General features: G+C 41.8%; 1 protein-coding gene across 1 annotated transcript; it reads right to left on the reverse strand.

Annotated features, from left to right (window-relative positions):
* Nucleotides 1-842: 842 nt before the first annotated feature.
* Nucleotides 843-52,182, reverse strand: LAMC2 (laminin subunit gamma 2). Its single transcript, XM_056531877.1, has 23 exons — nt 52,067-52,182; nt 44,653-44,850; nt 44,387-44,504; nt 42,422-42,523; nt 39,833-39,969; nt 37,755-37,883; nt 36,809-36,998; nt 36,421-36,533; nt 33,708-33,926; nt 33,433-33,615; nt 31,750-31,995; nt 29,432-29,568; nt 29,164-29,311; nt 28,860-29,065; nt 27,011-27,087; nt 25,310-25,435; nt 23,975-24,119; nt 19,567-19,716; nt 18,352-18,466; nt 13,258-13,457; nt 10,959-11,117; nt 6,684-6,783; nt 843-1,234 (listed from the first exon to the last, which is right to left on the reverse strand). Exons 1-23 carry the CDS (start codon nt 52,176-52,178, stop codon nt 981-983), a joined length of 3,564 nt encoding a protein of 1,187 aa, XP_056387852.1. The 5' UTR covers nt 52,179-52,182; the 3' UTR covers nt 843-980.
* Between the last annotated feature and the right edge of the window lie 19,907 nt (nt 52,183-72,089).

Here is a 72,089-nt window from a genome sequence, read left to right on the forward strand (position 1 = left end):
TAACTTCTATTAAAAAAATCTGTACTTCCAGTACTTTTAAGCAGTGGTATACTACAGAGGAAATTCTTTTCTTTTTTAAATTCTTTTTTGTCTTGTTCACAGTGCTCTCTGCTGACACCTGATGCCCATGTCAGGAACTGTCCAGAGCAGCATAGGGTTGCTATGGGGATTTTCTCCTGCTCTGCACAGTTCCTGATACAGGCATCAGGTGTCAGCAGAGAGCACTGTGGACAAGACAAAAAAGAAATTCAAAAAGAAAAGAATTTCCTCTGTAGCATACAGCTGCTAAAAAGTACTGGAAGGCTAAAGATTTTTTAATAGAAGTAATTTACAAATCTGTTTAACTTTCTGGCACCAGTTGATTTAAAAAAAAAAATAATAATAATTCCACTGGAGTACCCCTTTAAAGAGTAACTCTCATTAAAACTAATTTTTGCTATTGGACTCCTTATAGTAAATAAAAAATATTTCTAATATACTTTGTTTAAAAAAATGTTTTATATGTTTCTGTGTTTTATTTGTGCATAAAAAAGCTCAAGAGCACATTTTCCCGCATCTTATACACAGAAGTCTAAACACAGAAAGTGCAGCCTGGAGTGCTGAGGGGGGGGGGTCCAGCCTCATCCAATCATAGCTCCTCTCACACTTAACTGCCATATGCTGTTGGTTGGACACACCCTCCTCAGCACTCCAGGCTGCACTTCCTGTGTTTGGGCTTCGGTCCAAAGTGTATAAGATGGGGGGAAATGTGCTCTTGAGCTTTTTTATGCACCAATAAAACATAGAAAACTTCATTTTTTTTTTAAACAAAGTATATTAGAAATCTTTTTTATTTACCATAAGGAGTGCGATAGCAAAAATTTGTTTTAATGAGAGTTCCCATTTAAATACTGCAGCATATTGCACCCACTATGGGTGAGGTGGATTGACCATGTGGCTCTTGGTGACTTTTGAAGGAACCATCGATGTGCACTTTGCTCTCAAGGTCTTTCAATGGCAGAGGTACTGTAGCACCCTGGGGGCAGAGTCTTACGGATGTCACGCAGGTTTTGGATGTCAAGGAGAGTTTGTTGAATCTCTTTCTCTAAAATGAGAATTTCTTCTTTTTGCTGTTTAGCTGCCAGTTCCAAGACATCTAACGCTGGTCTGAGCTCCCCAGTCACCTTGGTACGAGCTGTCCGCATGCTACTTTCTAGAGCCCTTAATCCTTCTTCACTGCCTTCTATGGGCTGGTCTGCAAAAGAATATCACACAAATGAGATACAAATATATAGAGAGAGAGAACTGATAAAAGATAAAGCTTATTGTTCACATTGTCATACTCTGTCTATAATTAGGGTTGCCATCTGGCCGGTATTTTACCGGCCCAGCTGGTATTTTGGCCACCTGCCGGTATTTTTATATCAAAAATACTGTCCATGCAATGGCCGGTATTTATCCAACCAATCCTCCAACTCCCAGAACATTGCACTATACCAGTATTTCCCAATCAGAGAGCCTCCAGTTGTTGCAAAACTACAACTCCCAGCATGCCCGGACAGCCAACGGCTGTCCGGGCATGCTGGGAGTTGTAGTTTTGCAACAGCTGGAGGCATCCCTGGTTGGGAAACACTGACCTACACTTTATACTACTGTATAGTCCAACATGCTGGGAGTTGTAGTTTTCGTTTGGGGCAGCTGCTGAGCCACAGGCTGTATCAGGGCATGCTGGGAGTTATAGTTAGTAACTAACTGCAACTCACGAATTTAATAAAAAATAAAAGCGATCAAAAAGTCACATCAAAACAAAAATGGCACTGTTAAAAACTGCAAATTGTGGCGCAAAATAAAATTAGCCCTCATAAGGAGAAATAAAAAAGTTATAGGGATCAGAATAGGACAACATTTCCTCCGCAAATGTGTGTCCTGTGATGTCACGCATATGTAATTATTATGCTAATTACCATGGTATTAATTTTTTTTTTTTTTTTTTTTAATTAAGGTGGCAAACCTATCTACAATGCATTTGGAATGTCTTCAGTCCTAGTCACTTTTTCACATTTTGTTATGGTGCAGCCTTGTGCCCCATCATTCTACACGCAATATCCCATAATGACAAAGTAGAAACAGAATGTTTGCATTGACATAAGTATTCAGACCTTTAGGCTAGGATTCCACACCAGGATTCCACCTTTAGGCTAGGATTTAAAAATGCCAGAAAAATCGCCAGAAAAACTGTCACTGTTTTTCCCTGCATTTTGGCGTTTTTTCTGGCATTTTTACCTTTGTGTAGAATTTGCCTTTTTTGGCCCCGTTTTTTCTACAAAAATAGTTGGGTACCAAAAAAAAAAAAAAAAAAAAAAAAAAAAAGGATGCAGTAGGGATGGAAAACATTTTTTTTTACATAATGTATTTTTTTTTCTAACAAAATTTTAATAAATAATAAAAAGTGTGTGTGTGTGTGTGTTTAACTTTTTTTTCTCTTTTTTATTTTTTTTTATTTTTTAGGTAGTACTACTACTCCCAGCATGGAACACACTGTTCCATGATGGGAGTAGTAGTACCTGTACTAATAGACAGTCACTACTGACACCTGATGCGATCGTTCATAATATAGCAGAGATGCGGCTCTATACAGCACTCACATCTCTGCTCTGTACTCCGGGCCAGTGATGTGAATAGAACATCACTCATTAATATTTCCCACCCAGAGTGGGGATTGGCCGGATGGTTGCAGCCAATCACAGCTCTGAGGGAAATATGAATGAGTGAGTGGCCGGCCGGAGTATAGTGCAGAGATGGGGAGCGCAGGAGAAAGCCGCTCCATCTCTGCTATAGACAGGACAATCCCAGCAGGTGTCAGTAGTGACATCCACTGTGATGTGTCCTTAACTACAAGTACTACTACTCCCAACATGGAGCACACTCTGGCATTTTGCAGTTTAGTAATGACTTGCAGCTAACATCTCGATGCAGCGTTTTTTCACTGAAAAAACCAGTGTGGGAAAATTGTCGTTTTTTCGGTGTTTTTGCGAAAAAATAAAAAACTCTGTGGAATTCCAGCCTTACTCTGTACTTAGTTGAAGCACATTTGGCAGTGATTGCAGCCTCCAGTCTTCTTGGGGATGAGGCAACTAGGTTTGCACCTGGATTTGGAGATTTTCTGCTATTCTTCTCTGCAGATCCTCTCCAGCTCCCGTCAGGGTAGATGGTGCCCATCGGTGGAAACCATTTTAAAGGGCTAATCCGGTGATTTTTAAATCAACTGGTATCAGAAAGTTAAACAGATTTGTAAATTACTTCTATTAAAAAATCTTAAATCTTAATCATTCCTGTACTTATTAGCTGCTGAATACTACAGAGGAAATTATTTTCTTTTTGGAACACAGAGCTCTCTGCTGACATCACGAGCACAGTGCTCTCTACTGACATCTCTGTCCATTTTAAGAACCGTCCAGAGTAGGAGAAAAATCCCCATAGAAAACATATGCTGCTCTGGACAGTTCCTAAAATGGACAGAGATGTCAGCAGAGAGCACTGTGCTCGTGATGTCAGCAGAGAGCACTGTGTTCCACAAAAAAAAAAGAAAATAATTTCCTCTGTAGTATTCAACAGCTAATAAGTACTGGAAGGATTAAGATTTTTTAATAGAAGTAATTTACAAATCTGTTTAACTTTCTGGCACCAGTTGATTTAAAAAAAAAAAAAGTTTTACACCGGAGTACCTTTATAATCAAGGCCTATTGTAAAGTTTTCCTGTGAGTATTTTAGATGCACCGGAGTAATGAAGAAATTGGTTGTAAAGGTTGTTGGAAGGTGAAGCTTTGGCTTAGTCAGAGATCTAGAGACCTCTGAATCAGATTAAACCCTTAAGGATGCAGGGTTTTTCCATTTTTGCATTTTCATTTTTTCCTCATCACCTTCTAAAAATCGTAACCCTTTCAATTTTGCACCTACCGTAAAATTCCATATTATGGCTTATTTTTTGCACCACCAATTCTACTTTACAGTAACAGTCATTTAACCAAAAAATTCATAACTACATGCAAGAAAATGTATACGTTTAAAATTGTCATATTCTGACCCCTATAACTTTTTCTTTTTCCGCGTACGGGCCGGTATGAGGACTAATTTTTTGCGCCGTAATCTGAAGTTTTTATCGGTGCCATTTTTATATTTTACTTTTTGATCACTTTTAATTCATTTTTTTCATGATATAAAAAGTGAGCAAAAATGCACTATCTTGGACCTTGGAATTTTTTTGCACGTACGCCACTGACCGTGCGGTTTCATTAATGATATATTTTTATAGTTCGACATTTCCGCACACGGTGATACCACATATGTTTACTTTTATTTACACAGTTTGGGGTTTTTTTTTAAATGGGAAAAGGGGGTGATTCGAGCTTTTATTAGGGAAGGTGTTAAATGATCTTTATTAACTTTTTTTTTCACACTTTTTTTGTTGTTGCAGTGTTATAGCCCCCCCCAGAGGCTATTACACTGCACACACTGATCTGCTACACACATCATAGCTGTGTATTGACATGGCAAAGATCAGTGTTATCGGCGGTCAATTGCTCAAGCCTGGATCTCAGGCTTGGAGCAATCAATCGCCGATCGGACGCGACGGAGGCAGGTAAGGGGACCTCCGCTCACGTTCTAGCTGACTGGGACATCGCGATTTCACCACGATGGTCCCATTGAGCCCGACTGAGCTGCCAGGAAGCTTTTACTTTAATTTTATACGCGGCGATCAACTTTGATCACCCCGTTTAAAGGGTTAATAGTGCGCAGCACAACGATCGGTGCCGCACGCTATTAGCCCAGGGTCCCGGCTTTCATTAGCCGCCGAGACAGACCCAGTATGACACTGGGTAACGGCATGATCCCGCGTTAGATACCGGGACCGGGCGCAGGGCATACAGGTACGCCCTGCGTCCTTAAGAGGTTAATAATAATAATAATAATAGTTAATAATAATATATCTGTACTTTGCGTAACTCAGATTTCCCTCAACTTTTACCAGTCTTTTTGTCCTAGCCACTGAAAAAGACCCCACAGCATGATGCTTCCACCACCATGTTTCACTGTAGAGATGGTATTGGGCAGGCGATGAGCAGTGCCTGGATTAAATGCAGACATGAAGCTGAGATTTGAGGCCAAAAGATTAATTTTGGTTTCATCAGACCAGTGAATCGTGTTTCTCATTGCCTGAAAGGCCTTTAGGTTTTGTTTGTTTTTTAAAATCTCATCCAGCTTTCATGTGCCTTTTACGAGTAGCGGCTTCTTTCTGTTCACTCTACCATAAATCAGTGGAGTCCTGCAGTGATGGTTGACCTTCTTGAAATTTTTTCTATCTGCACACAGGAAGTTTGGAGCTCAGCCTGAGTGACCATTGGGTCCTTACCTTCCTTACCAAGGCATTTCTTCCCTCATTACTTAGTTTAGTGGGGTGGCCAGCTCTAGGAAGAGTCCTGGTTGTTCCAAAATTCTTCCATTTATGAATTATAAAGATCACTGTGCTCTTGGAATATTTCAGTGCAGCAGAAATTGTTTTATACCCTTCTCCTGTTCTCTGCCTCCACACAATCCTGTCTCTGAGCTCTACAAGCAGTTCTTCCCTCTTCCTATTTTTTTTAAATATGTATTGTAGGCTGTTAGACCTAATATAGACAGAACTGTGTCTTTCTAAATCATGTCCAGTCATCGGAATTTATCACACGGGTCTCCAATGAAGGTGTAGCAACATCCCATAAATGATCAAGAGAAATGGGAGCCCACCCCCCCCCCCCCCACAGAGCGCTACATTTAAGTGTCATAGCAAAGAGTCCGAACACTTCTGCCCATGCATTTTAGCTTTTCCTTTTTAATAAATTTACAAAAAAAATTTGTTTTTACATTTTCGTTATGGGGTGCAAAACTGTGATTTTTTTTTTTCTTTTAGAACAAGGCTGCAACATAACAAAATGTGAAAAAAGTGAAAGGATCTGAACTTTCCAAATGCATTATATATTGCAGTCAATTACCACATCCAAGCTATGTCAATAATATAGATCAATATGTACATTTGTGGTTGTATGATGACTGGCACTGTATTTTCACCTAGACACAGTGATTCTGGGTAAGACGACCTCTGTGTAACAGCATGTGATGGAAAATGCTTCTTTATAAGATTAGAGGCATATGGAGGTATAGTATGGGTCCTTAGCTCTTTATGGGAGTGTACTCTGATAAAATATTAGTGCCACGTGCTTGATCTCTAAGACTTACTGAACGTCATCTGTGGCACCTTTCTTTTGATGATTTAACCTTTACACTTTAGTATAATAACTCAGACCATACGTATACCATTGTTGAACAGATGTGAGTGCCGGTAAAATAAGATATCGCCAGGCTGGCAAATACAGAACAGCTTTACGTGTGGAAAACATTAACGCTAAATGCGCACTTTTCAGAAACGCTGTATCATTTTTGCAATGTGTGTTTCTACCCTATGTAGATTTATGAACATTTTCAATTAAGTAACTGGCTCCAAAGGATAACCTGGTAGATTCCATGCAGGATTTACCTACTTTCCTTCCTTACATCTTATTTGTGGTGCCAAAAGCCTCAACAAGCTGTAACTCAGAGCTCAATAGTGGTCAGTGCATGATGCAAGACTCACTCAAACCTTCCAAATATAAATGATCACGGTCTCTTACCTAATAGCCTTAGTACATGATCAAGGGCATTCAATGTTTCCGCCACAGCATTAAGGGTACCACCAGCGCTGGCATCAGCTTCCAGAGCACTTACAGAAACCTAGAGAATGACAAAGAAAATAAGCAAAATATGGCGAGCTATCACCAGAACCAGTAGAACCTTTCTACAGGACGTGTGGGCACACTTATATGGCATTTAAAGGGGTTTCGGTAAACCTGGCTGCTTTCTTCTAAAATCAGCGCCACATGTGCTCATGGGTTATGTCTAAAGTTGCAGTTCCATTGAGCTGAGATGCAATATCACACGCGACCTATGGATGTGTGTGTGTCTTTGGTAACAGAAGAAATTATACAACATCACCAAGGTGGTTCCAAAGGTTGTTTTTTTATGTTTTTGGAAAAACACCACAGCAGTTTTTGCAGAAGTTTGTATTCCCTTCCTTTTATACCTCCCATTCCCTTTGACTCCATTTCTCGCTTTGCCTCTACAAACTGCAAAAAAAAAAAAACGGCAGTGGTGCTCACCCAAAAAACCTAAGAGCATTTAGCACAGGCTACCACAAATGGAAGATCTACGTGACAATAGGATAATTGCATAGTCTAAAAAATAACCAACAGAGCAGTCCTCAGTGTCTTACCCAGTCAGAAGGCTGAGTATGTGGTGTATATATGGCTGAATAATGGGATGGAGCCAACTGGAGCATAAAACTTATATTTAATACTAATGATACACAATATAGAAATATGAAACACAATAAAAAGCGGAATAAATTAAGGTAAAATTAAAAAAATGCCATCGTAGGGCACTTAGACAGAAAAGAACAACCTTAACTTCAGAAGCTCATAAGTACTGAAAGGATTAAGATTTTTTAATAGAAGTAATTTACAAATCTGTTTTAAGTTTCTGGAGCCAGTTGAGATATATAAAAAAGGTTTTTCCTGGATAACCCCTTTAGAGAGCAAGACAGTGTTATACACAGCTAGGGTTGTAACCTGGCCAGTATTTTACCGGTATTTTGGCCACCCTGCCGGTATTTATCCAACCATTCCTCCAACTTCCAGAATGTTGCACCATATACTATACCAGTGTTTCCCAACCAGAGTGCTTCCAGCTGTTGCAAAACTACAACTCCCAGCATGCCCGGACAGCCAACGGCTGTCCGGGCATGCTGAGAGTTGTAGTTTTGAAACAGCTGGAGGCACCTCTGGTTGGGAAACAATGACCTATACTATATATAGTTGCTGAGCCTCAGGCTGTATCAGGGCATGCTGGATGTTGTAGTTAGTAACTAACTGCAACTCCAGAAGTTCATTTAAAAAAAGCGATCAAAAAGTCACATCAAAACAAAAATGGACCTGATAAAAACTACAAAAAAATTAGCCCTCATACAGGCCCGTATAGGGTGAAATAAAACAGTAATAGGGGTCAGAATAGGACAAAATTTCCCCCACTTATACAACATCACCAAGGTGGTTCCAAAGGTTGTTTTTTATGTTTTTGGAAAAACACCACAGCAGTTTTTTCAGTAATTTGTATTCCCTTCCTTTTATACCTCCCATTCCCTTTGACTTCATTTCTCGCTTTGCCTCTACAAACTGTAAAAAAAAAAAAAAACGGCAGTGGTGCTCACCCAAAAAACCATTTAGCACAGGCTACCACAAATGGAAGATCTACGTGACAATAGGATAATTGCATAGTCTAAAAAATAACCAACAGAGCAGTCCTCAGTGTCTTACCCAGTCAGAAGGACAAACCAGGATAGAGGCAGCGCACAGGACTTCAAAGGTAAAATGGTTTATTTACCCGGCATGCAACGCGTTTCGCTGGATAACCAGCTTCATCAGGCATGTTGAGGGTGGAGATACACAAGGTATTTATACACAACAGTTAACCCGCACATTGCTGGAATAAAAGCAATAGGCGGAAGCCCATAAAACACACATATAAAAAAAATTAGTAAAATACAAAAAAATAAATAGTAAAATACAAAAAATAAATAAATAACAAAATTATATATATCCACATACCCAACTAGAAAAATTGGATATGTAAATACATAAAATATAAAATATAAAATATGTCGATAAATTTGTAATATATTTATAATATGTTATGATAATAGATTATTATAGATTATTACAAATTTATTATAAATATACTACAAATTTATCGACATATTTTATATTTTATATTTTATGTATTTACATATCCAATTTTTCTAGTTGGGTATGTGGATATATATAATTTTGTTATTTATTTATTTTTTGTATTTTACTATTTATTTTTTTGTATTTTACTAATTTTTTTTATATGTGTGTTTTATGGGCTCCCGCCTATTGCTTTTATTCCAGCAATGTGCGGGTTAACTGTTGTGTATAAATACCTTGTGTATCTCCACCCTCAACATGCCTGATGAAGCTGGTTATCCAGCGAAACGCGTTGCATGCCGGGTAAATAAACCATTTTACCTTTGAAGTCCTGTGCGCTGCCTCTATCCTGGTTTGTTCCCTGGAGGGATCCGTTTAATTTCTTCACCTGTGTGTCCAGGAGCAGCTGCCGCTCTTCGCCCGTTGCAGGGTCACTTCACGCCTTCACCATAGTTGTACTTGGTCGTAGTACAACTACACTTGGTGAGCAAGTTTTTCTTGTTTATTATCTTGGCTTTTACATTACGCTATCACACTAGGAGCGCTCTCCTTGTCTGTCTATTACCCAGTCAGAAGGCTGAGTATGTGGTGTATATATGGCTGAATAATGGGATGGAGCCAACTGGAGCATAAAACTTATATTTAATACTAATGATACACAATATAGAAATATGAAAAACAATAAAAAGCGGAATAAATGAAGGTAAAATTTTAAAAAAATGCCACCTCAGGGCTCACAAAAAAGGCATATATAAAAACGGCTTAGTATAAAAATGTAGCACAATATAACTATAGGTTCATGCCACCTGTACTATGAAATAAAGCGCTTGCATTTATGAATGATTCACAACAGATATGATGGCAAATGGCAACACTAGATTCCACCTATAGAAAATGCATACAACCTATAAGAAATGTCCCAATTTTGTCCTTTTGGCATATAATGTACACAGTCAGTGCTGTCATCCACCTGTGAGAAAAATGTTCTTAAATCGTTTGTTTATAGGACCAACCAAGTGCCAGGTCAGTCCCCACCACAGGAGCTCCAAATGTTAATGCCGGTACTCCGTGGGCCTACCTGCGGGAGAAAGATAAATGTTCCTGGCACTGCATGCCACTTACCGCTCCACATTCTCCGGTTACATAGTTACATAGTTAGTACGGTCGAAAAAGACATATGTCCATAAAGTTCAACCAGGGAATTAAGAGGTAGGGGTGTGGCGCGATATTGGGGAAGGGATGGGATTTTATATTTCTTCATAAGCATTAATGTTGTTTTGTTCCATGAATGTATCTAATCCTGTTTTAAAGCTGTTAATTGTTCCTGCTGTGACCAGTTCCTGAGGTAGACCGTTCCATAAATTCACAGTCCTCACGGTAAAGAAGGCGTGTCGCCCCTTGAGACTAAACTTTTTCTTCTCCAGACGGAGGGAGTGCCCCCTCGTCCTTTGGGGGGTTTAACCTGGAACAGTTTTTCTCCATATTTTTTGTATGGGCCATTAATATACTTATATACGTTTATCATATCCCCCCTTAAACGTCTCTTCTCAAGACTAAACAATTGTAACTCCTTTAATCGCTCCTCATAGCTAAGATGTTCCATGCCCCATATTAGTTTAGTCGCGCGTCTCTGCACCCTTTCCAACTCCGCAGTGTCCCTTTTATGGACAGGTGCCCAAAACTGAACAGCATATTCCAGGTGAGGCCAGGTTCAGCTCCTGTCTGTAGCTATATTTTTATATATGCCTATTTTGTGATAACCGCAAGGGCCCTGCGGCGGCATTTTTGAATTGGACTTTCATTTATTCCACTTTTTATTGTTTTTCATATTTCTATATTGTGAATCATTAGTATTAAATATAAGTTTTATGGTCCAGTTGGCTCCATCCCATTATTCAGCCATATATACACCACATACTCAGCCTTCTGACTGGGTAAGACACTGAGGACTGCTCTGTTGGTTATTTTTTATTATTTTCTTTTATGTCTCTTTGAGTGAGAGATTTGCGCTTAACCTCGTGTCTTCTGTTGTGAGCTCCACAGCCCAATCAGTTGTATTACTAATTGCATAGTCTGTCAAGTTGGCATGGATGAAGCCTGAATGATGCTTAATATGATAATTCTTACCCCTTGAGCTGCCGCACTGTCTTGGTCTGCAAGCCGTGTCCTGTCATCCAGGTCTGCAGCTGTTCCGGTAGCCATCTTGCGCAGTTGTGCAAACTCTCGCTCTAAAGTTAAAGCCAGTTCAGCTGTACTGTTTGCATCGCGGCTCATCTGCATCATGTCCTGAAAAGCAGAGTACAGTAATATAAGACAACCCAAAGATTATGAGCATCTCCTCATCAGTGTAGGGACACTATACCAATCTTAAAGGGGTTATCCAGGAAAAAAACTTTTCTTTATATATCAACTGGCTCCAGAAAGTTAAACAGATTTGTAAATTACTTCTATTAAAAAAATCTTAATCCTTTCAATAATTATCAGCTGCTTAAGTTGAGTTGTTGTTTTCTGTCTGGCAACAGTGCTCTCTGCTGACATCTCTGCTTGTCTCGGTAACTGCACAGAGTAGAAGAGGTTTGCTATGGGGATTTACTTCTAAACTGTGCGGCTCCCGAGACACGTGTCATCAGAGAGCACATAGACAGAAAAGAACAACTCAACTTCAGCAGCTGATAATTATTGAAAGGTTTAAGATTTTTTAATAGAAGTAATTTACAAATCTGTATAACTTTCTGGAGCCAGTTGATTATATATATATATATATATATATATATAAAGTTTTTTCACTGGAATACCCCTTTAACTTGGAGTAGTGGATGGGTTAATCCATACAGTGCAACACAGTGTGGTCCCAAATAAGTTTTTGTTTCTCTGGTGGCTCCATTGACATGTTTGTGTTTCCATATAGAAACCAGCACCAACCATGTTGGATTTTGGGCATTTTTGATAGGGTCACATGCAACTTAATTTTCTCTAAAGAAATATAGAAGTGGCTGCTTTGATTTTCTCAGGAATTGCAGACAACTGCGTTTTAATGTGGAGTTATAGCTGTAAAAAGGTTGCAGCGCTGTTTCGGTTAAAAAAAAAAGCAGACCTTTTCTATATATTTTTTTTTATCCTTAGACAACCACTGTGTTATACATTTCAAGTGCCCCAAGGACAATGCACTGATAGCTGCACACAGAATAAGGATACAATCCCCAAGATACCTGTCAGACAATATGCTTGGCTATAATAAATTAACTAAAAAAAAAAAAACTACACTGGGATTTTACCAAAGCCCATTGTGCGTTAAAGGGGTATTCCAGGAAAAAACTTTTATATATATATATATATATATATATATATATATATGTATATATATATATATATATATATATATATATATATATCTCAACTGGCTCCAGAAAGCTAAACAGATTTGTAAATTACTTCTATTAAAAAATCTTAATCCTTTCAGTACTTATGAGCTTCTGAAGTTAAGGTTGTTCTTTTCTGTCTAAGTGCTCTCTGATGACACGTGTCTCAGGAAACGCCCAGTTTAGAAGAGGTTTGCTATGGGGATTTGCTTCTAAACTGGGCATTTCCCGAGACAGGTGTCATCAGAGAGCACTTAGACAGAAAAGAACAACCTTAACTTCAGAAGCTCATAAGTACTGAAAGGATTAAGATTTTTTAATAGAAGTAATTTACAAATCTGTTTAACTTTCTGGAGCCAGTTGATATATATAAAAAAGTTTTTTTTCCTGGATAACCCCTTTAGAGAGCAAGACAGTGTTATACACAGCTAGGGTTGTAACCTGGCCAGTATTTTACCGGTATTTTGGCCACCCTGCCGGTATTTATCCAACCATTCCTCCAACTCCCAGAATGTTGCACCATATACTATACCAGTGTTTCCCAACCAGAGTGCTTCCAGCTGTTGCAAAACTACAACTCCCAGCATGCCCGGACAGCCAACGGCTGTCCGGGCATGCTGAGAGTTGTAGTTTTGAAACAGCTGGAGGCACCTCTGGTTGGGAAACAATGACCTATACTATATATAGTTGCTGAGCCTCAGGCTGTATCAGGGCATGCTGGATGTTGTAGTTAGTAACTAACTGCAACTCCAGAAGTTAATTAAAAAAAAAGCGATCAAAAAGTCACATCAAAACAAAAGTGGACCTGATAAAAACTACAGATCGGGAAGCAAAAAAATTAGCCCTCATACAGGCCCGTATAGGGAGACATAAAAAAGTTATAGGGGTTAGAATAGGACAAAATTTCCCCCACTTATGCGTATCCTGTGATGTCACGCATATATAATTAATTATGCAAATTAGCCCAGCCGGTATTTTTTTGCAAGAAAGATGGCAACCCTATACACAGCAGACACCTAGCTGCCATGTATACAGTCATAACACTGTCCAATGTATATTGTCATTACCTCTTGTATTGCGGTTGTAATACTTTGTGCCTCTCTGGCATTGCCTACTGCTGTGCCAGCATCGTTCTCTGCCCCCTTCAGAGCAGCACCCGCTTCATATGTAGTGTCCACAGCTGCTTGGGTTTGGCGCATGATCTCTGGGAGACGTCTCAGTGCATCCTCAGCTTCTGTGCGCCGGTCCCCGACCGTGTCTCCAAATCCTAAAAAAGTTTAAAAAAAACAATATGGATGAGCTAACACATTTGATTTTAGTCAAAAAAAGACAAATGTCCAGCAAAGTCTGTTGTGGTGGCCCAGTACGGGATGGTGTGTCCCCGTACATTTCTCCTGCCCTGTCAGGCAGAGTCCTTCCATGTTCCCAGGGCCCCCAACAGTGTAACCCCTATTGTACATATGTTTGTATTACTAGTGTACTGTTGCTTTAAAGGGGTACTCCGGTGGAAATTCAAAAAGAAATTCAAAAAGAAAATAACTTCCTGGAGCATATTTACAGCTCATAAATACTGGAAGGATTAAGATTAATTAAATAGAAGTAATTTACAAATCTGTTTAACTTTTTGGCACCAGTTTATTTTCTAATGTGTAACTTTTCATTGCTAAAATGGTTGAACACTTGCTGTTGAATTCGCCACTCTTTTACAGCTAAATGTAGGGGTCTCGACAGACACAGTGTGATGAGTTTATTGTTAGAGGATCTTTCTATCAAAACGATATTGTCCAAAATAATGGCTAAAAAATCTCTATGTACCCCGAAATGATGCCTTAACCCCTTAAGGACTCAGCGTTTTTCCGTTTTTTGCATTTTCATTTTTTCCTCATCACCTTCAAAAAATCATAACGCTTTCAATTTTGCACATAAAATTCCATATTATGGCTTATTTTTTGTGCCACCAATTCTACTTTGCAGTGACATTAGTCATTTTACCGAAAAATCCACAGCGAAACAGGGAAAAAATTCATTGTGTGACAAAATTGAAGAAAAAATTTCATTTTGTAACTTTTGGGGGCTTCCATTTCTACGCAGTGCATTTTTTGGTTGAAATGACACCTTATCTTTATTCTGTAGGTCCATACGGTTAAAATGATATCCTAATTATATAGGTTTGATTTTGTCGCGCTTCTGAAAAAAATCATAACTACATGCAGGAAAATGTATACGTTTAAAATTGTCGTCTTCTGACCCCTGTAACTTTTTTTTTTTTCCGTGTATGGGCCGGTATGAGAGCTCTTTTTTTGCGGCGTGTTCTGAAGTTTTTATTGGTACCAATTTTGTGTTGATCGGACTTTTTGATCGCTTTTTATTCATTATTTTATTATATAAAAAGTGACCAAAATACGCTATTTTGGACTTTGGAATTTGTTTGCGCGTACGCCATTGACTGTGTGGTTTGATTAATGATATCATTTTATAGTTCGGACATTTACACACGCGGTGATACCACATATTTTTATTTTTATTTACACAGTTTTTTTTATGGGAAAAGGGGGGTGATTCAAACTTTTATTAGGGAAGGGGTTAAATGACCTTTGTTAACTTTTTTTTTCTTTTTTTTTTTTGCAGTGTTATAGCTCTCATATGGGGCTATAACACTGCACACACTGATCTTTTACCCTGATGCCTGCAAAGTCATAGCTTTGCACGGATCAGTCAGATAGGGGCTTGATTGCTCAAGCCTGTAGCTCAGGCTTGGAGCAATCAATCGACGATCGGACGCCGTGGAGTCAGGTAGGGAGACCTCCGCCTGCGTCCCAGCTGATCGGAACATCGCGATTTTATCACGATGTCCCGATCAGCCCGACTGAGCTGCCGGGAAGCGTTTACTTTCGTTTTCAGACGCGGCGGTCAACTCTGATCGCCGCATCTGAAGGGTTAACAGCACGCAGCACAACGATCGGTGCCGCACACTGTTAGCCCAGGGTCCCGGCTGCTAACGACCGACCTGGTGTGATGCTTTTTCACACCGGGACCGGGCTCAGGGTGTACAGGTACGCCCTAAGTCCTTAAGAGGTTAAAGAGGTACTACCGTGGAATTTTTTTTTTTTTTTATCAACTGGTGCTAGAAAGTTAAACAGATTTTTAAATGACTTCTATTTAAAAATCTTAATCCTTCCAGTACTTTTTAGCGGCTTTGTACTACAGAGGAAATGTTTATCTTTTTTGCATTTCTCTTATGTCACGACCACAGTGCTCTCTGCTGACCTCTGCTGTCCAGTTTAGGAACTGTCCAGAGCAGCATATGTTTGCTATGGGGATTTTCTCCTGCTCTGGACAGTTCCTAAAATGAACAGCAGAGGTTAGCAGAGAGCATTGTGGTCATGACATCAGAGAAATCCAAAAAGATAAACATTTCCTCTTTAGTATACAGCCCCTTAAAAGTACTGGAAGGATTTAGATTTTTTAATAGAAGTCATTTACAAATCTGTTTAACTTTCTGGCACCAGTTGATTAAAAAAAAAAAGTTTTCCATGGTAGTACCCCTTTAAAAACTGCAACTTAAAGAGCTTGTCCCACCAATACTTCTCCCTATCCACAGGATGGGGAATACTTGGGGTTTGACTGTAGGGGCTGTCCGGGCATGCTGGGAACATCCCGTATATAAGCTACTAGAAAATACATACAATCCCTGTATATCGCTTGTGCTTTTGCAGTTACATTTCTAAATTCCTATATAAACCCTACATCAAGTTCCATCAGCAGCTAAAAAATGCAACAACTTCCTACAAGGTCTATAACACGTAACTATATAAGGTAAAGGTAAAATCTCTGACGTGCCTATGAAGCTTGATGACTTGACCGTGCCAAATGGTCTCACAATACACCCTTTATTTTCACCAAATCTAACCGGATTGGTGCAACTACAACTATGCACCAGGACTAATGTAGTAGATATAGAATGAAGCAAACAAGAAATCCTTGTACAGCAGATTGTCCCAACTTCTGGCTCCCCAGATGCTGCAGACCCACAACAACTTCTAGAATCTTTGTGGCTGTCAGAATGCTGGGAGTTGTAGTTTTGCAACACCTGGAAAGCCACAGGCTATCAGGACAAGCTCCATTACAGGCTTACATCAGTGTTTTCCAACCAGGGTGTCTCCAGCTGTTGCAAAACTACAACTCCCAGCATGCCCGGACAGCCAACGGCTGTCCGGGCATGCTGGGAGTTGTAGTTTTGCAACAGCTGGAGGCACCCTCGTTGGGAAACTCCAGGAGGAATAACCCTGGTTGGGAAATTCCAGGAGGAATAACAGGGATGAAACAATTCAGAGGTCAAAGAAAAGATACTTCAAAATTGTTATTTCATTGGGGAATACAAGTTTTTATCACAAAAATGTCAGAAAAAACAATAAGCCGTACCCTGTAAAAAAAATGCAAGATACATGTAGAGAGTGAGATCCCCAGTGTCTTTCATAGAAAGACATTAAACATATAGACAGTGAGAGACATTGAAAATGCTGGTATTGTCGCCAATAGTAAATGCTTATAAGTGAAAGTTATTTTTTAACATAATGTGACAAAAATAAACTAATTAACATTTCATGCCCCCTAAATCCTTACATAGGCTGCATTCACATCTCGTTTAAAAAAAAAAAAAAAAAGTATGTCTCAAAACCGGACTGAACCGTATACAACCGTATATATACCTCTGTACAGTTTTAAACTGTATACGGTTTGAAAACGGATGTCTGGTTGCATACGGTTTAATAAGTTTTTTGAAAGAAAAAAAAACGGATACGGTTTTATGTTTGTCCTTAATTAAATAAAGTTCTTCTTCTATTTGTGAGAAGAACTTTCGGCGTGCACTGCGCATGTGCAAACTGCAAAACCGTATTGTGCAAACTGGATGGAACCGTACGCACATACGCTTCTGTACGGTTCCCATTGACCACCATTTAAAAAAAAAAAAAAAAAAATGTATATACAGTGGTCCCTCAACATACGATGGTAATTCGTTCCAAACGAGCCATCGTTTGTCGAATCCATCGTATGTTGAGGGATTCGTGCAATGTAAAGTATAGGAAGCTGTACTCACCTGTCCCCGCCACTCCCGATGGTGATCCCGGGCCTCCGCTGGGCTCTCCGCTGTCTTCTCCGGTCCTCTTCTGTCTTCTCCGGTCCTCTTCTGTCTTCCGCAAGGCCTTACTGGGCCTGCGTAGCGACTTCATTACGCCGCTGCGTACGCCATTCCTATTGGATGGCGTGCGCAGCAGCATATTGACGTCATGGGAGAGGGCCGAGAAGACACTGGAAGACCAGCGCTGGACCCGGAGGGCACCCCGGAGCATCGTGGAGGGGTAAGTAATACTTACCGCACCACACGGGGAACATTAAGCTGCTATCCGGCAGCAGCTTAAGCATTTGGCGCTGCCGGATAGCACTTAATGCGATGGCCCCGACATAAAAAAGCATCGTATGTGGATGCTGACATCGACATGCAATGGCCTCTGAGAGGCCATCGTATGTCGATTTCATCATATGTTGGGGCCATCGTAGGTCGGGGGGTCACTGTATATATTTTTCACCCGGACATAAAAACCATAGTAGACTACGGTTTTGTGTACGGGAAAAAAAAACGGAAAAAAACGTAAATGATGCAAAACGTACACAACCGGATGCTACGTTTTGGCATACAGTTTTCAATGACATGTCTATACATACGGTTTGCAATACGGTTCCATATGTTTTTTTTACACTGAAACCAGATTTGGGAGCCGTATTGCAAAAACGAGATGTGAATGCAGCCTTAGTCACATGTGGCTGAAATCAGAAAGAAAGAAGAGAAGAGAAAGTGTGTGCTTACAGCGCTATCCATAGTCTTCAGCTGTCCCTATAAGCACGCTCTTCCCCTGCGCCATGCTTCCAGACATTTCTGACTATGTGAACAAGGTCTGGGGGGACAATATGAAATGGTATTTCATACTCCTGGATTATATTCAATGACCTTTCACCTATAAGTATTCCAGGATAGCTGACAAGTTCTCTTTGGTATAACTTGCAAGATGTCAAGATTAAATGGTACAAAGTAAATACGCCTAGACAACCTCTTCGCCTGCAGAACATCCTTTCCAAGCAACGTTACATTTGCACATACTCACCCCTCAGGCTGCTTAGCATCCCTTCAATCGCATGGTAAGTGGTGTTCCCGTTTTGCATTGCCCTCTCTGCTTTATTCTTAGCACCATTTGCGCGTGACAGCAGCTGATCTGCCAACTGCAAAAAATACAGAAATAGGATTTTGTTTTTTAAACAAGTAAATGGTTTTTCTTTTGATGTATTACCAATAGTATAAGCAGTCTGTTAAAGTTAAATATATTGTACATTATGTAAAAAAAAAAAAAGGAGATATCCAGTGGTAAACAACTTATCCCCTATCCTAAGGATGGGGGATAAGTTTCAGATCGCGGGGGGGTCTGACTGCTGGGGCCCCCCCGCGATCTCCTGTAAGGGACCCCAGCAGCCCCCTGTTGACCACCCGCACGAAGCAGCGGCTGACACGCCCCCTCAATACAACTCTATGGCAGAGCCGGAGCGCTGCCTTTGGCAATCTCCGGCTCTGCCATAGCAATGTATTGAGGGGGCGTGTCAGCCACCGCTTCGTTTGGTGGTTGACACCCGCTATCTGGCTAGTGAGCCGGGGCCCCGTACAGGAGATCGCGGGGGGCCCCAGCGGTCGGTCGGTCGGACAACCAGCCCATACACCCACCCGCGATCTGAAATTTATCCCCTATCCTTAGAAAAGGGGATACGTTTTCAGCACTGGACTACACCTTTAAATTATGGAAATGGTCACTAACCTTTAATGATAAGTAGTTAAGCTTGTGTGTACATGACCGATAACACTCTTTCTGCCCATTATTTAACTTGTACATGACATTTATTTTAACTCAGTGGGTGTTGACTAGCTGCTATGATGTCCTCTATATACTGCACACACAGAAGAGGGGATCCTGCTTCCCTATACAGTATCTCCATAGTGCACCCTTACCATAGTGCACCCTTAGAAACAACAGCAGAATAGAGGACATTATAGAGCAGTACTGATCAGTTTAAGCTGTTAATCCAGCACTGGGGTAAAATGAAAAACTTACTAAAGCATTTCTGTGTCTCTCAATCTCACTCTCTTCTCTATTCCCAGTTCTACTTTTTGACAAAACTCAAGCCTCTGTTTTAAAAATCAGAAGCTTAATCCTATTATCCTAATTTTTAAGACATTCAAGTTTTATGTGCACAACTGTAAAGATATGTGTCCTACAAGTCTGTAGTATAAAATAAGATTGGTGGTCAGTGGTGATTAATACCCATTTCCTTACCAGTCGGTTCTCTTGTCCCTCCCGAAGCTGCTGCTCTACATCCAGTTCCCAGACACTATATTTGCTTTGTAAATTCTTGATCTGAGATATCTCTGCTTCCGCTGAAGTTCTCAAGGACAAGGATTCTCCTCTCAGACGCTCCATCTCCCCCTGATAATTAAGAAGATGTATCACCGTGAATGTTAGCTTTATAGGAAGCAGATGGCGCCCAATCATTACCAGGTACTGAGAAACATCTCCGCATCTGACAAGTTAGAATGTCTGGCATTTCAGCCATGATTTGTCACTGGGATACCTGCAGTTATAAATGGCAGTCAAGAAATATTTCTGTAGATATAAAGACTGATGATTCTTTGTATAATGAAAGAGACAAAAACACCATTCTCTGAGATGTCTTTCTCTTTTAAAAATGTGATATTGTATTTTTTCCTGTTACCACCTTGACTCTTAGTATGAGTAAGGGCGGCTGACACCTGAAACGGGCAACTGCATTGTACCTCATGGTGTTTACAATATAAAAGACACAAGCATTGCACTGTATCTGCGCTGGACAATCGTTTTGTACTTTTAAGTCAGTAATATATTCTTCAGCCCTATATACAGACAGTCATGACTCACATTAGTCCCTGTCCCTAAAGGGGCTTACATTTTAATTTTGATATGTCATAAATACATCGGGGCTATTTATATAGGAACCCAAGTCACCTGTCAATTTCTTTTTGTAAGAGGAAATTCCTACAAGCAGTGCCAGTGTTGGGCCGTTTTCATCGACTTGTCAGAAAAGGCGCCTGAAAAAGCCACAAGCCCACGCCTCTAGTGACAGACCTCAGAGGCAGGAGTTATGTGCGCATTAAAGGGAGGGTGTCATTCTGTTCTCTGTGTGTGCACGGTAAGAGTGACATTACAGGGAGGGTGTCATTGTATTATGTGTGAGCTCAGGAAGGGTAACATCACGGTAAATGTGTCATTCTGTTGTGATACGGGGGTCACAACCTACTATGCGCGCCCAGGGAGGGGGACATTCTGTTATGTGTGTGGACAAGTAAAATAAAATGCCACAAGTGTGGACAAGTAAAATAAAGCGCACAACCCCACAGCACTTACTTGCGATTGCATACTTGTGCCTGTGAGGTCTATAATTGGGGGGGGGGGGGGGGGGGTGCGTCTGAGGTCCCTCGCGCATACCCGGTAACATTCCCAAACCACAGGAAGTAACACAGGTCGACCATTCTGACAAGTTGTGAAAATGGTTCAACACCGGCCAGTGCTAATCCCTGCTTCTAGAGATGAGCGAAGTTACAGTGATTCGATTTTCGATTTGCCACGAACCTTGCGGCTCGGCGGTTGCTGACTTTAGCATGCATAAATTAGTTCAGCTTTTAGGTGCTCTGGTGGGCTGGAAAAGATGGAACATTAGGTTCTGGAGGTGTATTACAATTGCCATAGATACAGTACACCAAGTCTCTTATTAAAACTATAAGGCCCTTGTTTCCACAGCGTTCTTTTCCAACATATAATTATCACACATTTTACGCTCTATTGACATGGATTTTGTGGTTGTTTTGGGTCTAATCTGTTTCCTGGCTTTACAATGCTTTTTCCATGTGAAAAATGCACAGAATACTGTATGTCAATAATTCAACTCCATGTGAAATGAAAAAACGGCCCTGCAGTTCAGAGTGTGAACTATGGTATGTATTTCCATGTTAAATAATGCACTGCATTAGCGCTACATGGGACCTAATACATACAGGATGAATTTTTGATTGGTTTCATTTTTTATTTTCGTGTATATTTTTCGCATGGGCTTTTTTGTGCATATTTTTTGCAAATTTTCGCGACACCAACCTCTACTGTGATTTCTTCAAAACAGACTAGCTAGACGTTTTTCTCTGGATGTGCAGTGGTCATGAATTTATCATCAAATTTTTTTTTACAAATTTGCAGATGTACAAAGCAAATAATCAAAAAACTGGCAAATATACACCACCCCTAGCAGAGCTCTAGAAAAAAAGCTTTCTTAAACTTTTTTTTTAATCTCCCAGCCTTCTTTAGTGTACTTGCACGAAATTTACCCCACATCATGCAAACTTTCAATAAATTCAACACAAAAAAAATTATAATAATGAGGAGAAAAGTAACTGTACAGAAGGACCAATGATAAATTCCTTCCACTGTATTTACATGTATTTTGATGCAGAATACCCATGAAAAATATGCTGTGTGAACATGGCCTTAATGGTGGAAGTGTTATTTGGATCTTTGACATTAAATTTATGTAATTGCAAATTATGGTGGAAAAAAAGTATTTGGTCAATAACAAAAGTTCATGTTGCAAATTATGGTGGAAAAAAGTATTTGGTCAATAACAAAAGTTCATGTCAATGCTTTGTTATATACCCTTTGTTGGCAATGACAGAGGTCAAACGGTTTCTGTAAGTCTTCACAAGGTTTCCACACACTATTGCTGGAATTTTGGCCCATTCCTCCATGCAGATCTCCTCTAGAGCAGTGATGTTTTGGGGCTGTCGCAGGGCAACATGGACTTTTAACTCCCTCCAAAGGCTTTCTATGGGGTTGAGATCTGGAGACTGGCTAGGCCACTCCAGGACCTTGAAATGCTTCTTACAAAGACACTCCTTCCTTGTCCGGGTGGTGTGTTTGGGATCACTGTCATGCTGAAAGACCCAGCCACATTTCATCCTTAGTGCTGTTGCTGATGTCGTCCTGGTCCCTTAGCAGAAAAACATCCCCAAAGCATAATGTTTCCACCCCATGCTTCACAGTAGGTGTTCTTTGGATGCTACTCAGTATTCTTTGTCCTCCAAACACGATGAGTTGAGTTTTTACCAAAAAGTTCTACTTTGGTTTCATCTGACCATATGACATTCTCCCAATACTCTTCTGGATCATCCAAATGCTCTCTAACAAACTTCAGACGGGCCCGGACATGTACTGGCTTAAGCAGGGGGACACGTCTGGCACTGCATGATTTGAGTCCCTGATGGCGCAGTGTGTTACTGATGGTAGCCTTTGTTACTTTGGTCCCAGCTCTCTGAAGGTCATTCATTAGGTCCCCCCCTCCCGTGTGGTTCTGGTATTTTTGCTCACCCTTCTTTCATTTTGACACCACGGGGTGAGATCTTGCGTGGAGCCCCAGATCGAGAGAGATTATCAGTGGTCTTGTATGTCTTCCATTTTCTAACAATTGCTCCCACAGTTGATTTCTTCACACCAAGCTGTTCGCCTATTGCAGATTCAGTCTTCCCGGCCTGGTGCAGGTCTGCAATTTTGTTTCTGGTGTCCTTTGACATCTCTTTGGTCTTGGCCATAGTGGAGTTTGGAGTGTGACTGTTTGAGGTTGTGGACAGGTGACTTTTATACTGATAACAAGTTCAAACAGGTGCCATTAATACAGGTAATGAGTGGAGACAGAGGAGACTCTTAAAGGGGTACTCTGCCCATAGACATCTTATCCCCTATCCAAAGGATAGGGGATAATATGTCAGATCGCCGCGGTCCCGCTGCTGGGGACCCCCTTGATTGCCGCTGCGGCACCCCGCTGTCATTACTGCACAGAGCGAGTTCGCTCTGCACGTAATGACGGGCAGTACAGGGGCCGGAGCATCGTTACGTCACGGCTCCGCCCCTTGTGACGTCACGGGCTGCCCCCCTCAATACGAGTCTATGGGAGGGGGCGTGGTGGTCATCACGCCCCTGCCATAGACGTGTATTAAGGGGACGGGCCGTGATGTCACAAGGGGAGGAGCCATGACGTCACGCTGCTCCGTCCCATGTATCGCCCGTCATTAAGCACAGAGCGAACTCGCTCTGTGCAGTAATGACAGCGGGCAGCCGCAGCGGCAATCCCGGGGGTCCCCAGCAACGGGACCGCGGCGATCTGACATCTTATCCCCTATCCTTTGGATAGGGGATAAGATGTCTAGGGGCAGAGTACCCCTTTAAAGAAGAAGTTACAGGTCTGTTAGAGCCAGAAATCTTGCTTGTTTGTAGGTGACCAAATACTTATTTTCCACCATAGTTTGCAAATAAATTCTTAAAAAATCAGACAATGTGATTTTATGGATTTTTTTCCTCATTATGTCTCTCATAGTTGAGGTATACCTATGATGAAAATTACAGGCCTCTCATCTTTTTAAGTGGAAGAACTTGCACAATTTGTGGCTGACTAAATACTGTTTGCCCCACTGTAATGTATAACTTGCATCATTTAACTCTATTTGTTTTCTGTCCATCATTTTTTGGGGCATTAATGCCAGGAAGGTTTCATCATGGATACATTGTTTCATATATATATATAATATGGATAATGCCAAAATGGTTGGTTTCAGACTTCTAGAACATCAGACCCAGTAGTTATGTGTAGGGGTCTCGTTGGCACCATTACCTGGAATCCCAGAGGATCCGTAAGAGAAGCCTGCGCCATTGCCCGAGCTGTTTGCATGCTCTCATGGTAGGACCTCTCTGCTGCTGCTGCAGCTTGTATGGCCTCGCTCTCTATTTCTCCAGTCTGAGTGCGGACATCACCCAACCTATAAACACAAATCATACTTAAATACTTTCATGTGAAATTAAACAGCTGAAGAAATATTAAAGAACTATTTCCAGGAAAGAAATATCCTTAATGAAGACATGGACAACCATTCATTAGGGTGAATGTGTGGCTATAGATGGCTTCCCTGACAAATTCAGCTGTTGGTTGGGAGTGCACGGAGCCAGAACCAGCTTATCACCATAATGGCCGCAATACTGAAAAGTTTCTCTGGTTTAAAAATACCTTCAAATGGAATTCAACGCACTATTAGAGCAGAGAAAAGGTATAAAGAGCATCTTGTGGACCAAACATGTCAATAAGCTACACGTGAAGCACATTTGATAGACAATCTGCAATGTTCTATTCCCCCTGTGCGTTGCAGGGGAACTGAACACTTGCTTTAAGGTTTCTCCGCTCACTACAGCTGATCAGACCACCCTGTGATCCACTTATCATCAGAGGACAATGTTGTTAAAATGCTATTTAAAGGGGTTACCTCATGAATCAATCTCACATATACCATTTCTTCTACTCTGCACCACAGCTATCAGTCCTCTTTCCCCCTCTGGCAGCTACAAATGTAGTTACCAGTAATTTTCCTAGTCAGTATCCTTCCCCTACTGGCAGCTGTAAATACAGATCCCAGTAAGTGACAACCTCTTGACGGTCATAAAGGTGAGCAGTGAGAGACAGAGGTGGGGGGTCAGGCATGTGGGCTTACAACTAACTTAGCCTGTCCCATAAAACATCATTTTAAACTGCAGGACAACCCCTTTAACACTTGACTACAGAGGATGACTGAAAGGGGTATTCTGGGCAAAAACAACATCTTAACTCCTATCCAAAGGATAGGGGATAAGTTGTCTGATCACGGGGGGGGGGGGGGGGGGGGGGGGGGGGGGCTGTCGCTGGGACCCCCTGTGATCTCCCTGCAGCACCTACATTCTATATGGGCCTGCGCCTTTAGTTTCGGAAACCTCCGGGTTTCTGGGACTGGAGGTGTGACGTAATGCCACGCCCCCTTGTGATGTCACGCCTCACCCCCTCCATTCATGTCTATGGGAGGGGGCGTAATGGCCATCAAAGAATAGGGGAGAAGATGTCTGATCAATAGGTAACATCTGATAGCAATATCAAATTTTTTGCATGTACTAGCATTACGGTCTCTCTATTGCCACAGGCCAATACCTTGCTCTTAGTCTCTCTGCAGCACCGAGGTCCATATCTCCAGAACGTAGAATCTGCATTGTTCTCTGGGTATCTGCCAGGGCGTCAGCTGCATCTTGTGTTATCATCTGAGCATCTTGGGAAAGTCTGTAGGGTAAGGTATTGGATTGAAGATATATTGAAGAATTAGATTTTTATTTTTGCCAATAACAGGACTGCATGTGTATTATGTCTATACAGTAAGATGGATACACGTCAAACCATTTCATATTGATATGGGAAAATATCCAGCATTAGGAAGGCAGGTAAAATACGTCTTTATTCAGGCATCAGTAAAATAGGATACACCGGAACGTAGTAGCCTACGCGTTTCGGTCTGTATCGCCCTTAGTCATGGCAGGAAGTTTCATATTCATATTGACTCTAACATTGATGGTAATTTATAGAATATCATGTAAGATCCTACAATTTTCCTCATTGAGGATTAACATCACTAGCACATGGATCTCGTCAGCTCTAGTGTTATTGCTGATGGCATAGTTTGTTGTCTGTGCACGACAATTGACGTATAGTTGTCATGGTTACATTGATTACATATTTGCAATCTTTTAGACGTCCATGGCAACAAGAAAACAGTCTTGATTTATTGCTGCTCCCTAGTGACATCACCGGACCCCACAGAATTGGAATTAGAAGCTTCCATCTACATCCGATGAACTGTACAATATAAGATTATGGCATATGTGTTGACAGCCACCCCAAGAAAAAGGGGACATGACACTATAACCCTAGGTATGACAGCCTGTATTCTTGTATTCTTTAATTCTTTAGCAGGGCCGTTTGAAGGAATTTGGGGGCCCCAAGCAAAATAGACATGGATGCCCCCCCCCCCCTCCACACCTTGTGCATGCAAAGCCTACAGGAACCACAGCATAGCCATACAGTTTAAGTTCACCCATACTTTATATAAATAAAAAAGGAGGTTTACAAATTACAGGGGCCTCAGATTAACCCCCTCCCCCCCAGTAGGCAGGTAGTACCCCAAGATTAACCCCCTCCCCCCAGTAGGCAGGTAGAACCCCTAGATAAGACCGCCCCGGCTGGTACCTCTGCTGCTGCAGTTGCTGGGAATTCAGGGCAGAACTTTCCCCAGTCCCCAGGTAAGAGTTTACAGCTACGTGTAACGCGCGGTAATGAAGTTCACTCACGTCACGTAACGCCGGCCCTTGAATTCTAGGAGCGTGACGTGAGCGAACTTCAATACGAGGCCAACGCGCGTAGCTGTACAGTACTTAACTGGGGGCGGGGGACATCCTGAGTTCCCAGCAACTACAGGTGAGCCGGGCACACAAAATAGGAGCCGGAGGCTGAGCGGCTTTAGTCTCTGCCTCCCGCTCCATGCCCTCGCACTGCTGGCCCGGCCGGCCAACAGGGCGAGCTGCCAAACCATATAGGGGCAGGAGGACAGCCCGGCACAACAAGCACCGGCTCTGCTCGGGGCCCAAGCAATTGCTTGGTTTGCCTGTCCTTTGGCGAAGGGCCTGTGCATTAGTCTTCCTGAAGTTTTGCAGCCAGACTTGGCATAATGCTTATTTTACACACATTTATGTATGGGCACCATGCAGTGCTTTTTATTACATTACATGATGTAATATTGAGATATCTTGGCATTCTTTTACATACCACTGCCATGGCCTAGAGAATCCGCAGATTAGGTATTACCTGTTTGCTATAGTCTGGGCCTCTTGACCAATTTGTGAGAAAGAGTTGGAATTCCAGGATGAACCTCCAGAAAATGTCTGTAAAAAGAAAAATGAAAGAATTTTAAAAAGGAACAAAATAATGTGAACAATGCCCATTTACATCAACATTTTGATTATACCTAAAAATAGTGGGAGAAACATGACTGAGAAATATGTTGCGATTGTGAAATATCAGAACAGATGTAGATGTGCTCAGACCCCCTATATCTGAAGAGCATGAGAAACATGATTGAGAAACATGATTGAGAAACATGATTGAGAAACATGTTGCGGTCATGAATAATGATGAGTGGCAGGGGCCATGTTCGAATTTGCAATATTTCGCAAATATATGGACAAATATTCGTCCTCTGTTCGGGAAATTTGCATATTCGCTATGTTTTTTCCCTTTTTTTTCCCATGTGAAAATTCGTAATGAAATTCGAATAGTGCGCATGCGCGATTATACCTTTCACCTAAAAGAAGGGAGGGATCAGTGTCCTCTGGAAGTGCCGATATTTGCGAATATTTGCATATTCGCATATACGAAATATTTGCGCTCCACACCCACTCACACAGTAAATAATATTGGAGCCTTCTTTGGACCACAAGCTGGAAGCAGGGAGGGATGATCACTTTTTTTTTTTTGCACAGTACACATCCATTTTTGTGATGTGTACTGTGAAGAAAAACAAAATGAATATTTGTCATTACGAATATATTTCGCTATATTCTAAATATTTGTGAAATCGCGAAGTGCCAATATTCGCAGTAATAATTTGCATTTCGGATACTCATGCTCAGCACTAGTTATGAATTATCAGTACAAATGTATATGTATCCAGATCCCTTACACCTGAAGAATATGAGAAATATGTTGTGACTATGAAATGTCAGTACAAATGTAGAAGTGCCCGGACCCCATATACCACTGGAGCATGAAAAACATGTGTGTGAAAAATATCACTACATGTAGTTGTGCTCAAACCCCCTGAAGAGTATTAGAAACAAGATTCAGGAGATGTCTAAGGTTTAAAGGGGTAATCCAGTGGAAAACTTTTTTTTATTTATTTATTTTTTTTAAATCAACTGGTGCCAGAAAGTTAAACCGATTTGTAAATTACTTCTATTAAAAAATCTTAATCCTTCCAGTACTTATTAGCTGCTGAATACTACAGAGGAAATTCTTTTCATTTTGGAACACAGAGCTCTCTGCTGACATCTCTGTCCATTTTAAGAACTGTCCAGAGTAGGAGAAAATCCCCATAGCAAACATATGCTGCTCTTTACAGTTCCTAAAATGGACAGAGATGTCAGCAGAGAGCACTGTGCTCGTGATGTCAGCAGAGAGAGCTCTGTGTTCCAAAAAGAAAATAATTTCCTCAGTAGTAATCAGCAGCTAAAAATTACTGAAAGGATTAAGATTTTTTAATAGAAGTAATTTACAAATCTGTTTAACTTTCTGGCACTAGTTGATTATAAAATAAATAAATAATTTCCACCGGAGTACCCCTTTAAGTGGCAAAGTATCACTAGATAATATGGAAAGGATAGGTTGAAAGAAATAGAGGTTTATGGTGTCCATGTTCCCACATATTAAAAGCAGTGTTGCCATCTATCCGGCAAAGTAGACTGGACAAAGAGGAGCAATATAATGAAGGAGGTCCCAGCACTCACCGAGTGCTGGGACCTCCTTCATTATATTGCATTACTTTTTTCCTCGTGCACCACCACCTTTCAGATAGTGCTGACCATTGCTCTGCCATGGACAAAGAGGAGAACTGCAACAGTACCAGGTATTTATTTATTTATTTTTTTAATGTAATTACCAGTTGGTTTAATTCAGCCTGACCCCCGTTGAGTTGCTGCGCTGCAAGTGTGATCTTTCCCTTTATGTCCTGTAACTGGCTTTGGTACTGGCTGGACTGAGACAGGGCACCTTGTAACTTCATCTGCACTCGCTCCAGGTCATTCTGGGCCTCTGCCTGTGACCCTTGTAGCCCGGACACTTGTTTTTGCAGGGATAACTCAGCACCTGAGGGAGGATATACTGAATATATATTTTTCACAGACACTTGGATTATACAATGTGGTCACTGGGGTCACATGCTCTGGTGTCGGAGCAGATCTTACCGTGAGCGGATTCTGAATCTCTTAGCATGGCTTTGGATGCCTCCTCAGCTCTTCTCATTTGCTCCTCTAAGTAACGGGTATCTGTCACCTGACTTTGGCCATTGCCACCACCAGCCAGACCCTGTAGCATCCTCCTGTACAGGGTTATCTAGGAAAGGTAATAAAATATATATTTTTGATGTTATATTCATTTTAAAAGATAACAGAATGGTTTGTACACAATATAACAGGTCTACATACTGATGGGAGCTTTTACCTAGAGACCTACCTTGTCGCTAACTTGGGAATAACAACTGGGGCATTGTGGCTGATCACAATTGTCCCCATAAAAATCCGGTTTGCACACACAAGAGCTATCCTTCTGGCAGCTTGGCGGCTGGGAACCAATTGGGTGACAGTAACAAGCTACGAGAGAAGACAGAAACTTATGAACACATTCTACTGAAAAGAACAAGGGTTAACTTTTTTTTATTATTCCCGCAGCCACCTCTAGGGGCAGTTTAGGAATCGGGAGGAATGTTCATTCTGATAACAGCTTTTGAAGGTCTATGACCAACCTTAAGCATTTTTATACTGTATGATCTAATATGTATGACAAATGCTACAATAGAATAACTTACTGTCATGTTATCATAAGTCATTTGCAGTGTCAATTATACTACTTGTCTAAAACATATAGGTAGATGCATCTTTTAGGTTCCCTTACAGAGTTCCCTTACAGAGGGAAAGTGGGCGTTCCCCAGCAGGCTTGACATCAATGAAGCCTGCAGAAGCTGTGCCTTGCCATGCCCCGCATGCACTTCCTGAGTTTGGTCTCCTGCCAGGCTGGGAAGAGACCAAACTAACTGTTTGACTTGTGGCAGGGAACAGAACAGAGCCACCTAGTGGACGTTTTTTCAATCACATTAAAGTGGTTCTCTGGTGCCTAGACATCTTATCCCCTATCCAAAGGATAGGGGATAAGATGCCTGATTGTGAGAGTCCTGCTGCTGGGGACCCCCGTGATCTTGCACGCGGCACCCTGTTTGTAATCAGTCCCCAGAGCGTGTTCGCTCCGGGTCTGATTACTGTCTATCACGGGGCCGGCGGCGTGTGACGGCACGCCTCCGCCCCCGTGTGACCTCATGCTCTGCCCCTCAATGCAAGTCTATGGGAGGGGGCGTGACAGCTATCACGCCCCCTCCCATAGGCTTGCATTGAGGAGCGTGACGTCACACGGGGGCGGAGGCGTGACGTCACACGTCGCCGGGGACTGATTACAAACAGGGTGCCGCGTCGATCAGTTATCTTATCCCCCATCTATTGAATAGGGGATAAGATGTCTAAGCACCGATGTACCCCTTTAAAAACATATAAAGGTTGAGAATTTTTACAGCAATTAAATAGCAAAGTGTCTTATAATTACATAAGGAACAACCTATTAAAAGTTTAGTTTGGTGACAGGTACTGTACTCTTTAAGCTCCAGGACCCAGGTCAACTGCAACCTTTGTACCCACCAAGAGACAGTCCCCCTTAGATGCTATAGTATTACATGTAATAATGAAAACCCCCAGATCTTCCTATAGTTATTAGGTTTGGCCAAAATGTGGATTCCCAACTGCTATAAGAAATGGTCATAGTCTATCATTAAGTCTAAAGTACCGTATACTGTATTGTATTCTTACATGCTATGTATATAAACAACCAGACAGCAGTGTCGGTCAATAGGATTAGTGACAGGTGGTTTCAATACTGTGAGAATTTTCCCATAACAAATACATACAAATGTGCAATTGACATCAGCAGCTGCTTTTCTATGATTTACTTCCATAGCTTGTTAACCTTAGGCTTAAAGGGGTACTCCGGTGGAAAACATTTTTTTTTTTTTTTAAATCAACTGGTGCCAGAAAGTTAAACAGATTTGTCAATGACTTCTATTAAAAAATCTTTACCCTTGCAGTACTTTTTAGCAGCTGTATGCTACAGAGGAAATTCTTTTCATTTTTGTCTTGTCCACAGTGCTCTCTGCTGACACCTCTGTCCGTGTCAGGAACTGTCCGGAGCAGCATAGGTCTGCAATGGGGATTTTCTTCTGTTCTGGACAGTTCCTGATATGGGCATCAGGTGTCAGCAGAGAGCACTGTGGGCAAGACAAAAAAAAAAGAAATTAAAAATGAAAAGAATTTCCTCTGTAGCATACAGCTGCTAAAAAGTACTGGAAGGGTAAAGATTTTACCATAGAAGTAATTTACATATCTGTTTAACTTTCTGGCACCACTTGATAAAAATAATAATAATAATAATAATAATAATAATAATAATTTCCACCGGAGTACCCCTTTAATAGCCCTGTGAATGGCAACTTCTGTGTAGCTGCTTGAAAGCAAAATGATTTCCACAATCAAAAAATCTCAATTTGCTGTATATTAAATATTTCAGCCAAATTATTACAGTCAACAATCATGCAATCTATCTAAATTTTGATATTATATAAGGTAATACAGCATTGCAGAATACGTCAATTGCAACAGAACACAAACACTGGGCATCGCTGCCCATTCATAGGTATGCAGCATCTTGCCTAAATAAAATCTTAAGAACATTACCTATACATTTGCGTTCAGGGTTTGGATCCAATGGGTCCCCAAAGTATCCTTCTCTGCAGCGGTCACAGTAGAACCCACCGGTGTTATAGATACACTTCAAGCACTCTCCGGTCACTCTGTCACAGTTTCCCGGTATATTCGGGTCAATATTATTGTTGCATGCACAAGGCCTGCACTGACGCTGAGGTCCATGTTCTCCCTCAGGATCCCCAAAATATCCATCTGCACATTTTTCGCATTGATGACCTAGAGAGGAAGTTGTGTTAAAGACCATTATGAGATGTTTGCAGTTGAGTGCACAATGTGCATAGGGTTGCCACCTGGCCGGTATTTTACCAGCACGGCCGGTATTTTGGCCACCCTGCTGGTATTTTTATATTACAAATAACGGCAATGCAATGGCCGGTATTTATCCAACCAATCCTCCAATTCCTGGAATATGTTGCACCATATGCTATACCAGTGTTTCCCAACCAGAGCGCCTCCAGCTGTGGCAAAACTACAACTCCCAGCATGCCCAGACAGCCAATGGCTGTCTGGGCATGCTGGGAGTTGTAGTGTTGCCACAGCTGGAGGCACCCCCTGGTTGGGAAACACTGACCTATACTATATACTACTATACTATATGCTATACCAGTGTTTCCCAACCAGAGCACATCCAGCTGTTGCAAAACTAAAACTCCCAGCATGCCCGGACAGCTGTTGGCTGTCCGGGCATGCTGGGAGTTGTAGTTTTGCCACAGCTGGAGGCACCCCCTGGTTGGGAAACACTGACCTATACTATATACTACTATATAGTCCAACATGCTGGGAGTTGTAGTTTTACAACAGCTGGAGGCACCCCCTGGTTGGGAAACACTGACCTATACTATATACTACTATATAGTGCAACATGCTGGGAGTTGTAGTTTTACAACAGCTGGAGGCACCCCCTGGTTGGGAAACACTGACCTATACTATATACTCCTATATAGTTCAACATGCTGGGAGTTGTAGTTTTGCAACAGCTGGAGGCACCCCCTTGGTTGGGAAACACTGACCTATACTATATACTACTATATAGTCCAACATGCTGGGAGTTGTAGTTTTACAACAGCTGGAGGCACCCCTGGATGGGAAACCCTGACCTATAATATATACTACTGTATCGTCCAACATGCTGGGAGTTTCAATTTCATTTGGGGCAGCTGCTGAGCCACAGGCTGTATCAGGGCATGCTGGGAGTTGTAGTTAGTAACTAACTGCAACTTCCGAATGTGATAAAAAAAATAAAAAATAAACGATCAAAAAGTCACATCAAAACAAAAATATTACTGTTAAAAACTACAGATCGGGGCCCAAAAAATGATCCCTCATACAGGCCCGTATAAGGAGAAATAAAAAAGTTATAGGGGTCAGAAGAGGACAAGATTTCCCTCACATATGTGTATCCTGTGATGTCACGCCTATATAATTAGTTATGTAAATTAGCATGGCCGGTATTTTTCTGCAGGAAAGGTGGCAACCCTAAATGTGCATCACTAAATGTGCATCAACCTGCAGCTTTTACTATATCTGTCACCTGCAACTTTTGCAGAAATTACCATTTACCTAACTGTAGGGGGTGCTATAACATAGACTGTATCTTTTAATATGTAACTAAAACCTCCATTCTCCTATGCAAACAGAACTCTTACTACTCACCACTTAGCCCTGCAGGACAGTGATCACACACAGGTTCCTGAGTCTCTGGAGACAATGAGCATCCGATTCCAGAACCACAAGGACACGGCAAGCACCTCTGGGGGTCCCGGGGGTCATTATACTGTCCATGTGGACAGTCAGCGCAGTCAATAATCTGATTCTCATCCCCGGAATAACAGTCACCTGAAGAATTACAAAAATGCAACCCAAAAAAAATTGGCAAAACCGAATGCGAATAAACTTAGGACCAAACAAAAACACAATGCTGTATTTACCTGTTTCTGGGTCACACCGGCCTCCCCCTTGGCATCTACAAGGAACACATGAGCTGAAAGCCCCAAGTCCTGGGGATTCTCTGTAGTATCCTTGGGCGCACTGCTCACAGGAATCACCTCTATAGCCAACGGGGCAATCACATTTCTCCACCCAAGGAGCTGAATCCCCAGGACCAGGGCGAGCGGAGACAAGAGTAACATGTTGCAGGTATCCTGTGCCTGATGGAGATAACAAATAAAGAATAATCTATACCGTGGCTATTCCGCTATTCCATGTCAGGTCAAGATCTTTGATTAAAAAAAAACTAAAGGAAACTTGTCGTCATTAAAGGGGTACTTTGGTGGAAAACTTTTTTTTTTTTTTTTTTTAAATGAACTGGTGCCAGAAAGGTAAACAGATTTGTAATTGACTTCTATTTAAAAATCTAAATCCTTTCTGTACTTATTAGCAGCTGTTTGCTACAGAGGAAATTCTATTTTTTTTATTTCCTTTTTTTTGTCTTGTCCACGGTGCTCTCTGCTGACACCTCTGTTCGTGTCAGGAACTGTCCGGAGCAGCATAGGTTTGCTATAGGGATTTTCTCCTGTTCTGGACAGTTCCTGATACAGGCATCAGGTGTCAGCAGAGAGCACTGAAGACAAGACAAAAAAAGAAATTCAAAAAGAAAAGAATTTCCTCTGTAGCATACAGCTGCTTATAAGTACTGAAAGGGTAAAGATTTTTTAATAGAAGTAATTTACAAATCTGTTTAACTTTCTGGCACCAGTTGATTTAAAAAAAACAAAAAAAAAAAAAAAGTTTTTCACCTGAATACCCCTTTAAAATGCGATCTAATATATCGGAATGATAAAAAGTTAAAATAAAAAAAATAATAAAATGTTGTGTCTCAAGATTGTGCCAATAAAACAAGGATTCAAGGTACCAGAATCAAAAAATTATAATTAAATGCAAATCCTTTGGTATAAAAATATTCAAGGACTGTATCTATGGAAGAATATTTTATGTATCAGAAAACCAATACCAATTTTAGACCAATGAATTTCACATTTACTTGTTTTTTAAAGGGGTAGTCCAGTGGTGAAAAACGTATCCCCTATCCTAAGGATAGGGGATAAGTTTGAGATTGCGGGGGTCTCACCGCTGGGGCCCCCTGCGATCTCTCTGTACGAGGGCCAGGCTCTCCGGCCAGATAGCGGGTGTCGACCACCGTACGAAGCGGCGGCCGACATGCCCCCTCAATACATCGCCATGGCAGAGCCGGAGATTGCCGAAGGCAGCGCTCCGGCTCTGCCATAGAGTTGTATTGAGGGGGCGTGTCGTTCGCCATTTCGTGCGGTGGTCGACACGCCCCCTTCCCACGTGCTGTCGCGGCCCCGTACAGGAGATCGCGGGGGGCCCCAGCGGTCGGACTCCCCACGATCTGCAACTCATCCCCTATCCTTAGGATAGGGGATAAGTTGTTCACCACTGGACTACTCCTTTAAATCTGGTACCTTGGGTCCTTGTTTTATCTCCACAATCTTGAGACACAAAGTTTTTCTTTTTTTTTTACTTTTTACTATTTGAATACATTTAACTGGGAGGTGTACATTTAACTCTGTGTTACATTTAATGGGACACTGCTCTCCCCGCAGTAGAATTGATTTGTTTCTATTGGCGTTGTGGCTACCACACAACTTCTTCAGGTGAACACCTGGTTGTTTTTTTTGTTATTGTGCGACTGTTTGACAATATTACCCTATGTGCCGCTTATTTTTTCTATGTACAGTATATTCTATATCGGAATCATGTTATAGAGCAGGAAATACTGAGTGAAATGATATATATATATATATATTTGTGGGAAAAGATTTTGTATAACTTGTAACTTATTGGTTGGAATATCCGATCTTTCCATGCTTCGGAGTCCAGTGGGTGGTCCTATCATTAAGTGACACTGCCCACTGGACTCCGACGAACAGAAAGAGCAGGGAATTCAGTAAATAAGTTACACAAAATCTTTTTACACAAAGATATACTGTACATCAATTACTTCTCTATAACGTGATGCCAACAGAAAAAGCATAGTCATAAAATGACTGCATTATATGACCACTGTGTACGAGTGTTTTCCAAACAGTGGGGGAAGATTTATTAAAACCTGTCCAGAGGAAAAGTTGCCAAGTTGCCCATAGCAACCAATCAGATCACTTCTTTCATTTTTGAAAAAGTCTCTGAAAAGTGAAAGAAGCGATCTGATTGGTTGCTATGGGCAACCAATCAGCAACTTTTCCTCTGGACAGGTTTTGATGAATCTCCCCCAATGTCTCTAACTGTTGCAAAACTACAACTCTCAGCATGCCTGGACAGCCGTAGGCTGTCCAGGCATGCTGGGAATTGTAGTTTTGCAACAGCTGAAGACACAGTTTGGAAAAACACAGATTTATACCACTAGGAAGCATAATACACAATGGGGGAGATTTATCAAAACCTGTGCAGAGGAAAAGTTGACCAGTTGCCCATAGCAACCAATCAGATGGCTTCTTTCATTTTTCAGAGGCCTTTTACAAAAATGAAAGAAGCGATCTGATTGGTTGCTATGGACAACTGATCAACTTTTCCTCTAGACAGGTTTTAATAAATCTCCCCCCATTTTTTAGTATTGTCTTGAGATAATGGACACAGGATGTATCTTAAATAGAAGGCAGAAGATCTGCTTTTACTGGAACTTACTGTATTCTCCGTAAGTACCACGAATTCTTAAGGACGTCACATTACTTAAAAGACGACGATAGTCAAAATGACTTATTTTGGGAGTCCAAGAGCTGAAAGAGAGCTCATCCAGTCTGTAGGGAGGAGACGGCTGAGTAAGTTGTTTATTTATTTATTTTGGAAATCACAAGCAAAATGTTATTACCATGTTTCTCCGAAAATAAGACCGGGTCTTATATTAATTTTAGTCACAAAAAAAACACACTAGGGCTTATTTTCGGGGTAGGGCTTATTTTTTTTTACATTGAACAAAATACATTGGCTTATTTTAGGGGTAGGGTGTATTTTCGGGGAAACAGGGCACACGTATAAACGAATAGTTGCACTTTTTTGGGTGATGTCACCTCACCTGAAGGTGTACGTTTGAGGTAATCTGCAGGGCAATGAAGTCTTGGATGAAGTAAGTGGCGCGGTGACTCTCAAGCCTCCTCCTTCTAGTATTATATCTTCAGAACCAGCCCGGTGACGCCCTCGATCTATGCGGAAACTTATGGAGAACACCTGGCCATAACTCCGAGACTGATCTCCTAAGAAAGCACCTGCAAAATTATACGGATCAGACATTAAAGGGGTTATGCAGGAAAAAACTTTTTTTATATATATATATATATATATATATATATATATAAACTGACTTCTATTAAAAAAATCTTAATCCTTTCAGTACTTATGAGCTGATGAAGTTGAGTTGTTCTTTTCTGTCTAAGTGCTCTCTGATGACACCTGTCGCGGGAGCTGTCCAGAGTAAAAGCAAATCCCCATAGCAAACCTCTTCTACTCTGTGCAGTTCCCGAGACAAGCAGAGATGTCAGCAGAGAGCACTGTTGCCAGACAGAAAACAACAACTCAACTTCAGCAGCTGATTATTATTGAAAGGATTAAGATTTTTTAATAGAAGTAATTTAGAAATCTGTTTAACTTTCTGGAGCCAGTTGATATAAAGAGAAAAAAAATTCCCTGGAATACCCCTTTAAACGCCTGCTGTGAAGTAGAGAACAAATAGTTGGTCTAGCCAGACAGAATGAAGAGGCTTGCAAACCCAACAGCTGTAATTCTAATATACGTGAGCTATAGAAAAGGCCGGAACAAGGGGTAGGCAAGATAAGCACCAGCCTAGGGCGTCACTGTGAGCCCAGCCCAGGAGTGGGTGCAACTGCTAGCATTGGGAATCCAGGACACTTGTGGGAGGTGCCATCTGTCTTAGGGCACCAAAATATGTCTCCCCAGTCCTGGCTATACAAATAGTACACTCTCTTAGAAAACACAGTCATATACTGAATTTTGATTCGCTTTACCTGGAGCATTGAAATAGAGAGGTTCCAGTTGTCGTGATGCTAGATACACCTCTTTATGATGGCGAGACATGCGGACAGGGACTGGAGCAGGGGATCCATCTTTTAGAACTGCAGTCCAGCCTTCTACATCTGTAGGAAAGTGGATGGATATGATATCAGACAGAAAGCATGAGATCTGTACACAATAATGCTGGTGTAATTGTGCGGCTTGTTAACAGGTACTCCTGGTGTATACACTGAATGGGTCACTAGACTCCATAGACCCAATGTATCCAGAAATATTGTCCTTGTGGCCAACCCTGGGCAAGTGTGCATTGTATACCATCTTTTTTTAATTAAGCGTAACCTGTAATACTTATGTCCTGTGATCCTATATGATGACAGTATAAGCTTCCATCGCTGTCGCCGCGTCCCCGACTCTACGGCAAGGCCTCTGCTTCCCCGGCATCCTCGCTCTCCGTCGCCGCCATCACGTCGCTACGCACGCCGCTTCTATTGGATGACGGGACGGCGTGCGCAGCGACATGATGACGACGATGGAGAGCGCCGACGATGCAGGGGATCCCGAAGAGGACGCGCTGGAGCCCCGAGGACAGGTAAGTGATCGTCAGCGGACCACACAGGGCACCGTAAATGGCTATCCGGTGGCAGCTGAAGCAGTCTGCGCTGCCGGATAGCCGTTTATGCGATGCCCCGACATACAAAAGCATCGTATGTTGATGCTGCCTTCAACATGCGATGGCCTCTGAGAGGCCATCATATGTTGAAATGATCGTATGTCGGGGCCATCGTAGGTCGGGGGGGTCACTGTATATGCCTTTGTAATAACGTATCTGGTACATAAGTGCACAGCTATGTACCAGGTCCAACCTCCGACATGTATTCTCCTAGTTTTACTAAATGAAACATGTTCATTGTATAGTAAAACGTAATGCAATGTTTTACATTTAGTTTGTGACAAATGGAATTCATGTCCTTCTGCTCAAATAACATGTTACCAGAAAGAGTCCAGATGCACTTAGTAAGCCCTGCACCTATGGCTGGGTCCACCCTAGCATATTACGGGCACATTTTTGTATCTGTATCATGACTAGTGTTGCTCGCGAATATTCGCAATTCGAATATTATTCGCGAATATCGCATATTCGCGAATTCGCGAATTTCGCGAATATAGCGCTATATATTCGTAATTACGAATATTCGTTTTTTTTTTTGTTTTTTTCTTCACAATACACATCACAGTGATCATCCCTCTCTGCTTCCAACTTGTGTGGTGTAAAGAAGGTTCTAATACTACTGTGTGAGACTGGCGCGCGAAAATTCGCATATGCTAATTTTCGCATATACGAATTTTCGCGTATGCTAATTTCGCATATGCTAATTTTCACATATGTTAATTTTCGCATACGCGAATTTTCGCGTATGCGAAAATAAAACGAGAATATAACGAATATGCGAATATACGCGAATATATGACGAATATTCGTCCATATATTCGCGAATATTCGCGAATTCGAATATGGCCTATGCCGCTCAACACTAATCATGACCACAAGTTGTCACTTTGGGTCATCAGACTGGCAGGTTGGGCCAGGACTTGCACCCGTAATATGCACACAAAAAAATGCTCCCGTATTATGCTGGTGTGAATTCAGCCTATTGGGATAAGTTTTCAGTCTTTCAATGTAAATAAATTTCATTTGCTGACAGCAAGCAAGAATATAAGGACTGCGAGAAATGTATAAATGAACTATTTTAAAAAGTGTCATTATTTCATTAGACCAATAAACTTTATTTACATAAAGCCTCTTTCATGTATTGGGGCGAATGTTAGAAGGAAGTCGTATGTCACTGGGGGGGATTGCATTATTAGTTAACCCTTTGTCCATTGCTTATCTATCTCTGTGGGACTTTTCCTTACTATTCTATAGACAAAAAAACAACAGGAAATTGCACTCAGGCTTATAGGAACCTAATATAAGGAAGCTTTAGGAAAGCTCACACAGAGAGAAGTGAAGTGTAGGAGGAAGCTCCCTTCGAAAAGAAATATGGAAAGACTCCACATTTGTGTAACACACCTTTCTCAAATGAAGATGTGATCTCGCTCCTGCTGAAGTCAGTGGAGCTGCTGCAAGATGCAGAATGTCCATGGCAAAAACACTGCAAGCAACCCTCCGACCGCCCGGCCTGCAGGTCATAGTATCCAGGCTTACACCTGCAATAAACACCATAATGTTGACTTTATGCAACTGAGGAGTTCACTATCTGCTGTTACCTACTGTGTGGATCCAGAAGAAGAACAGCTAAATGTGTTTGAATCAAGTTATGTAAAAAATGCCATTATTGCATGTAAAAGTAATAGCGAAGGTTCACTCTGATTGGGATCCCCCATGTCTAACACAATTTTGCTTTATAAGATTACCAGTATCCATAAAAGCCAGTGAATGCCTCACTTCATTGGTCAGCATGTGATGTCTCATTTTCTGTAAAGTGAATGTCCAGAGTTTTGGTTAATGAGCTAAAAAAAAAATCTCCTTACCAGAGGTAAATGATTAATTCTGTCAACCTGCAGTCACCACTAGGGGGAACTAACTGTATGCAACTAATACATTTAATTCAAAGCAGCCAGACATTCATCATGTAACTGGGTAATTGTACTGAATATTTAGCTTAAAATTAAGTGGTATAAAAAATAGGACATGTGTTTTAAAGGGAGCCAATCAGCATATTTTAGCATATATAACGCTTGGCAATGTGTTATATATATGCTAAAATCATTATCCTCACCATCCCCGGGGGAGGTTGTGCCGTCGGGGCAGGGCCACAGCCGCAGCGAACAGTGCTGGTAAGTGTAAGTCCCCGCCCAGAAGACTACTTCCTGGGCGGCTGGGGGGGGGGGGGGGGTACTTTATAACTTAATATCTTCACCATGCCAAAATTTCAAAGCCCTTTTGTATTGCTGGTGCACTGGTAGATGTCACAATCCAAACCGTAATGCCATAATAGTGTGGTGTGATGTCACAATTCAAAATTATGATGTCACAAAGTGACATTGTGATCACACAATCTGACCTTTTGGTGCCACAACAAAGCAATTATGTGCTAAATAATGAAACATTAGGTAAAACTTTTACTAAAAAGGACTTGGGGGTACTGATGGACTGTAAGCAAAACTTTAGTAACCAGTGCCAGGCAGCTGTATCCAAGGCTAATAATGTCATGGGATGTATCAAGAGAGGCACAGACACTCGATACAGTTTTGCCTCTGCATGATTTTGTCAGACCGCACATGGAGTATTGTGCCCATCTTTGGGCACCTGTATAAAAGAAGGACATGATTGAACTGGAGAAAGCGCAGAGGAGGGCGACAAAGATAATTGATGCTATGGGAGGATTACAGGACCAAGACAGGTTATCAAGCTTGGGGTTATTTAGTTTGGAGATAAGACGTCTTTGATCACAATGTACAAATATATGAATGGACAGTACAGAGATCTTTCTAGTGATCTTTTTATACCTAGGCTGGTAACCATGACAAGGGCATCCTCTATGTCTAGAGGAAAGAAGGTTTCTCATCATCACAGACTGGGATTCTTTACTGTAAGAGCAGTGACACTATGGAACTCTCTGCCACATGATGTTGTGATGTCTGACTCAATAAACAAATGGGCCTGGATGTTTTTCTAAAAAATATAGAAATGTTGATCCAGGAATTAATTCTGGTTGCCATACTGGAGCCAGGAAGGAATTTTTCCTGTTATGGGGCGATTCCTGGCGGGGAAAGGGGGTTTGCCATCCTCTGGATGAACACAGGTTGAACTTAAAGGGATACTCCAGTGAAATTTTTTTATTTTTTTATCAACTGGTGCCAGAAAGTTAAACAGATTTGTAAATGGCTTTTATTAAAAAATCTTTACCCTCCCAGTAGTGATTAGCAGCTGTATGCTACAGAGGAAATTATTTTCTTTTTTGATTTATTTTTTGTGTTGTCCACAGTGCTCTCTGCTGACACCTGATGCCTGTATCAGGAACTGTCCAGAGCAGGAGAAAATCCCCATTGCAAACCTATTCTGCTCCGGACAGTTCCTGGCACGGACAGAGGTGTCAGCAGAGAGCACTGTGGACAAGACAAAAAAGAAATTCAAAAAGAAAAGAATATCCTCTGTAGCATACAGCTGCTAATAAGCACTGGAAGGGTAAATATTTATTTAATAGAAGTAAATTACAAATCAGTTTAACTTTCTGGCACCAGTTGATTTTAAAAGAATAATGATTTCTACCGTGCTTTCCACCCTTTTAGTTCAACCTACTGTGTTCATCCAGAGGATGGCAACCCCCCTTTCCCCCATGAGGCTGATGCCAATCGTCCCATACATATACAAATCTGTTCAACTTTCTGGCACCAGTTCATAAAAAAAAAAAGTTTTCCACCGGAGTACCCCTTTAATGGATTCAATGCCCGATTGCAACTTTGACTGCTGCAACAACTATAGTAACTGATAATGATCCCTGTTCACTGTGAAACAGCCAAAAGAAATAGATAGTTACTGGTTTACATAGACAAGTGTCACTTATATATAATATTATATTCATTGTCATTTATCCAGAATATTTCTTATCTCATCAGACCCCAGAACAATGAACAGAACTACATAAAGTCACATTACCTGTCACAGCCCAGTCCAGTGACTTGAGGTTTGCAAACACAATTTCCTTCCCTGTCGCATCCTTGGCTGCTGCCTGCTGGGTCACATAGACAGCCCTGCCGTCTGATATTTAGGGGGGAAAAAAGGGACCATGTATTATTAGTTATAGGTATCTAGAAAAGAATACACTCATTTATTTACTGCTAATCTGATGCAGCTAAATCCAATACTGTGTCAGTTCCATCCAGTTATATATATAGTACAGACCAAAAGTTTGGACGCACCTTCTCATTCAGAGTTTTCTTTAGTTTCATGACTATGAAAATTGTAGATTCACACTGAAGGCATCAAAACTATGAATTAACACATGTTCAATTATATACATAACAAAAAAGTGTGAAACAACTGAAAATATGTCATATTCTAGGTTCTAGCCACCTTTTGCTTTGATTACTGCTTTGCACACTCATTCTCTTGATGAGCTTCAAGAGGTAGTCACCTGAAATGGTCTTCCAACAGTCTTGAAGGAGTTCCCAGAGATGCTTAGCACTTGTTGGTCCTTTTTGCCTTCACTCTGCGGTCCAGCTCACCCCAAACCATCTCTATTGGGTTCAGGTCCGGTGAATGAGGAGGCCAGGTCATCTGGCACAGCACCCCGTCACTCTCCTTCTTGGTCAAATAGCCCTTACACAGCCTGGAGGTGTGTTTGGGGTCATTGTCCTGTTGAAAAATAAATGATGGTCCAACTAAACGTAAACCGGATGGAATAGCAGCCGCTGCAAGATGTTGTGGTAGCCATGCTGGTTCAGTATGCCTTCAATTTTGAATAAATCCCCAACAGTGTCACCAGCAAAGCACCCCCACACCATCACACCTCCTCCTCCACACCAGCACACCTGTGAAGTGAAAACCATTTCAGGTGACTACCTCTTGAATCTCCACAAGAGAATGCCAAGAGTGTGCAAAGCCGTAATCAAAGCAAAAGGTGGCTACTTTGAAGAACCTAGAATATGACATATTTTTAGTTGTTTCACACTTTTTTATTATGTCTATAATTCCACGTGTGTTAATTCATAGTTTTGATGCCTTCAGTGTGAATCTACAATTGTCATAGTCATGAAAATAAAGAAAACTCTGAATGAGAAGGTGTGTCCAAACTTTTGGTCTGTACTGTACTTAGGGCATGTCCATGTGACTTAAAACCACGCTATAGACAGTAAAAGTTGCAACTTTTTTGTGCAAACCTCGATTTTGTACAAAATTATACGAATTTTGAACTTAATGCCTTGCTGGCCAAGCGAATGGAGCTTGTCATAAAGGTGTGGCCAAATTTATTTTAATTTACACTAACAAAAAAAAGAAATTAAAATCTGTGCTAGTTAGTGTAGATTTCAGAAGCACGTTGCAGGGGCATCCGTTTTACTGCCTCTTAAAAATCAGGCAAAGCGGAAGCCAGCGGAGTACCACCACTGATTCTTCAGATCCATCATTGTCAGTCCCATAAAAGGTGTTCTACCACCAAGCAGCTGAAAAGCATGGTCTGTCTTAAAGGGGTACTCCGCCCCTAGACATCTTATCCCCTATCCAAAGGATAGGGTATAACATGTCTAATTGCGGGGTCCTGCTGCTGGGGACCCCTGCAATCTCCCTGATGCACCCGGCGATCCTTTAGAGCGTCGGAGGCTCGTGATGTCACAGCCATGCCCCCTCAATGCAAGTCTATGGGAGGGGGCGTGACTGCCGTCACGCCCCCTCCCATAGACTTGCATTGAGGGGGCATGGCCGTGACGTCACAAGCCTCTTCCCCGCATCGCCAGTCATCCGGCAGGGAGCAAAGTTTGCTCCGTGCACCGGATGTCTGGGGTGCCGCAGCCGTGATCGCAGGGGTCCCTATCCTTTGGATAGGGGATAAGATGTCTAGGGCAGAGTACCCCTTTAACTACCATAGCAGCTCAGTTGATGAACCCTCATATAAAGGATATTTACCTGCACCCAACCTCAGTGAGGGAATGGAAGCCAGGCTGGCATTGGTCACACTTCTCACCCATCACACCAGGCTTACAGCTACATCGTCCATAGTTATCACACTGAGAATTAAGAGAACCTGCAAAGGGGGGTACAGCACAAGGCAAATCAGCAAGGTGAGATCTGGTACCATTACCCATATAGTGATCCCTACTTTTCTATAAGTATTCATTTTAGTAAGTAGTCAAGCTAATCATCAAGCAGCCTTGTGCTTCTTGACACCATACCTTTAGCATGGCAGCGACAAGCCGCACAGGCACCATCTTGCTGCGGGTAGTACCCTTCTTTGCATCTCTCACAGTTTGGACCATCTGTGCCTCCATTACAGTCTATGCAGCGGAACCCAGAACCCGTCTGTGCTTGCAATTCTGGGTCGAACACACAGCGCTGAGAGTGGCCATTACAGTTGCAAACGGATATATGGACTGGAGGATTGGAAAAAGAAGTAAAATGTAAGAAGGATACTTAAAGTGATTAGAAACTCCATTTCAGGGATATGCTATTACAATATATTTTAATAGAAAAGATGACCTTGTTTAGCATTATACAGACAGCCTGTAGATGTTAATAGTCAGCATGTAATACTTTTTTCCTTCAGTGGATTTGAACTGCCTGACCCTACTGTATTCAGGAAGACAAGCTGCCACCAAAGCTGTCTGGCAGTGGTTTACCCCTCCTCTCTATTCACAACACAGGAACGCTCAGCTGAGTCGATATTTGTATCGGAATTTTCGGAGATATAGCTGTGGGCTAAATTAATTTTTTTATTTTTTATGAACTGGTGCCAGAAAGTTAAACAGATTTATAATTTACTACTATTTAAAAATCTTAATCCTTTCAGTACTTATTAGCAACTGTATGCTACAGAGAAAATACTTTTCTTTTTTGTCTTGTCCACAGTGCTCTCTGCTAACACCTGATGCCCGTATCAGGAACTGTCCAGAGCAGCATATGTTTGCTATGGGGATTTTCTCCTGCTCTGGACAGTTACTGAAATGGGCATCAGGTGTCAGCAGAGAGCACTGTGGACAAGACAAAAAAAAGAAATTCAAAAAGAAAATAATTTCCTCTGTAGCATACAGCCCCTAATAAGTACTGGAAGGGTAAAGATGTTTTAATAGAAGTAATTTACAAATCTGTTTAACTTTCTGGCACCAGTTGATTAAAAAAAAAAAGTGTTTTCCACCAGAGTACCCCTTTAATGTTTTTTTTAACAAGTGTATGTTCACCTTACACTTGGAGTAAAGGTTGTGCAACCTATGTGGCCAAGAGGGGGCCATGAACGACTAGGCACATGAGGCTTGTAACCACTATCAATGTTAATATTGATTATATAAGCTGAAACATTTAATTTAAACATTATGTAGCACTGTTAGATTAGATAATGTATAGTGAAGTTATTTGGTCACTGTAGGTTGGTATTATTTGAGCACTATATGGTGGTATTATGTTTGGCATTGTGTGGCACCGTTACTTAAACAGTTTACAGTATTGCATTATTGTTGCTACCATTCACTGCACTATAAAAAACATTGTTAATAAAACAACCATATGGAAGTTGGATTTGGCCAATGTGCGGCACTGTAGGGCACCATAGACACTGTTTGCTATACTCATTTCTGCAATATACCATATAGAGGTACTTCCCGAAACCATTGCACTTGTTACCATCTATCATAGGGTGAGCCCTGCAACTGACTGAGTGGGGTGTTAGACGTCCTCATGCTGCTCTCCTCTATTGGTCAATCACTAAGCTCCCTAATATACCAGCCAGGGTTCATTGAAGGTGAGCCTCCTCTTTTAATAGCCCATTCTCATCTGCCCATACAAGTCATAACATATTTATTTTCCAACACCAGACAGTGAAAATGTCCTTAACAGGATAATCAGGGCTGAGAACTAGTAATTTGGGCTGTTTAGGTGACGTATGTTCTCACCAACTATTCTGAGGTCTGTCTCACTATTATAATTCCCTGATATAAATTAATAGTTTACGGCTGCTTAGAACTCGCTTTCAAGGGTCTATAATTCTGATCCAGCAAAACTCAGGTTGTAACACGATTACATTCCACACCAGTTAGGTGCCAGCCAAGGAGCAGATCTCTACAATACAATACCGCTAGTCCCGTGTGATGAGCGTCTACTCGCTCTTCTTAGAAAGTTCTGGAGTCACATGGCTTAAATACCTTGCCTCTTGACACTCCTGTCATTGTGTGGCTAATACTGTTATTATACTATAAGAAATACCATTGGCATTCTGCACCCCAGGTAGTGTTTTCTCTTTTATGGCTGTATCCCTGTCACACCTCCTTGATTCACCATAATCATTATATAACCCATAGGCTGGATTCCCACTTGTGGTAATGGCTCAGAATCTTGTTGGCCATTCTCTTTAAAGGAAAACTGTCAGCTTTCTCCCCCCGCACTAACCAGCAGTACTGACTGGTAGTGCGGGGGACTCTGATCAGTTTCATGCTTACCGTGCTCGGATCCGCCATGCCGTTCTGCCATAATCTTCTATTTTTGGTATATGCTAATGAGTTGCTAACTGGCACTCTGACATCAGTGCCGGGCCGCAGCACCGCCCAGCTCATCAATATTCCTCCCCTCTCTCTTCATTACAGAGCGGGGAGAAGAGGGAGAGGCGGATGGAGGGGAGGAATATTGATGAGCTGGGCGGCGCTGTTGCAGGTGGCACTGACGTCAGAGTGCCAGTTAGCAACTCATTAGCATATACCGAAAAAAGAAGATTACGGCAGAACGGCGTGCCGGATCGGTAAGCATGAAACTGATCAGCATCCCCCGCACTACCAGCCAGTACAGTTGGTTAGTGCGGGGGCAGAAAGCTGACAGCTTTCCTTTAAATTATTACCAAAACAAGCACATTTAAAGTTTTTTTTCCTGATATTGATCTAGCCTTATCAATCTATTGTGGCATACAATGCAGCCTACATCCTATTATCCATATAATTCATGAAAGGTGACTAAATGCTTATTACAATATTATAAGAGCGGATGCACAAATACTGACCAAGCTCAGATAAATGTCTGCTGGGGTAAATGGACCAATTGGTCATTTAGGAATTACTTAATAGAATTATTAAAGAATTATTAAAAATAGTCAGGGTCTACTCCCTACAAGAACACCAAAGAATCTATTGGTGAGCCCAAGTGACACAATAATGGGCTACTGCAGGACAATGCACAAAAAGCTATTATAACTTTATTGATATGTCCTATGTGTGGAATGAGAACAGCAAAGATTGTAAGGCTGTAAAACATGTACAGATGAAGGGTAGAACCTCAGTATAGGTGTACCCAAGAAACCACGGTCTAAAACAGGTTGGTAGGGACCAATAGTAGTTGGTAAGGAGCCCATGGCGATACATCTCCAAAAACTCTCTCTTAAAATCTCCCCATACATATGAACAGTTGGCAGGGCCGAACATCAGTTTTGTTATGTGCTGTCAGACAGCTATGGCATCCACACACAACAGCGGGATCAAAAGCAGGCGCTGGTAAAACTCAATGGAAAGATACGTTTATTCAACCATAATGCAATGCGTTTCACAGTAGGACCGCTTCATCATGCCTGATGAAGCGGTCATACTGTGAAACGTGTTGCATTATGGGTGAATAAACGTATCTTTCCATTGAGTGTTACCAGCACCTGCTTTTGATCCCGCTGTTGTTTGGGGATTGCATGGATTTTAACGTGGGGGGGTCTGCAGGGATACTACATTTCTACACTGTTTTCAATGTTACGCTTGGTTGGTGTAACCATCCATGGTAAGCGTTCATCATAGCATGCGGTTGCCTAGTCTTAGCAATCACACACCACGGAGCGCTGTTTCTTTTGTTTTGCAGACAGCTATGGTGTCGGGGAAGGTGAAATCCAACATTCCTGATCCTTCTCTTCCCAATGTCATATGTAAAGGTTGAGTTGAAAGACCCCCATGCACTGTAGACTGTTGGCAGGTTCCCTCAAAGTGGGCTGGTTTGGCCAGTGTATCTGAGCAGCCTCGCCTGGTACAATGATCCAGCGCTGGTCAGATAATACAGAGGATGCTTTATTGAAGACAATGTAAAACAGCACAGATGATGCAGGTGCCCTGCGGTGTCTGCGTTGTTTTAGATTGTCTTTAACAAAGCATCTATGATATTATCTGACCAGCATTGCCCTTCCAAGCAAAAAAGCTGATAATGGCAAGTGGAAATCTAAGTATGTATTCAGATGATGCAGAGCTGAACTGGTTATTACAGGGGCTACCCAGTCTGTAAAAAATTATGAGTTATCTGCTGGATAGGCCATCAACATTAAATCGGTGGGATCTGACTAAATGGAAATCTTCCAGATCACCCTTTTTGTTTGCATGAGCTCATCCTTCCATTGCTGTAGTGGCGATGATGTATCATTTCCCCATTCAAGTCAAAAGAGCAATGCAGCAGTTCCTTCCACAACATAAATAATGCAAGCACAAGCTCAAGTAAACATTAAATGGGAATAATCAAAAACTTTTCTTATTATGACATCTTTCCAAAACATCAACCTTTCTAATATACTTTTATAGAAATCATGACTTATAAAAAAAAGACCACTAGGGGTCCCCATACCATCCAGAACATAATTCTGTCTGGCTGCAGCATCATCAGGCAGACACAGGCTGGGACATAGTCCAGGAAGTGAGGGTGGGACTAGCACTAGTACAGTATGTGCTCACTCCTGTCCTATAAAACTGGAGCATGAAAACAGAGAAGATGGGGTTACAGAGAAACCTGCAGTGATTGAAAAAAGAGGCACTGCACAGCAGACTCAGGGAGGATGTGAATGAATGGTAAGTGAGGGCGGGCTCAGTGCTTGCCTCAAACACGCCCCTTCCTGAGCAGTAGATGTCAGAATGAGTGAGCAGCAGAGAGTTTTATGAACCAAATGCAGAATCTAGACACATAAAAAAGACATGTAAAGCATCTGTATGACCTAGTGGGTAACATAGAAGCATTATTGTATTGTGATATAACAGGTACACTTTAAAGAGGCTGCAGTGCTTACACTGGCTTCGCAGCCCCTTTACAATGCTGATCAGAAGGGGTGTCAGGAGTCGGACCTCCGTAATTCTAATATTGATGTCGTATCCTGAGGACAGATCATCAATAGTTACAGACTGGATATCCCCTTCTCTTCTGCCTCTCTTACCCATGGCTAATACCTAAACATTATATTAAAAGTGTCCTGAATTCCTTGAACATCCTGTATATAAGCTACTAGAAAATACATACAATCCCTGTATACCGCTTGTGCTTTTGCAGTTACATTTCAAAATTCCTATATAAACCCTACATCAAGTTCCATCACCAGCTAAAAAATGCAACAACTTCCTACAAGGTCTATAACACGTAACTATATAAGGGAAAGGTAAAATCTCTGACGTGCCTATGAAGCTTGATGACTTGACCGTGCCAAATGGTCTCACAATACACCCTTTATTTTCACCAAATCTAACCGGATTGGTGCCAATACAACTATGCACCAGGACTAATGTAGTAGATATAGAATGAAGCAAACAAGAAATCCTTGTACAGCAGATTGTCCCAACTTCTGGCTCCCCAGATGCTGCAGACCCACAACAACTTCTAGAATCTTTGTGGCTGTCAGGATGCTGGGAGTTGTAGTTTTGCAACACCTGGAAAGCTGCAGGCTATCAGGACAAGCTCCATTACCGGCTTACATCAGTGTTTTCCAATCAGGGTGTCTCCAGCTGTTGCAAAACTACAACTCCCAGCATGCCCGGACAGCCAACGGCTGTCCGGGCATGCTGGGGATTGTAGTTTTGCAACAGCTGGAGGCACCCTATTTTGGAAACACAAGCTCTTCTTGACTCCTGAAAGGGGTATTCCAGGCAAAAACTTTTTTTTTATATATCAACTGGCTCCGGAAAGTTAAACAGATTTGTAAATTACTTCTATTAAAAAATCTTCATCCTTCCAATAGTTATTAGCTTCTGAAGTTGAGTTGCTGTTTTCTGTCTAACTGCTTTCTAATGACTCACGTCCCGGGAGCTGTCCAGCTCCTATGGGGATATTCTCCCATCATGCAAGGGATATTCTCCCATCATGCACAGCTCCTGTGACGTGACATCATCATTGAGCAGTTAGACAGAAAACTTCAGAAGCTAATAACTATTGGAAGGATTAAGATTTTTTAATAGAAGAAATTTACAAATCCGTTTAACTTTCCGGAGCCAGTTAATATATAAAAAAAAGTTTTTGCCTGGAATACCCCTTTAATACACCTTTTCTGTACTGCTGCAAAATTAGACATATTTGCCTGCAAAGTTGGGTGGGAAGCCCTTAAAGGAGCAATAATGGGGTATGTTAGTTGTTTTTATGTTTTGCGGAACAGAAGGGAAAGAAAAAAAAATGACAATTTAGAAACGGAATTGTCCATGATTACAAAAGAAGGGTCTTTATTTTGTTCTACAAACAACACCACTCTTGCCCATGGGTGGTGTCTAGTATTTCAGCCTAATCTCTTTTACACGAAAAAAAGTGTAGTACATAGTAATTATAACATTATTAATAATAATAATACTATATAGTGTAGTACATAATAATAATAATACTATATAGTGTAGCGTGGTACATAATAATAAAAATATATAGTGTAGTACATAATAATAATACTATATAGTGTAGCGTGGTACATATGGTACATAATAATACTATATAGTGTAGCGTGGTACATAATAATAATACTATATAGTGTAGTACATAATAATTATACTATATAGTGTAGTACATAATAATTATACTATATAGTGTAGCGTGGCACATAATAATACTACTATATAGTGTAGTGTGGTCCTTGATAATAATAATAATAATAATACTATATAGTATAGCGTGGTACATAATAATAATACTATATAGTGTAGTACATAATAATAATAATACTATATAGTGTAGTGTGGTACATAATAATAATACTATATAGTGTAGTACATAATAATAATAATGATACTATATAGTGTAGCGTGGTACATATGTTACATAATAATAATACTATATAGTGTAGTGTGGTACATAATAATAATACTATATAGTGTAGTGTGGTACATATGGTACATAATAATACTATATAGTGTAGCGTGGTACATATGGTACATAATAATACTATATAGTGTAGTGTGGTACATAATAATAATACTATATAGTGTAGCGTGGTACATATGGTACATAATAATACTATATAGTGTAGTGTGGTACATAATAATAATACTATATAGTGTAGCGTGGTACATATGGTACATAATAATACTATATAGTGTAGTGTGGTACATAATAATAATACTATATAGTGTAGCGTGGTACATATGGTACATAATAATACTATATAGTGTAGTGTGGTACATAATAATAAAAATATTTTTCATAATGTCACTGCCAAAAGTGTGTGTTGTACTCCTCTAAAACGTATATAAATGAAATCGGGGAATGGACGTATGTCTTTTTTCGACCGTACTAACTATGTAACTATGTAGCATCGCAAGCAGCTAATGGACAGCCGGCGCATAACATGATTTAACTCTTTGGGTTCCATGAAGAATTACTAACCACCACCGAAAGTAAAATCGTGATTCTCACCGTCTATGGGTGATGCAGCAAAAACCACTGACAGCGAACTCAGGAATAGAAGCAGCAGCAGCAGTGGTGGAAGCAGCAGCAGTGGTGGGTCCAGGCTCCTCCATAAAACCATCCTATTGTAGTTGGTGTTGTTGGATAGTTGTGTGTATTGTGCACGCTGCACCCTCAGTCTGGCTGCCTCAGTCTCCTTCAGGTGTGTTTTATAAGTTCACTGTAACCTGACTCATTACAGACACAAAGATCTTCTGTTGTGACTCACCCTCTGAATAACAGCCCAACCCTTCTCTATTTCACAGACACACACTAGATCCTGCTCCGCACAACATACAACCTACTCAGTGTGCACCGGGGGTGACCGATGCAGCAAAATATGGGAATGCATATGGCCCTGCTAAAAAAATGTCTTAGAGGTGTAAGTGTAACATTAGGAGCCTGTGTCTGTTTCACCATAAACAAAATGCAAGATGTCGTAGATAGCAGCCAGGATTTTGATGTCATATATAGAGATGAAAGAGGACAGCCAGGATTCTGATGTCATATATATAGAAGAAAGATGGCAACCAAGATTCTGATGTCATATAAATAGATGAAAGATGGCAGCCAAGATTCTGATGTCATATATATAGATGAAAGATGGCAGTCAAGGACAGCCAGGATTCTGATGTCATATATTTATATATATATATATATATATATATATATATATATATATATATAGAAGAAAGATGGCAGCCAGGATTCTGATGTCATATAAATAGATGAAAGATGGCAGCCAAGATTCTGATGTCATATATATAGATGAAAGAGGACGGCCAAGATTCTGATGTCATATATATAGATGAAAGAGGACGGCCAAGATTCTGATGTCATATATATAGATTAAAGATGGCAGCCAAGATTCTGATGTCATATATATAGATGAAAGAGGACGGCCAAGATTCTGATGTTATACATATAGATGAAAGATGGCAGCCAAGATTCTGATGTCATATATATAGATGAAAGAGGACGGCCAATATTCTGATGTCATATATATATATATATATATATATATATATATATAGATAGATGAAAGATGGCAGCCAAGATTCTGATGTCATATATATGAAAGATGGCAGTCAAGATTCTGAAGACAGAGGACAGCCAGGATTCCGATGTCATATATATATATAGATGAAAGAGGACAGCCAGGATTCTGATGTCATATATATAGATGAAAGATGGCAGCCAAGATTCTGAAGACAGATGACAGCCATGATTCTGATGTTATATATATATATATATATATATATATATATATATATATATATATATATATAGATGAAAGATGACAGCCAAGAGTCTGATGTCATATATATATAGGTGAAAGATGGCAGCCAAGATTCTGGAGACAGAGGACAGCTAGGATTCAGATGTCATATATATAGATGAAAGATGATAGCCAAGATTCTGATGTCATATAAATATAGGTGAAAGATGGCAGCCAAGATTCTGAGGACAGATGGCAGCCAGGATTCTGATGTCATATATATATATATATATATATATATATATATATATATGTATATATATATATATATATATATATATATATATAGAGATGACAGATGGCAGCCAGGATTGTGATGAAAGGTGGCAGCCAGGATTCTGATAAATGATACATAGGTAAAAGATGTCAAAAAGGATTCTGATAACAGATATATAGATGAAAGATGAAAGCCAGGATTCTGATGTCAGATATTAAGATGGTGGCAGCCAAAATTCTGATGACAGATGACAGCCAGGATTGTGATAACAGGTGAAAGGTGGCAGCCACGATTCTGATAAACAAAACATATATGAAAGATGGTAGCCAGGATCCAGATAAACGATACATATATGAAAGATGGCAGCCAGGATGATGATGACAGATATACAGATGAAAATGAGGATTCTGATGACAAATATATAGATGAAAGAAGTAAAGTGGGGAAACAAAAACAAGAAACAGGGGGCAATCCCTTGTGTAGTTTCTCAATAAGGTTTGTGTCCAATCACCATACCAATGCGAGATAATAATCTGTTGGAGTTGTGCTATAAATAGGCACAACTCTACTGCTGGCATTAACGGTAGCTGGGCTGCTGCCTTCTGACCCAAACCGGCACCTACCAGAGGCGAATCAAGTATGCGCAGAGAGGGAGAGAAAAATGGGGTTCACAGAGGCGCTGCTGAATAGACGAAACAAATGAACACAGGACAAAAATCAACTTATTGATAGTAAAAGCGAGACAACACGTTTTGGCACAAACCTGCGCCTTCCTCAGGTCTACCAGACAAACTGATGAAGTGTCCTGGAGTATGTGTCTGTGCATCCACGATTGTGTCTGTAACCATGGATGCACAGGCACACATTGCGGTGTTGCCAATTATTGTCAAAGATTCTTTTCCCACATATTTCTGAGTTATGTATAATGGTAGTTATTAGACTTAAAATAATGATATTTAACAAGGCCTAGAACTGAATGAGATTTCATACGGACTGCAGACTTCTGTTTATGCCAACCTGCAATCTGTCTCCTGACAGGAGAACCTCAGGGAGTTCCCTGCTGTCCTTATATTATGGAAATTTGTAAAAGGGAAAAATTCATGCAATAATAGCAGGAAATTACTATATATACAGGACCTCAATACATTATTTAAAGCCCTAAGGTGGAGCCTCACTTAAGTTTACATGGTGAGCGATGGAGATATGTCGGCTGCAGACAGGAAGCAGATTATGAATCAGACACCTGAGGTAATGATCTGCAGCGGTCAGAAGAATGACACCCAGCTGAGAACATGCCCTCAGGGAAGGTAGACAAGGCTGCGGTGAGGCACTCCCTGTACACAGACTGCCTGCCCTGCGGATATAGAAAGTAAATAGGGGTAAACAGCAAACAGGCGGGAGTCTTCCTAAAACATTCTACTGTCAGCGTCAGACACACCTAGTGAGAAATTACTAAGACGTGCTCTATAGGGTTACTGTACAAGGGAAGTAGTTGCAACTCAGATTATGAAAACATAGTCCTATGCACCTGGCCACATTATGCAGGGGTGTGGAAATTTAATAAAAAAACTACTTGTCCACTGGTCTAAAACGGAGCAAAATCTACTTGTCCCTCATGACGATCCATTTGTCCCGACCAATTTTCGCTTTTACACTCACATTTTTTTCTCCTCGCCCTATAATAGCCATAACTAACTACTATAATTAGAGATGAGCGAACTTACAGTAAATTCGATTCGTCACAAACTTCTCAGCTCGGCGATTGCTGACTTTTCCTGCATGAATTAGTTCAGCTTTCCGGTGCTCCGGTGGTCTGGAAAAGGTGGATACAGTCCTAGGAAAGAGTCTCCTAGGACTGTATCCACCTTTTCCAGCCCACCGGAGCACCGGAAAGCTGAACTCATTTATGCAGGAAAAGTCATCAACTGCCGAGAAGTTCATGACGAATCGAATTTACTGTAAGTTCGCTCATCTCTAACTATAATGATACCTTTGAATTTTTCAATAACATTCTCCGAACCAAAAATATATACCAATTGGTGAAGTGAAATTTAAATAGTGAAAGATAATTTTGCAAGTTTGGTGGTTTTCTTTTCTACGCCATTTACCTTGTGGTTGAGATAACATGTTGTGTTGATACTTTAGGCCGGCCTGATTACAGCAATACCAGATTTATATAGTTTCCGTCATGTTTTACTAATTAAAAAAAAAATTATTTTCGATTTTTTTTTATTGCCATTTTTGGACCCCTGTAGTTTTTTTTTATATATATATATTTTTTTCGCATACCAGGCTGTATGAGGGCTAATTTTTTGAGCCATAATTAGTTTTTTGTATCGGTACCATTTTGGTATTGATCTGACTTTTTAATCGCTTTTTAACTTTATTTTACTGGGATATTATAAAAATTGCAATTCTGTGTTTTTTTTTTATTTTTTTTACATTTACTGTATGGGATACATAATGTTCTATTTTAATAGTTCGTACAATTACGCTCGCAGCGATATTAAATATGTTTATTTTTATTATGTTTACATGTTTTTATATAGGAAAAGGGGGTGATTTGAACTTTTTTTTAAACACTTTATTAGACTTGTAGGAGGAATCATTTGATTCCTCATACAGCTCAATAGAGTTCTATTGAACTCCATTGACCTGTGTGCTCTGCGCTCCATTTTCTTTAACTCTTTTTTATTTTGTTATACTTCACAAACAATAATGCAGACATGAAGCAATAATACAAACATAAAACCTACCCCGTAGTACTGGGGAACAACAACACAAGTACATTAATACATAAAGAAAGAAAAATAATCATACCATCATTCATTCAATCCTTTCATACCTTCACATTTCCTCATATGGTTTGGGACGTTCAACCATTGTATATGGATTTATATCATGGCAGTACATATCAATCCATTACATTATTCACGGTAATTCACCTCTAAATAATTTCCATAATCTCCATTTTAATTCATGTTTTTTACTCTCTAAATTGTTTTGTGCTATCAGGCCCTCCAACGAGTAATTTCTCTGTACAATATTTCCCAATTCCGACATATCTGGTATTGTCTCTGTTTTCCATTTACTAGCAATTTGACTGCGTGCTACAAATAAAATATGTGTTATTGGTGTTAGTTCCGTGAGCGGCAGAATGTTTGTTGTAAGTGAAAGTAATGCAATTTCTGGACCCCAATTAATATTGTGGTTCACTATTCTAATAATCAGACTTCGAATTTGATTCCAGTATTTTTGGAATAATAAGCAGTCCCACCATACATGATATAAGGAACCTATTTCTACTTTACATCTCCAGCAATACTTTGACGTTTGGGGTGAAATACGATTTAATTGTGCAGGCGTCCAATACCATCTGTATAATAACTTCCTAGAAATATCCAAGTGATTGGTACAGTGTGAAACTCTAAATGGTAAATTGAACACTAATTCCCACTCTTCCCGCGAGAAAGTCTGTCTTAGATCCTCTTCCCATTTTTGTTGAAAGTCAAAGGGACAGGGGTTTTTAAACTTAATTAAATATTTATATGCCCGGGATATTCCCTTTTCAGCACTTTTTATGTTTTATGTTTTGGACTTAAGGGAGGTCAAAAGGTGTCTTAATTGTAAATATTTGAAAAAATCTTTTGAAGAGATCATTAAATCTATAACAAATTTCCCCAAAACACATTAAAGTACCCTGTTCCTCAATGTCTCTATACCCCCATACCTCCATTCTTCAAAGTTCGAGTGGGGGAGCAAGTATTCTAGAGCTTCTAATGGTGTTCGAGTATAAGTTATGAAATTTATAATCCCTTTACTAACCAAACCTCCCCATATTTTAATACCTGCTTTAATAGTCGGGGAACATACGGTGACCGGACTTTTAGAGATCGCTGTGGACCATAATACAACATTGGTTGATGTTTTCAGTTGACAAGTCTCCAATAATACCCAGTTTTTATATTGTTTGTTATGCCACCAAAATTTTAACTGGTTAAGTATAATTGCAAAGTAATATGTTTCAAAGTCCGGGCACCCTAGTCCCCCGTCCTTTATAGGTGCATATAGCGTACTTGCTCTTACTCTATGTTTACCGCCTTTCCAGATATACCTCAAGACTATAGTTTGTAACTCTTTTAAGCTACCTAAAGGGTAGCTGATCGGCAAGTTTTGAAAAAGATATATTACTTTAGGCAATATAACCATTTTTGTTGCCGCTATTCGGCCTATCCAGGATATAGGTAGTTTGGAGTATGTCTCTTTTATGTTTGAAATTAATGGATTTAAATTTTGAGTGGATAATCGATTCATATCAGAGGATAATCTTATCCCCAAATAAGTAATGTTTTCGTTAACCCAATTTAATGTATATAAACTCCTTAATTCATCCTCTATATCTGACTCCATAACAATTGGTAATATAGTTGATTTATTAAGGTTAACTTTATAGTAACTGACCTCTGAGTAGGATTGAATAATATCCATCACTTCTGGGAGAGAGCTTTGTACCGATGAGAGTGCTATCAGCACGTCATCGGCATATACGCCTATTTTATGCTCCATAGATGCTATCTTCACTCCTGAAACTAAAGTTGAAGTTCGCACCATTTCTGCCAGGGGTTCAATGCTAATAGTAAATAATAAAGGTGAAATAGGGCAACCTTGGCGGGTACCGCTCCATTGATCGAGCCTAGTCCAGCCAGGCTCTATCAATGATAGAGCCACGGGACACCAGGGAAGCTGAGGTGAGCCCTCCGGCTACCTCTATAGTAGATCACACTGTGGGGGGGGGGGTTTGGGAGGAGAGATCCACCCCACTAGCCCACCAGGGAGCATTCAAATGTCCCTTTAGACACCGCTGTCAGCTTTGAAAGCGGCGATCTAAAAGGTTAATAGCCAGCCGCGGCAATCGCTGCATGCTGGCTATTAGTGGTGGCCCCCGGCTACTGAGAAAAGCCATGGGCTGCAGAGTGTGGAGCGGGCAGGAGTCGGGAGCCCGCTCCATATAGACTGCTGAGCGCCAACGTGCTTGTCAGATTTTACCTGCCCGGCGCCCGGAACTGCATGTCCCGGGCGTCGGGCTATGGGAATTCCACTTCCCTGTTATGCATCTGTGTTATAAGGCCTAAGTAGACTGCTGCAGGCTCACGTTGTACCTTCCTGTGCAATTGACTTCATATGTTCCATGCCATATTACGTATTCATGATCCCTTAGAGGTAATACTTCTAGAAAAGAACATGGCGATCCCATAGGTTCACTAAAAGTTGTTTCCCCCTATATAACTTAAAGGGATTATACTTTGGGGCTTGTTCTCCAGATCTTTTTAGAACATAATGCCTCTGCATGGTACCTTAGACCATGTTGCACTTTCCTTTGCTGGAGATACCAGAGTACTGTGCAGAGAAACAGTATTTGCCCTTCCCTGGTTTCTTTTTTTTTTTTTTTTTGCACATTACACTTAAATTTCCAAGCTTAGGCTGGGGCGCTAATCTATTAGAACAGTGTAAGGCACTTGGAGTCTGGAAGAAATATCTTTGTCCTTCAACATCAGAGAATTAAGAGCAATGTATTTTGCTCTGAAATATTTTATATCTTCCCAGCCTCAGAATTCTACCTCAACAAACAGGGAGGAACCAGATCACAGTCCCTCCTCCAGGAGGTGGGAAAGATCTTCAATTGGGCTGCATCCAAGATAACTAGGTTATCTGATGTTCATATCAGAGGGATACAGAATGTCCTGGCAGATAGCCTAAGCAGAGATCTAACAGTACAAGGGGAATGGTCCTTGTTCAGAAATCTACTTGATTTACCTAAAAACTGATAAAGATCTGCTGCCTCTACTCAGCAGACCATCCTTGGGCAGTAGATGTGATGTTCATTCCACAAACATTCAGGCTGGTGTACATATTTCGTCCAACTTCAAGGAAACCAAGGGTATTAATTAGAGATGAGCGAATCGAATCTGACAAATCTGAATTAGTTACGAATTTCAGAAAAAATTTGATTGGCAACTAAAGCAAAAAAATAAATTTACTCACAGGCTAGTATTGTACTGAAATACTTTTTAAAGCATACTTTAGTGCATTTTTCTGCCCTCATAAGTGCATACCACATACCTACATTTAAGTGGTGTACTAGTTTGTACCTGTTAAACTCTCAAGGGCCTAGATACTGTGAAAGTCCAGGGAAAAGTAATCACCGGCTGGTGTTGTACTCAAATACTTTTTTAAGTGTACTGAAACACATTTTTCTGCCCTCATAAGTGCATACCACATATCTACATCTAAGTGGTGTACTATTTTGTACGTGTTAAACTCTCAAGGTCTAGATACTGCGAAAAGACAGACAAAAGTACACACCTGCTGCTGTTCTAGATAAATACTGTTAAGCGTAGTGGCGCACATTCTACTGCCCTCATAAGTGCATATCACATAAGTACATCTAAGTGATGTACCATTTTGTTCCTGATAAAGTCTTAAGGGCCTAGTTACTGTAAAAGGCCAGCCAAAAGTACACACCTCCTGCTGTTCTAGACAAATACTGTTTTAAGCGGAGTGAAGCGTATGGTACTCCCCTCATATACGCACTAAGTATGTCAGGCAGAGAAGTGCCAGGATGTGCACAGAGGAGTGGCAGAGGCCTAAATTCATCAGGCGCAGGCAGAGATCGCATCAGACTACGTGCAAGTGGCAGCAGGAGTCGCAGCGAGAGGCCTGATCTGCCGGTATCAGCTAGTGATCACGTCTCGACCAGCAACCCATCTGCCATCATCGATTGGTTAACACGGTTATCCACTTCATCACAAGTGACATCTGATACCCCCAGTCAACAGTCGGTGGGTTCCTCAGACACAACCCTCAGTTGGCATGGCCAGGGAGCAGTCACTGTCCTCCCATTGCCTCTGTCCTACGCTGTTACCTCCCCTAAAGTAGTATCTTATGCTATGGGTTCAGCTCCACTATTCATTGAGGACAATCTAATAGAGGACAGTCAGCAGCTACTGCCCAGCCAAGAAGTGGAGGAGACATCCACCGCTTGCTCTGTTAGGCGGCCAAGGAGTGATGAGGAGACTGACATGGCAGGCCTTGTTGCCAGCGTTCTGGGTCCTGAAGCAGACACTATTGAGGAACCTGAGGAGGACATCAGTGACGTGCAGACACTTGTTGATGATGAAGAAGCCAATCGCAATTGGGAGCTGGGTGCAGAAGGGGCTTCATCATCATCAGGAGAAGAGGGTTGCAGGTTGCCAGTGAGGCAGCAGCTGAGCAAGAAAGGTGGTAGCATGGTTGGCAGTCAGCATGGTGGCAGAAGTGGAAATTCTGGAGCCAAACGTGCCTGGGGGAGACCACCTACTTCGCGGCAGCCTACCTTCCCAGGAGGTAGTGGAACAGGGGTTCCTGGAAACTGCGGCAGTAGCAGTCAATTAGTGCGGACTGTTGGTGGGAAAATCAGCTACTCTGCGGTGTGGCAGTTTTTCATCAAGCATCTGTAGAAGGCAGTGTCGGCAGAAGGTGAAGCGTGGCCAGGGTCCCAATGTTGCCACCACGGCCCTGCGCCAACATATGCTGCGCCACCATAAAGCAGCCTGGGAGAACCGTGGCTCCGATGTGGTGGTTCAGCCTGCTGCATCACCCAGTGGCACGCCGCTCCCTCTATCAGCCAGCCAAGGCTCCACCACCTCAGCCAAAGGGTCATACCCACCTTCTGTCCCTCCAGATGCTCCTGCTTCTCCTACTTTTAGTCAGTCATTCCACCAGCAATCCATCGGCGAAGCCATGTCCAAGAGACAACAGTATGCGCCCACTCATCCAATGGCGCAGAAGCTGAATGTGCTCCTGTCCAAGTTGCTGGTGCTGCAGTCCCTCCCTTTTCAAGTGGTGGACTCTGCACCTTTCAGAGAACTGATGGCTTGTGCCGAGCCAAGGTGGAGAGTCCCAAGCCGTCATCTCTTTGCAAAGAAGGCAGTACCAGCCCTGCACCATTTTGTGGAAGAGAAGGTGGGCCAGTCCTTGAGCCTGTCAGTGTGTACCAAAGTGCATGGCAGCACCGACGTCTGGAGCTGTAACTATGGTCAGGCACAATACATGTCCTTTACGACCCACAGGGTGAATGTGGTTCCTGCACAGCCACAACACAAACTTGGACAGGTCACGCTGCTTCCTCCTCTATGTTCTCCGACCGTTGGTCCTGTGACCGTGTGCAACTCCGCCTCCTCATCCTCCACCGTGTCCTTAGCCTCCACTGCATGGGCAAGTCTCAGTGCCCCTTCAGCATACCATGTGTGCAGGCCACGGCGATGTCATGCTGTTCTTCACATGGTTTGCCTTGGCGAACGGAGTTTCACAGGGGAGGAACTGCTAAAAGTAATTCATAAAGAAATCGGAGCAAGACTTACTCCACGTAAAATGGAAATGGGAACCATGGTGACTGACAATGGGAAGAACATCTTGTCTGCGCAGCGACAAGGAAGACTGAGCCATACGCCCTGCATGGCACACGTGTTCAATCTGGTTGGCAAGCGGTTCCTGAAGTGTTCCCCCCATTTTCAAGACATCCTAACAATGGGAAGGAAACTTTGCATGCACTTCAGCCACTCATACACCGCAAAGCATACCCTCCTTAAGCTGCAGCGTCAGAACGGTATCCCAACATAGTCTGATTTGTGACGTTGCCACAAGTTGGAATTCCACCCTCCATATGTTGGACCGACTAAACAAACAGAGAAAAGCCATCACCGATTTCTTGATGATCCAAGCGGATAGGGGTACTCCCCTGTGTAACTTCAATGTCAACCAGTGGCAGCTCATACGTGACACCTGCCGTTTGGGCTCAGCCCTTTGAAGAAGCCATACTATTAGTCAGTCGCCAGGATTACGGGATGAACAACATCATTCCACTGCTTCATTTCCTACAACACATGTTGGAAATGATGGCTGGTCAGGGCACTGGAGACGTGGTGCCTACATCTCACGGACACATGAGCCCTGTGGGGGCTAAACTGGAGGAGGAGGAGGGGGTGGGGTACAGTGGAGCACAGTTTAGGTTTCCCAAAATGGGCGGTTTTTCTAGTCATCTGGCAGGAGAGGAGGAGCAGGAGCAGCCAGAGGAGCTAGAGAGTTATGAGGAAGGCGAGACAGAGGACCCAGACACACCGTGGCAGTATGCAGTGGAGTTGGAGGCAGGGAGTTCCTCTGAGTCACTTGCACAAATGGCAGGATGCATACTCAGTTGCTTGCATTGTCACCATTCGGCTGCGGGATGACTTCTGGCTCTTCACCTTATTGGAACCTCGCTTCCGGCACAAAATGGGGGCCTTTTTTTTCACCCACTGAGAAGGAGGACAAACTGACCTGCTACAGAGACATCCTACATAGTCAGTTGGCCGATGCCTATCCGCGCCATCGTCCATCCTCTAGCAGGTCTTACTCGGGGGACCCTCTGCGCTCACCTTCCACTGCCATGGCTGCTGGGGAGGGGTGGGGTGGCAGGAGCAGTATCAGCTCCATCAGCAGCAGCATGAGTCTACAGTCGCTGATGAGTACCTTTCTTCACCGCATAGTGAAGCAACTCATCATCAGCAGGTAGACCTGGAGCAGGACCTGACCCAGCAGGTGGTGGTGGCATACCTTGACATGCCCATGCCAACACACCTTGAAGATCCTCTTGACTTTTGGGCAGCCAAACTTGATTTGTGGCCGCAACTAGCAGAGTTTGCCCTGGAAAAGCTTTCCTGCCCGGCCAGTAGTGTGCCATCAGAGCGGGTGTTTAGTGCTGCGGGGGCCATGGTCACCCCAAGGAGAATTCGTCTGTCCACGACAAATGTGGAGAGACTGACCTTTGTAAGGATGAATCAGGCATGCATCAGCCAGGATTTCCACCCACCAATGCCTGATGCATCAGAGTAGATTGACCATAGTGCCACACCAACACCCCACAAATATGGATAGTGCCAAACAGATTTAAGGTGCTGCTTCCCATTTACAAACATTCCTCCACACCAGACCTTTTTTCACCCACCTTCGTCACCGGGTACTGGTATTGCCACCACACCACTCTGTCACCGGGTCACTTTCAGGACTCCTGAAGCTGCTGCCACCTCCAGGATGTCTCATTCTGCCACCATATGATCTCATGCTTCCGCCAACTCCAGACTGTGTCATTCAGCCACTATGTGTTCTACTCATGCTGCCGCCACCTCCAGGCTATGCCATTCAGCCACTATATGTTCTCCTCATGCTTCTGCCACCTCCATGCTGTGTCATCCAAACACTATATGTTCTACTCATGCTGCCGCCAACTCCAGGCTGTGCCATTCAGCCACTATATGGTCTCCTCATGCTGCCGCCACCTTCACGCTGTGTCATTCAGCCACTATATGTTCTACTCATGCTGCCGCCAACGCCAGGCTGTGCCATTCAGCCACTATATGGTCTTCTCATGCTGCCCCCACCTTCACACTGTGTCATTCAGCCACTATATGCTCTACTCATGCTGCCGCAAACTCCATGCTGTGCCATTCAGCCACTATATGGTCTCCTCATGCTTCCGCCACCTTCAGGCTGTGTCATTCAGCCACTATATGGTCTCCTCATGCTTCCGCCACCTCCAGGCTGTGTCAATCAGCCACTATATGGTTTACTCATGCTGCTGGGCCTGGGACATTACCTAAAAAATTTTATGGTAGCACTAGCTACCATATATCTTCAATTTAAATTTGAAAATTCATCTTTTAATCTTAGGGATTGTGAAGCCCTATTGTCTTCCTCATGCTACCGCCAGCTCCAGGGTATGTCATTCAGCCACTATATGGTTTACTGATGCTGCTGAGTCTGGGACAATACCTACATTTTTTTGGTAGCACTAGCTACCATAAATCTTCAATTTAAATTTGAAAATTCATCCTTCAATCTTAGGAATTGTGAGGCCCTATGGTCTCCTAATGCTGCCGCCAACTCCAGGCTGTCTCATTCAGCCACTATATGGTTTCTTCTTGCTGCCGCCAATTCCAGGCTGTCATTCTGCCAGATTATGGTCTCCTCATGCTGCTGCCACCTCTAGGCTCTGTCATTGTGTTGCCATGTTACTCCTTGTTAGATTGGGTTTTGTGGTCATATAGTATTAGTTCAAAGTAAATGCCGGGACATTAAACTTGGGAATCTAATATAAATCTTACATTTAAATTTAAAAAAATCTATGTAAATCTTTTCAAGACTGAGACCCTATGTCATCGACATCATATTACCTGTGGAATTATCACAAGAATCCAATGAAACAGCTTGAGCGATAACAATGAACCATAACTGATTAAATGAAACATTCGCACTTTCACAGTCAAGGGGGGCGCTGAGAGGCAGGGGCTGGAACAAGTGGTATCTCGCCTGGCGGAGGACCGCCAGCTCGATGCTCACCAGAATGGATAATCAGAAAATAAAAATAAATTCAAATAAAATAAAAATTACATAAAAAAATCTGCCACATCCAGACGCTCTGCTGCAGTGATTCTAATAGCGATGCCTGTAATCTGCATGTCATACTGAATAACATTATTATTTCACTGACACAGCACACTCCCTATGCATGTTAGGACAAAGCAAAGTGTTCTACAACCCTTTGAGTCTCTCTGTAGGCCAGAAATAACCGTTTTTAATAGCAATTCGCTGCAAATAAATTCGGTTCGAACCTAATTTTTTCAGAAAATTCTGCGAATTGGCCAAATCGAATTTTTCTGAAATTTGCTCATCTCTAGTATTAATGAAGATGAAGCAGGATTAGGCCTCTGTCATAGACATAATTCCGTTTTGGCCCAAAAAATCTTGGTTCTCAAAACTCAAGTTGATGAGTCGAGAGTCATATTGGAGACTTCCTCAACAGCAGCTCTGCTACAATCTGACATCTATCAACCACCGGGAAGAGAGTGGAAGAACTTTAGTCTTTTTCTTCCTCTATGCCTCATACCTCCTTTTGGCATACAGAGTTCTGCTTAGATTCCTACCGGCCTTCACGCCCAAGGGTGGAGATTTATCAAAACCTTCAAAAGAGAAAAAGTTGCCCTTAGCAACTAGAGATGAGCGAATTTACAGAGATTCGATTTGTCACGAACTTCTCGGCTCGGCAGTTGCTTACTTTAGCCTGCATAAATTAGTTCAGCTTTCAGGTGCTCCGGTGGGCTGGAAAAGGTGGATACAGTCCTAGGAGAGCCTCCTAGAACTGTATCCACCTTTTCCAGCCCACCGGAGCTGCCGAGCAACCGCCGAGCCGAGAAGTTTGTGACAAATCGAATTACTGTAAATTTGCTCATCTCTAATAGCAACCAATCAGATTGCTTGTTTAATTTTTAACAAGGCCTCTGCAAAATGAAAGAAGCAATCTGATTGGTTGTTATGGGAAACTGGGCTTTTTTCTTCTGCACAGGTTTTGAAAAATCTCCCCCAAGGTAATAATGTTATCAGGTAATAATTAACCTTCTTTATTTTGATTGGGTCATTAAAATTATTCCTATGGTCCTGCAGCTCATAGGGGCAGAGATTCACCCCTATTATTGTGCTGCTGAAAATTAACTACTTAAACCTTAACTCCTTAAAGAAGATGTCCAGTGCTAATAAATGTATCCCCTATGCGCAGGATAGGGGATAAATGTCTTATCATAGTGGGGGCCGTCCGCGATCTCCCGTATAGGGGCCGGACTGAGTATGACATTTCGCACACAGCAGGTCAGCACACCTCCTCCCATTCATCTCTATGGATCCTGTGTCTCCGCCTCTCCCATAGAGATGAATGGAGGGGGCGTGGTTTGACCAGCCGGGTACGAAACATGCTCCAGCAGAGCCCGAGCCGGGCCCCGTATGGGAGATTTTGGGGGGGGGGGGTAATAAATTTATGAACAGTGGACTTTTTCTTTAAGGAGACAGGGCATACATGTATGCCTTGTGCCCGCTTCCAGTCTATGACACATGCTCAGGAGCTGAGCGTGACATAGTGGGATGGTCTTAAAAAAAATAAAAAAAATAGTCACGGCTGCTCAGTCAGGCTTACCTGAAAAATAGTATAAAAAAAAGTTAATAAATGTGAATTAACCCCTTCCCTAATAAAAATTAGAATTACCCCCTTTTCCAAAAAATTTGCAAACATATGTGGTATCGCTGGGTGCATAATTGTCTAAACTAAAAAAAATGTAACAAACTGCGTCGTAAAAAAATACCAAAGTCCAGAATTGCGTATTTTTTGTCACTTCGTACACCAGAAAAAAAAGCAATCAAAAAGTCCCACCAAAACAAAAATGGTACTGATAAAAACTACAGATCACAACAAATATTGAACCCTCAAACATCCTTGTATACGGTAAAGTAAAAAAGTTATAAGGTCAGAAAAGGACACATTTTAACCCCTTAAGGACGCAGCCCTTTTTCACCTTAAGGACTGAGCCCTTTTTCGCAATTCTGACCACCGTCACTTTATGAATTAATAACGCGAAAACGCTTTTACTGAATATTCTGATTCTGAGATTGTTTTTTCGTGACATATTCTACTTTATTTTGGTGGTAAATTTTCGGCGTTAATTGCATCCTTTTTTGGTGAAAAATCCCCAAATTTCATTTAAATTTTGAAAATGTTGCATTTTTCTAACTTTGAAGCTCTCTAATTGTAAGGAAAATGGATACTCCAAAAAAATTTTATTTTTCTTCACAAACACTATGTCCACTTTATGTTGGCATCATAAAATGGACATACTTTGCTTTTTGAAAAAATTAGATGGCTTCAAAGTAGAGCAGCAATTTTCAAAAATGTCATGAAAATTGCTAAATCTGAAGGGACAGATGTTACAGAACTCCAACTCCCAGCATGCCTGGGCAGTCGAGGCATGCTGAGAGTTGTAGTTTGGCAACATCTGGAGGACTACTGTTTGGGCACCACTGTAACAGTGGTCTCCAAACTGTGACCCTCCAGATGTTGCAAAACTACAACTCCCAGCATGCCCAGACTGTCTGGGCATGCTGGGAGTTGCAGTTTGGCCCCCCTAGTGGTTGCCACAGTAAAGATCGATTTTCTCTCACTTTCAATTACCCCCCCCCCCCCCCCCCCACTGTCGATTCCCTACCTGATCAGGATCCAGCAGGCTCCAGCGAAGATCAGGCATCATCTCCTGCAGGTACGGCCTCCATCTTCTTCCCAGAGCCCCTCGACATCCAGGGGCGGGCAGAACATTCTGACTAATGCCAGGGGATAGGAGTAGATCGCAGCTTTGCGACCTCACTCCTATCCTTTAGGCTGATCGGGGCTGTTGCTGACAGCTCCGATTAGCCCTATTTTCCGGGTGATCGGGTCACCAGAGACCTGATCAGCCCGGAATTGGAGAAAATCGCATGTCTGAATTGACATGCGATTTTCTCCGATCGCCGACATGGGGGTGGGGGGGTGGGGTCTCAGGACCCCCCTGGGCGATGTGCCAGGGCGCCTGCTGAATGATTTCAGCAGGCATCCGGCTCCGGTCCCCAACCGGCTAGCGGTGGGGACCGGATTTCCCACGGGCGTATGGATACGCCCTCGGTCCTTAAGGACTCGGAATGCAGGGCGTATCCATACGCCCTGTGTCCTGAAGAGATTAAACATGCTAAATTCAGTACAAAAAGCTACAATTTTTTAAAAGCAAAACAAATAAAACCTATACAATTTGGGTATCATTGTAATTGTATGGACATACAGAATAAAGATAATGGCCGACATTTATCATTGTCATTAAACTGTTTTTTGTGTCTGCAAAAGGCACAAAAAAGGCGCAAGCAGGGTTTATTTGTGCCTTTTTGCACCTTTTGGTTTACACATTTCTGCTGATTTTGAGTTGCAATCCACAGATTTTGGAAATACCCATCATATGGAAAGGTTTTATGAACTGCGCCTTTTTGTGAAAAGGCGCAAAAAAGGCGCAAAAACATTGAAAAGTCTCTAAAACTACACCAGGCCAGACTTAGCTTAGCTTTTTGGTGTATGTGCAGAGAGAAGTTTCAGAAAATGTGACCTGCACAAAATTTATCAAATGCTCTGTGACCATTTGATAAATTTGGTGCTCCTACACATTATCAGCACACAAAAATTGCTTCACTTACACCTACAATGATAAATGCCGGCAAATGTGCAATACTTACCAAAAAGTGCACTGCGTAGAAACGGAAGCCACAAAAATGCTACAAAATGGTAAAAAAAAATAGATAAGCAAAGGGGCAAATACTTTTTTACAGCACTGTACATCCGCAATGTGTTCCAACTAGAGATGAGCGAACTTACAGTAAATTTGATTTGTCACGAACTCGGCAGTTGATGACTTATCCTGCATAAATTAGTTCACCTAGGACTGTATCCTAGGACTGTATCCACCTTTTCCAGAGCACATGAAAGCTGAACTAATTTATGCAGGATAAGTCATCAACTGCCAAGCCGAGAAGTTTGTGACGAATCGAATTTACTGTAAGTTCGCTCATCTCTAGTTCCGACCCAATGCTTCATACAGATGGGAGAGTCAGGGCCTTGTTCTGGAGATCGCAGGGGGTCCAAAAGGTCAGATCCCCCCCCCCCCCCCCCCCCGCGATCAGACACTTATGGCCCATCCTGTCTACAGTCTACCAGCATTTTATAGAGATGCACACAGTATATATATATATATATATATATATATATATATATATATATATATAGACCAGCTCACCATTCCTATATGGATAGCGTTTGAGGCAGCAGCGTGGTATTCGGTTTGGAAGCTCGGAGGAAATCACTAGAGCTGGGTCTCCAGGTGTAGCAATACCAGGGAAAAAACAGGATATCCGGCTTCCAATGAAAAAATGGTTAAAAATCCAACTTTATTGAAAAATCATTAAAAACAAAGGAAGGGTGGAAAAAATTGTGAAAAAATGAAAAAATAAAAACACAAACGAAACGCCTTGGCGTTTCGTTTGTGTTTTAATTTTTTCACTATTTTTTTGAACCCTTCCTTTGCTTTTAATGATTTTTCAATAAAGTTGGATTTTTAACCATTTTTTCATTGGGAGCCAGATATCCTGTTTTTTTTTACCAGCATTTTATACATAAAGGGAAAAAAAACCTGAAATAATCGGACCTGAGACACGATGATCTAATATCACTAACATCATGTACAGTCGATTGGGAAACACCCTGTTCCTGTGCCAGGAAAATGTGTTTTAACCTGCCTGCCACTTCTACGTAAAGAACGCTGTATCTGCCTCCATTTACACCCCTCAGGCTGGTTATTAAAATAGTACCCACACCCATTAAGATTCCTACAAGCCTTACACAACTGTATTAATAATATACTGTACTTCGAAAACACTCAGCTTTGCATCCTCAAGCAAAGGAGAGGTATTTTCTCAATTTTTTTTTATTTCAGTTATAGAATTCGGAGTCAAATAAAGCATGTAAGTTCTTTATCCAGAGCTAAGAAGAGGCTATGAAGAGCATCTCCCACTCTGGAGGAACTAGCCCATTGGCGCATTACAGTCAGCTGACAGAGACCTATGCAATACTTTATTTCTCCTGTGGGGGCACTGCAGTGAAAGGGAACACATGCTGCTGGAATGCATTACAGATTATAGCTGACCACTGGGTGACCCAGCAACAGGACAACCTTTAAAGGGCTTATTCACCATTGGGAAAAAAAATAAGCATAAGGAGGGGAATTTATCATTGTATATGCTTTTTTTGGTGTATTTTTAATGCAAAAATTTGCGCAAGAGGTTTTTTGCGGCTTTTTTTTGCGCAAAATCTGATAGAATTTTTCATGGCCATGTCTATGGTTAAGTTTACCATAGAGCACTTTCTACTGTTGAATCGAATTTATTAACTGTTGGTTTTTTTTATGCAAAAAAAATGCGCAAAAGCACTTTTCTTGCACAAATATACACGACCTTGGAGGACACATACCATAGTGTCTATTTTGGGACAGCAAGGACTGCTACTCCCATCATGGACAGACTCTGCCCATGATGGGAGTTGTAGTCCAGGGGCTGAGGTGCCGATCGCAGCAGGTCATTATCCAGAAACCTGCAGCGATCCGCATTTATTAACTGTAAAAGCCGGCGGCACATGCGACTTCACTGCGCTGCCGCCGGCTCCTATACACACTGAATACACTAATTCATAATCCCCGCCGCCGGTAGACAGGAGCTCTGATTGGTGAAAAGCTATTATTCAATCAGAGCTCTCGTCTCCCGGCGGGGATTATGAATTATAAGAACTGTATATAGGAGCCGGCGGGCAGTGCAGTGTAGCCGCATGTGCCGCCGGCTTGTATACTTAATAAATGCCGATCGCAGCGGATCTCCGGAGAATGATCTGCTGCGATCTGCCCTTGGACTACTACTCCTATCATGGGACATAGTCTGTATCATGATGGGAGTAGTTGTAGCACCGCGGCGCTGCTGAGGGATGGCACTTGCACTTCCCCTGGCTGCGGGACTTTATAGGACTACTAATCCCATCATGGACAGACTCTGCCCATGATCGGAGTTGTAGTCATGGGGCTGAGGTGCAGATCGCACCTGGTCATTCTGCAGAGACCCGCTGAGATTCGCATTTAAGTTAACAAGCCGGTGGTACATGCGGCTACATCGCGCTCCCTGCCAGCTTCTATATACACTGTCATAATTCATAATCCCCGCCGGGAGCTTCAATTGGTCAATAGCTATTCACCAATCAGAGCTCCTGTGTTCTGGCAGCGGGGATTATGAATTATGACAGTGTATATAGAAACCGGCAGGGAGCGCGATGTAGCCTCATGTAACGCCGGCTTGTTAACTTAAATGCGGATCGCAGCAGATCATTCTCTGGAGATCCGCTGCGATCCGCATTTATTAACTATACAAACCGGCGGTACATGGGTCTACACTGCGCTGCCCGCCGGCTTCTATATACACTGTCATAATTCATAATCCCCGCCGCCGGAACACAGGAGCTCTGATGACAGTAGCCGCATGTACCGCCGGCTTGTTAACTTAAATGCGGATCGCAGCGGGTCTCTGCGGAATGACCCGGTGCGATCTACACCTGAGCCCCTGGACTACAACTCCCATCACGGGCAGATTCTGTCCATGATGGGAGTAGTAGTCCTAAAAGTCCCGCAGCCGGGGGATGTGCAAGTGCCATCCCTAAGCAGCGCTGCGGTACTACAACTACTCCCATCATGGGACAGACTCTATCCCATGATAGGAGTAGTAGTACAAGGGCGGAGGGACAGATCTCTGTTCACATTATGCATTTTGCATAATGGGAACAGAGCAGTTTGTTCCCAAACAGGGAGACTCCAGCTGTTGCTTAACTACAGCCCCCCTACAGGGAGTTGTAGTTTAGCAACAATTGGAGGCTCCCTGTTTAGGAACACGTTGCATTATGTGCGCTCTTCCCAGAGGAGAGCGCCAAAAATTTACTATCCCATATTTCTTGTTTTTCTGTTCTTTCAGATACATGAATGCAGAGGACTACTTCAGATTCG

Source organism: Hyla sarda, chromosome 7 (genome assembly GCF_029499605.1).
Source record: "Hyla sarda isolate aHylSar1 chromosome 7, aHylSar1.hap1, whole genome shotgun sequence".
NCBI classification, from domain to species: domain Eukaryota; kingdom Metazoa; phylum Chordata; class Amphibia; order Anura; family Hylidae; genus Hyla; species Hyla sarda.

Bases quoted from the DNA above. Each gene is read 5' to 3' on its own strand.
- LAMC2 (XM_056531877.1), bottom strand. From the start codon at position 52,178: ATGGTTTTATGGAGGAGCCTGGACCCACCACTGCTGCTGCTTCCACCA. The intron at 36,999-37,754 runs GTAAAGCGAATC...ATAATTTTGCAG, and splicing joins TCTCTATTTCAATGCTCCAG to GTGCTTTCTTAGGAGATCAG. The intron at 27,088-28,859 runs GTAATTACATTA...TTCTTTTTACAG, and splicing joins AGGCTGAATTAAACCAACTG to ACATTTTCTGGAGGTTCATC.